Below are 70,893 nucleotides of genomic sequence, written 5' to 3'. Positions count from 1 at the left end.
CCCAGGAATCGGTGATGGGAGATGTACTGAGTGGTGTGTCCCAGGGATCGGTGCTGGGTGATGTACTGAGTGGAGTGTCCCAGGGATCGGTGCTGGGTGATGTACTGAGTGGAGTGCCCCAGGGATCGGTGCTCGGTGATGTACTGAGTGGAGTGTCCCAGGGATCGGTGCTGGGTGATGTACTGAGTGCAGTGTCCCAGGGATCGGTGCTGGGTGATGTACTGAGTGGGGTGTCCCAGGGATCGGTGCTGGGTGATGTACAGAGTGGAGTGTCCCAGGGATCGGTGCTGGGTGATGTACTGAGTGGAGTGTCCCGGGGATCGGTGCTGGGTGATGTACTGAGTGGAGTGTCCCAGGGATCGGTGCTGGGTGATGTACTGAGTGGGGTGTCCCAGGGATCGGTGCTGGGTGATGTACTGAGTGGGGTGTCCCAGGGATCGGTGCTGGGTGATGTACTGAGTGGAGTGTCCCAGGGATCAGTGCTGGGTGATGTACTGAGTGGAGTGTCCCAGGGATCGGTGCTGGGTGATGTACTGAGTGGGGTGTCCCAGGGATCGGTGCTGGGTGATGTACTGAGTGGGGTGTCCCCGGGATCGGTGCTGGGTGATGTACTGAGTGGGGTGTCCCCGGGATCGGTGCTGGGTGATGTACAGAGTGGAGTGTCCCAGGGATCGGTGCTGGGTGATGTACTGAGTGGGGTGTCCCAGGGATCGGTGCTGGGTGATGTACTGAGTGGGGTGTCCCAGGGATCGGTGCTGGGTGATGTGCTCAGTGGAGAGTCCCAGGGATCGGTGCTGGGCGATGTACTGAGTGGTGTGTCCCAGGGATCGGTGCTGGGTGATGTACTGAGTGGAGTGTCCCAGGGATCGGTGCTGGGCGATGTACTGAGTGGAGTGTCCCAGGGATCGGTGCTGGGTGATGTACTGAGTGGAGTGTCCCACGGATCGGTGCTGGGTGATGTACTGAGTGGAGTGTCCCAGGGTTCTGTGCTGGGTGATGGACTGAGTGGAGTGTCCCAGGGATCGGTGCTGGGTGATGTACTGAGTGGAGTGTCCCAGGGATCGGTGCTGGGTGATGTACTGAGTGGAGTGTCCCAGGGATCGATGCTGGGTGATGTACTGAGTGGAGTGTCCCAGGGATCGGTGCTGGGTGATGTACTGAGTGGAGTGTCCCAGGGATCGGTGCTGGGTGATGTACTGAGTGGAGTGTCCCAGGGATCGGTGCTGGGCGATGTACTGAGTGGAGTGTCCCAGGGATCGGTGCTGGGTGATGTACTGAGTGGAGTGTCCCAGGGATCGGTGCTGGGTGATGTACTGAGTGGAGTGTCCCAGGGATCGGTGCTGGGTGATGTACTGAGTGGAGTGTCCCAGGGATCGGTGCTGGGTGATGTACTGAGTGGAGTGTCCCAGGGATCGGTGCTGGGTGATGTACTGAGTGGAGTGTCCCAGGGATCGGTGCTGGGTGATGTACAGAGTGGAGTGTCCCAGGGATCGGCGCTGGGAGATGTACGGAGTGGAGTGTCCCAGGGATCGGTGCTGGGTGATGTACTGAGTGGAGTGTCCCAGGGATCGGTGCTGGGTGATGTACTGAGTGGAGTGTCCCAGGGATCGCCGCTGGGTGATATACTGAGTGGAGTGTCCCGGGGATCGGCGCTGGGTGATGTACTGAGTGGAGTGTCCCAGGGATCGGTGCTGGGTGATGTACTGAGTGGAGTGTCCCAGGGGTCGGTGCTGGGTGATGTACTGAGTGGAGTGTCCCAGGGATCGGTGCTGGGTGATGTACTGAGTGGAGTGTCCCAGGGATCGGCGCTGGGTGATGTACTGAGTGGAGTGTCCCGGGGATCGGTGCTGGGTGATGTACTGAGTGGAGTGTCCCAGGGATCGGTGCTAGGCGATGTACTGAGTGGAGTGTCCCGGGGATCGGTGCTGGGTGATGTACTGAGTGGAGTGTCCCAGGGATCGGTGCTGGGAGATGTACTGAGTGGAGTGTCCCAGGGATCGGTGCTGGGTGATGTACTGAGTGGAGTGTCCCAGGGTTCGGAGCTGGGGACTGAGTGGAGTGTCCCAGGGGTCGGAGCTGGGGACTGAGTGGAGTGTCCCGGGGATCGGTGCTGGGTGATGTACTGAGTGGAGTGTCCCAGGGATGGCTGCTGGGTGATGTACTGAGTGGAGTGTCCCAGGGATCGGTGCTGGGTGATGTACTGAGTGGAGTGTCCCAGGGATCGGTGCTGGGTGATGTACTGAGTGGAGTGTCCCAGGGATGGCTGCTGGGTGATGTACGGAGTGGAGTGTCCCAGGGATTGGTGCTGGGTGATGTACTGAGTGGAGTGTCCCAGGGATCGGGGTTGGGTGATGTACTGAGTGGAGTGTCCCAGGGATCGGTGCTGGGTGATGTACTGCGTCGAGTGTCCCAGGGATCGGTGATGGGAGATGTACTGAGTGGAGTGTCCCAGGGATCGGTGATGGGAGATGTACTGAGTGGAGTGTCCCGGGGATCGGTGCTGGCTGATGCACTGAGTGGAGTGTCCCAGGGATCGGTGCTGGGTGATGTACTGAGTGGAGTGTCCCAGGGATCGGTGCTGGGTGATGTACTGAGTGGAGTGTCCCAGGGATCGGTGCTGGGTGATGTACTGAGTGGAGGGTCCCAGGGATCGGTGCTGGGTGATGTACTGAGTGGAGTGTCCCAGGGATCGGTGCTGGGGGATGTACTGAGTGGAGTGTCCCAGGGATCGGTGCTGGGTGATGTACTGAGTGGAGTGTCCCAGGGATCGGTGCTGTGTGATGCACTGAGTGGAGTGTTCCGGGGATCGGTGCTGGGTGATGTACTGAGTGGAGTGTCCCAGGGATCGGTGCTGGGTGATGTGCTGAGTGGAGTGTCCCAGGGATCGGGGCTGGGAGATGTACTGAGTGGAGTGTCCCAGGGATCGGTGATGGGAGATGTACTGAGTGGAGTGTCCCAGGGATCGGTGCTGGGAGATGTACTGAGTGGAGTGTCCCAGGGATCGGTGCTGGATGATGCACTGAGTGGAGTGTCCCAGGGATCGGGGCTGGGAGATGTACTGAGTGGAGTGTCCCAGGAATCGGTGATGGGAGATGTACTGAGTGGTGTGTCCCAGGGATCGGTGCTGGGTGATGTACTGAGTGGAGTGTCCCAGGGATCGGTGCTGGGTGATGTACTGAGTGGAGTGCCCCAGGGATCGGTGCTCGGTGATGTACTGAGTGGAGTGTCCCAGGGATCGGTGCTGGGTGATGTACTGAGTGGAGTGTCCCAGGGATCGGTGCTGGGTGATGTACTGAGTGGGGTGTCCCAGGGATCGGTGCTGGGTGATGTACAGAGTGGAGTGTCCCAGGGATCGGTGCTGGGTGATGTACTGAGTGGAGTGTCCCGGGGATCGGTGCTGGGTGATGTACTGAGTGGAGTGTCCCAGGGATCGGTGCTGGGTGATGTACTGAGTGGGGTGTCCCAGGGATCGGTGCTGGGTGATGTACTGAGTGGGGTGTCCCAGGGATCGGTGCTGGGTGATGTACTGAGTGGAGTGTCCCAGGGATCAGTGCTGGGTGATGTACTGAGTGGAGTGTCCCAGGGATCGGTGCTGGGTGATGTACTGAGTGGGGTGTCCCAGGGATCGGTGCTGGGTGATGTACTGAGTGGGGTGTCCCCGGGATCGGTGCTGGGTGATGTACTGAGTGGGGTGTCCCCGGGATCGGTGCTGGGTGATGTACAGAGTGGAGTGTCCCAGGGATCGGTGCTGGGTGATGTACTGAGTGGGGTGTCCCAGGGATCGGTGCTGGGTGATGTACTGAGTGGGGTGTCCCAGGGATCGGTGCTGGGTGATGTGCTCAGTGGAGAGTCCCAGGGATCGGTGCTGGGCGATGTACTGAGTGGTGTGTCCCAGGGATCGGTGCTGGGTGATGTACTGAGTGGAGTGTCCCAGGGATCGGTGCTGGGCGATGTACTGAGTGGAGTGTCCCAGGGATCGGTGCTGGGTGATGTACTGAGTGGAGTGTCCCACGGATCGGTGCTGGGTGATGTACTGAGTGGAGTATCCCAAGGATCGGTGCTGGGTGATGTACTGAGTGGAGTGTCCCAGGGATCGGTGCTGGGTGATGTACTGAGTGGAGTGTCCCAGGGATCGGTGCTGGGTGATGTATTGAGTGGAGTGTCCCAGGGATCGGTGCTGGGTGATGTATTGAGTGGAGTGTCCCAGGGATCGGTGCTGGGTGATGTACTGAGTGGAGTGTCCCAGGGATCGGTGCTGGGTGATGTACTGAGTGGAGTGTCCCAGGGATCGGTGCTGGGAGATGTACTGAGTGGAGTGTCCCAGGGATCGGTGCTGGGTGATGTACTGAGTGGAGTGTCCCAAGGATCGGTGCTGGGTGATGTACTGAGTGGAGTGTCCCAGGGATCGGTGCTGGGTGATGTACTGAGTGGAGTGTCCCGGGGATCGGTGCTGGGTGATGTACTGAGTGGAGTGTCCCAGGGATCGGTGCTGGGTGATGTACTGAGTGGAGTGTCCCAGGGATCGGTGCTGGGTGATGTACTGAGTGGAGTGTCCCAGGGATCGGTGCTGGGTGATGTACTGAGTGGAGTGTCCCAGGGATTGGTGCTGGGTGATGTACTGAGTGGTGTATCCCAGGGATCGATGCTGGGGACTGAGTGGAGTGTCCCAGGGATCGGTGCTGGGTGATGTACTGAGTGGAGTGTCGCAGGGATCGGTGCTGGGTGATGTACTGAGTGGAGTGTCCCAGGGATCGGTGCTGGGTGATGTACTGAGTGGAGTGTCGCAGGGATCGGTGCTGGGTGATGTACTGAGTGGAGTGTCCCAGGGATCGGTGCTGGGTGATGTACTGAGTGGAGAGTCCCAGGGATCGGTGCTGGGTGATGTACTGAGTGGAGTGTCCCAGGGATCGGTGCTGGGTGATGTACTGAGTGGAGTGTCCCAGGGATCGGTGCTGGGTGATGTACTGAGTGGAGTGTCCCAGGGATCGGTGCTGGGTGATGTTCTGAGTGGAGTGTCCCAGGGATCGGTGCTGGGTGATGTACTGAGTGGAGTATCCCAAGGATCGGTGCTGGGTGATGTACTGAGTGGAGTGTCCCAGGGATCGGTGCTGGGTGATGTACTGAGTGGAGTGTCCCAGGGATCGTTGCTGGGAGATGTACTGAGTGGGGTGTCCTAGGGATCGGTGCTGGGTGATGTACTGAGTGGACTGTCCCAGGGATCGGTGCTGGGTGATGTACTGAGTGGATTGTCCCAAGGATCGGTGCTGGGTGATGTACTGAGTGGAGTGTCCCAGGGATTGGTGCTGGGTGATGTACTGAGTGGTGTGTCCCAGGGATCGGTGCTGGGAGATGTACTGAGTGGGGTGTCCCAGGGATCGGTGCTGGGTGATGTTCTGAGTGGAGTGTCCCAGGGATCGGTGCTGGGAGATGTACTGAGTGGGGTGTCCCAGGGATCGGTGCTGGCTGATGTTCTGAGTGGAGTGTCCCAGGGATCGGTGCTGGGGGATGTACTGAGTGGAGTGTCCCAGGGATCGGTGCTGGGTGATGTACTGAGTGGAGTGTCCCAGGGATCGGTGCTGTGTGATGCACTGAGTGGAGTGTCCCGGGGATCGGTGCTGGGTGATGTACTGAGTGGAGTGTCCCAGGGATCGGTGCTGGGTGATGTACTGAGTGGAGTGTCCCAGGGATCGGGGCTGGGAGATGTACTGAGTGGAGTGTCCCAGGGATCGGTGATGGGAGATGTACTGAGTGGAGTCTCCCAGGGATCGGTGCTGGGAGATGTACTGAGTGGAGTGTCCCAGGGATCGGTGCTGGGTGATGCACTGAGTGGAGTGTCCCAGGGATCGGGGCTGGGAGATGTACTGAGTGGAGTGTCCCAGGAATCGGTGATGGGAGATGTACTGAGTGGTGTGTCCCAGGGATCGGTGCTGGGTGATGTACTGAGTGGAGTGTCCCAGGGATCGGTGCTGGGTGATGTACTGAGTGGAGTGCCCCAGGGATCGGTGCTCGGTGATGTACTGAGTGGAGTGTCCCAGGGATCGGTGCTGGGTGATGTACTGAGTGCAGTGTCCCAGGGATCGGTGCTGGGTGATGTACTGAGTGGGGTGTCCCAGGGATCGGTGCTGGGTGATGTACAGAGTGGAGTGTCCCAGGGATCGGTGCTGGGTGATGTACTGAGTGGAGTGTCCCGGGGATCGGTGCTGGGTGATGTACTGAGTGGAGTGTCCCAGGGATCGGTGCTGGGTGATGTACTGAGTGGGGTGTCCCAGGGATCGGTGCTGGGTGATGTACTGAGTGGGGTGTCCCAGGGATCGGTGCTGGGTGATGTACTGAGTGGAGTGTCCCAGGGATCAGTGCTGGGTGATGTACTGAGTGGAGTGTCCCAGGGATCGGTGCAGGGTGATGTACTGAGTGGGGTGTCCCAGGGATCGGTGCTGGGTGATGTACTGAGTGGGGTGTCCCCGGGATCAGTGCTGGGTGATGTACTGAGTGGGGTGTCCCCGGGATCGGTGCTGGGTGATGTACAGAGTGGAGTGTCCCAGGGATCGGTGCTGGGTGATGTACTGAGTGGGGTGTCCCAGGGATCGGTGCTGGGTGATGTACTGAGTGGGGTGTCCCAGGGATCGGTGCTGGGTGATGTGCTCAGTGGAGAGTCCCAGGGATCGGTGCTGGGCGATGTACTGAGTGGTGTGTCCCAGGGATCGGTGCTGGGTGATGTACTGAGTGGAGTGTCCCAGGGATCGGTGCTGGGCGATGTACTGAGTGGAGTGTCCCAGGGATCGGTGCTGGGTGATGTACTGAGTGGAGTGTCCCACGGATCGGTGCTTGGTGATGTACTGAGTGGAGTGTCCCAGGGTTCTGTGCTGGGTGATGGACTGAGTGGAGTGTCCCAGGGATCGGTGCTGGGTGATGTACTGAGTGGAGTGTCCCAGGGATCGGTGCTGGGTGATGTACTGAGTGGAGTGTCCCAGGGATCGATGCTGGGTGATGTACTGAGTGGAGTGTCCCAGGGATCGGTGCTGGGTGATGTACTGAGTGGAGTGTCCCAGGGATCGGTGCTGGGTGATGTACTGAGTGGAGTGTCCCAGGGATCGGTGCTGGGCGATGTACTGAGTGGAGTGTCCCAGGGATCGGTGCTGGGTGATGTACTGAGTGGAGTGTCCCAGGGATCGGTGCTGGGTGATGTACTGAGTGGAGTGTCCCAGGGATCGGTGCTGGGTGATGTACTGAGTGGAGTGTCCCAGGGATCGGTGCTGGGTGATGTACTGAGTGGAGTGTCCCAGGGATCGGTGCTGGGTGATGTACTGAGTGGAGTGTCCCAGGGATCGGTGCTGGGTGATGTACTGAGTGGAGTGCCCCAGGGATCGGTGCTGGGTGATGTACTGAGTGGAGTGTCCCAGGGATCGGTGCTGGGTGATGTACTGAGTGGAGTGTCCCAGGGATCGGTGCTGGGTGATGTACAGAGTGGAGTGTCCCAGGGATCGGCGCTGGGAGATGTACGGAGTGGAGTGTCCCAGGGATCGGTGCTGGGTGATGTACTGAGTGGAGTGTCCCAGGGATCGGTGCTGGGTGATGTACTGAGTGGAGTGTCCCAGGGATCGCCGCTGGGTGATATACTGAGTGGAGTGTCCCGGGGATCGGCGCTGGGTGATGTACTGAGTGGAGTGTGCCAGGGATCGGTGCTAGGCGATGTACTGAGTGGAGTGTCCCGGGGATCGGTGCTGGGTGATGTACTGAGTGGAGTGTCCCAGGGATCGGTGCTGGGTGATGTACTGAGTGGAGTGTCCCAGGGATCGGTGCTGGGTGATGTACTGAGTGGAGTGTCCCAGGGGTCGGTGCTGGGTGATGTACTGAGTGGAGTGTCCCAGGGATCGGTGCTGGGTGATGTACTGAGTGGAGTGTCCCAGGGATCGGCGCTGGGTGATGTACTGAGTGGAGTGTCCCGGGGATCGGTGCTGGGTGATGTACTGAGTGGAGTGTCCCAGGGATCGGTGCTAGGCGATGTACTGAGTGGAGTGTCCCGGGGATCGGTGCTGGGTGATGTACTGAGTGGAGTGTCCCAGGGATCGGTGCTGGGAGATGTACTGAGTGGAGTGTCCCAGGGATCGGTGCTGGGTGATGTACTGAGTGGAGTGTCCCAGGGTTCGGAGCTGGGGACTGAGTGGAGTGTCCCAGGGGTCGGAGCTGGGGACTGAGTGGAGTGTCCCGGGGATCGGTGCTGGGTGATGTACTGAGTGGAGTGTCCCAGGGATGGCTGCTGGGTGATGTACTGAGTGGAGTGTCCCAGGGATCGTTGCTGGGTGATGTACTGAGTGGAGTGTCCCAGGGATCGGTGCTGGGTGATGTACTGAGTGGAGTGTCCCAGGGATGGCTGCTGGGTGATGTACGGAGTGGAGTGTCCCACGGATTGGTGCTGCGTGATGTACTGAGTGGAGTGTCCCAGGGATCGGGGCTGGGTGATGTACTGAGTGGAGTGTCCCAGGGATCGGTGCTGGGTGATGTACTGCGTCGAGTGTCCCAGGGATCGGTGATGGGAGATGTACTGAGTGGAGTGTCCCAGGGATCGGTGATGGGAGATGTACTGAGTGGAGTGTCCCGGGGATCGGTGCTGGCTGATGCACTGAGTGGAGTGTCCCAGGGATCGGTGCTGGGTGATGTACTGAGTGGAGTGTCCCAGGGATCGGTGCTGGGTGATGTACTGAGTGGAGTGTCCCAGGGATCGGTGCTGGGTGATGTACTGAGTGGAGTGTCCCAGGGATCGGTGCTGGGTGATGTACTGAGTGGAGTGTCCCAGGGATCGGTGCTGGGGGATGTACTGAGTGGAGTGTCCCAGGGATCGGTGCTGGGTGATGTACTGAGTGGAGTGTCCCAGGGATCGGTGCTGGATGATGCACTGAGTGGAGTGTCCCAGGGATCGGGGCTGGGAGATGTACTGAGTGGAGTGTCCCAGGAATCGGTGATGGGAGATGTACTGAGTGGTGTGTCCCAGGGATCGGTGCTGGGTGATGTACTGAGTGGAGTGTCCCAGGGATCGGTGCTGGGTGATGTACTGAGTGGAGTGCCCCAGGGATCGGTGCTCGGTGATGTACTGAGTGGAGTGTCCCAGGGATCGGTGCTGGGTGATGTACTGAGTGGAGTGTCCCAGGGATCGGTGCTGGGTGATGTACTGAGTGGGGTGTCCCAGGGATCGGTGCTGGGTGATGTACAGAGTGGAGTGTCCCAGGGATCGGTGCTGGGTGATGTACTGAGTGGAGTGTCCCGGGGATCGGTGCTGGGTGATGTACTGAGTGGAGTGTCCCAGGGATCGGTGCTGGGTGATGTACTGAGTGGGGTGTCCCAGGGATCGGTGCTGGGTGATGTACTGAGTGGGGTGTCCCAGGGATCGGTGCTGGGTGATGTACTGAGTGGAGTGTCCCAGGGATCAGTGCTGGGTGATGTACTGAGTGGAGTGTCCCAGGGATCGGTGCTGGGTGATGTACTGAGTGGGGTGTCCCAGGGATCGGTGCTGGGTGATGTACTGAGTGGGGTGTCCCCGGGATCGGTGCTGGGTGATGTACTGAGTGGGGTGTCCCCGGGATCGGTGCTGGGTGATGTACAGAGTGGAGTGTCCCAGGGATCGGTGCTGGGTGATGTACTGAGTGGGGTGTCCCAGGGATCGGTGCTGGGTGATGTACTGAGTGGGGTGTCCCAGGGATCGGTGCTGGGTGATGTGCTCAGTGGAGAGTCCCAGGGTTCGGTGCTGGGCGATGTACTGAGTGGTGTGTCCCAGGGATCGGTGCTGGGTGATGTACTGAGTGGAGTGTCCCAGGGATCGGTGCTGGGCGATGTACTGAGTGGAGTGTCCCAGGGATCGGTGCTGGGTGATGTACTGAGTGGAGTGTGCCACGGATCGGTGCTGGGTGATGTACTGAGTGGAGTATCCCAAGGATCGGTGCTGGGTGATGTACTGAGTGGAGTGTCCCAGGGATCGGTGCTGGGTGATGTACTGAGTGGAGTGTCCCAGGGATCGGTGCTGGGTGATGTATTGAGTGGAGTGTCCCAGGGATCGGTGCTGGGTGATGTATTGAGTGGAGTGTCCCAGGGATCGGTGCTGGGTGATGTACTGAGTGGAGTGTCCCAGGGATCGGTGCTGGGTGATGTACTGAGTGGAGTGTCCCAGGGATCGGTGCTGGGTGATGTACTGAGTGGAGTGTCCCGGGGATCGGTGCTGGGTGATGTACTGAGTGGAGTGTCCCAGGGATCGGTGCTGGGTGATGTACTGAGTGGAGTGTCCCAGGGATCGGTGCTGGGTGATGTACTGAGTGGAGTGTCCCAGGGATCGGTGCTGGGTGATGTACTGAGTGGAGTGTCCCAGGGATTGGTGCTGGGTGATGTACTGAGTGGTGTATCCCAGGGATCGATGCTGGGGACTGAGTGGAGTGTCCCAGGGATCGGTGCTGGGTGATGTACTGAGTGGAGTGTCGCAGGGATCGGTGCTGGGTGATGTACTGAGTGGAGTGTCCCAGGGATCGGTGCTGGGTGATGTACTGAGTGGAGTGTCGCAGGGATCGGTGCTGGGTGATGTACTGAGTGGAGTGTCCCAGGGATCGGTGCTGGGTGATGTACTGAGTGGAGTGTCCCAGGGATCGGTGCTGGGTGATGTACTGAGTGGAGTGTCCCAGGGATCGGTGCTGGGTGATGTACTGAGTGGAGTGTCCCAGGGATCGGTGCTGGGTGATGTACTGAGTGGAGTGTCCCAGGGATCGGTGCTGGGTGATGTTCTGAGTGGAGTGTCCCAGGGATCGGTGCTGGGTGATGTACTGAGTGGAGTATCCCAAGGATCGGTGCTGGGTGATGTACTGAGTGGAGTGTCCCAGGGATCGGTGCTGGGTGATGTACTGAGTGGAGTGTCCCAGGGATCGTTGCTGGGAGATGTACTGAGTGGGGTGTCCTAGGGATCGGTGCTGGGTGATGTACTGAGTGGACTGTCCCAGGGATCGGTGCTGGGTGATGTACTGAGTGGATTGTCCCAAGGATCGGTGCTGGGTGATGTACTGAGTGGAGTGTCCCAGGGATTGGTGCTGGGTGATGTACTGAGTGGTGTGTCCCAGGGATCGGTGCTGGGAGATGTACTGAGTGGGGTGTCCCAGGGATCGGTGCTGGGTGATGTTCTGAGTGGAGTGTCCCAGGGATCGGTGCTGGGAGATGTACTGAGTGGGGTGTCCCAGGGATCGGTGCTGGCTGATGTTCTGAGTGGAGTGTCCCAGGGATCGGTGCTGGGTGATGTACTGAGTGGAATGACCCAGGGATCGGTGCTGGGTGATGTACTCAGTGGAGTGTCCCAGGGATCAGTGCTGGGTGATGTACTGAGTGGAGTGTCCCAGGGATCGGAGCTGGGTGATGTACTGAGTGGAGGGTCCCAGGGATCAGTGCTGGGTGATGTACTGAGTGGAGTGTCCCAGGGATCGGTGCTGGGTGATGTACTGAGTGGAGTGTCCCAGGGATCGGTGCTGGGTAATGTACTGAGTGGGGTGTCCCAGGGATCAGTGCTGGAAGATGTACTGAGTGGAGTGTCCCAGGGATCGTTGCTGGGTGATGTACTGAGTGGAGTGTCCCAGGGATCGGTGCTGGGAGATGTACTGAGTGGAGTGTCCCAGGGATCGGTGCTGGGTGATGTACTGAGTGGAGTGTCCCAGGGTTCGGAGCTGGGGACTGAGTGGAGTGTCCCAGGGATCGGTGCTGGGTGATGTACTGAGTGGAGTGTCCCAGGGTTCGGAGCTGGGGACTGAGTGGAGTGTCCCAGGGATCGGTGCTGGGTGATGTACTGAGTGGAGTGTCCCAGGGGTCGGAGCTGGGGACTGAGTGGAGTGTCCCGGGGATCGGTGCTGGGGGGTGTACTGAGTGGAGTGTCCCAGGGATGGCTGCTGGGTGATGTACGGAGTGGAGTGTCCCAGGGATTGGTGCTGGGTGATGTACTGAGTGGAGTGTCCCAGGGATCGGGGCTGGGTGATGTACTGAGTGGAGTGTCCCAGGGATCGGTGCTGGGTGATGTACTGAGTGGAGTGTCCCGGGGATCGGTGCTGGGTGATGTACTGAGTGGAGTGTCCCAGGGATCGGTGATGGGAGATGTACTGAGTGGAGTGTCCCGGGGATCGGTGCTGGGTGATGCACTGAGTGGAGTGTCCCAGGGATCGGTGCTGGGTGATGTACTGAGTGGAGTGTCCCAGGGATCGGTGCTGGGTGATGTACTGAGTGGAGTGTCCCAGGGATCGGTGCTGGGTGATGTACTGAGTGGAGTGTCCCAGGGATCGGTGCTGGGTGATGTACTGAGTGGAGTGTCCCAGGGATCGGTGCTGGGGGATGTACTGAGTGGAGTGTCCCAGGGATCGGAGCTGGGTGATGTACTGAGTGGAGTGTCCCAGGGATCGGTGCTGTGTGATGCACTGAGTGGAGTGTCCCGGGGATCGGTGCTGGGTGATGTACTGAGTGGAGTGTCCCAGGGATCGGTGCTGGGTGATGTACTGAGTGGAGTGTCCCAGGGATCGGGGCTGGGAGATGTACTGAGTGGAGTGTCCCAGGGATCGGTGATGGGAGATGTACTGAGTGGAGTGTCCCAGGGATCGGTGCTGGGAGATGTACTGAGTGGAGTGTCCCAGGGATCGGTGCTGGGTGATGCACTGAGTGGAGTGTCCCAGGGATCGGGGCTGGGAGATGTACTGAGTGGAGTGTCCCAGGAATCGGTGATGGGAGATGTACTGAGTGGTGTGTCCCAGGGATCGGTGCTGGGTGATGTACTGAGTGGAGTGTCCCAGGGATCGGTGCTGGGTGATGTACTGAGTGGAGTGCCCCAGGGATCGGTGCTCGGTGATGTACTGAGTGGAGTGTCCCAGGGATCGGTGCTGGGTGATGTACTGAGTGGGGTGTCCCAGGGATCGGTGCTGGGTGATGTACAGAGTGGAGTGTCCCAGGGATCGGTGCTGGGTGATGTACTGAGTGGAGTGTCCCGGGGATCGGTGCTGGGTGATGTACTGAGTGGAGTGTCCCAGGGATCGGTGCTGGGTGATGTACTGAGTGGAGTGTCCCAGGGATCGGTGCTGGGTGATGTACTGAGTGGGGTGTCCCAGGGATCGGTGCTGGGTGATGTACTGAGTGGGGTGTCCCAGGGATCGGTGCTGGGTGATGTACTGAGTGGAGTGTCCCAGGGATCAGTGCTGGGTGATGTACTGAGTGGAGTGTCCCAGGGATCGGTGCTGGGTGATGTACTGAGTGGAGTGTCCCAGGGATCGGTGCTGGGTGATGTACTGAGTGGAGTGTCCCAGGGATCGGTGCTGGGTGATGTACTGAGTGGGGTGTCCCAGGGATCGGTGCTGGGTGATGTACTGAGTGGGGTGTCCCAGGGATCGGTGCTGGGTGATGTACTGAGTGGAGTGTCCCAGGGATCAGTGCTGGGTGATGTACTGAGTGGAGTGTCCCAGGGATCGGTGCTGGGTGATGTACTGAGTGGGGTGTCCCAGGGATCGGTGCTGGGTGATGTACTGAGTGGGGTGTCCCCGGGATCGGTGCTGGGTGATGTACTGAGTGGGGTGTCCCCGGGATCGGTGCTGGGTGATGTACAGAGTGGAGTGTCCCAGGGATCGGTGCTGGGTGATGTACTGAGTGGGGTGTCCCAGGGATCGGTGCTGGGTGATGTACTGAGTGGGGTGTCCCAGGGATCGGTGCTGGGTGATGTGCTCAGTGGAGAGTCCCAGGGATCGGTGCTGGGCGATGTACTGAGTGGTGTGTCCCAGGGATCGGTGCTGGGTGATGTACTGAGTGGAGTGTCCCAGGGATCGGTGCTGGGCGATGTACTGAGTGGAGTATCCCAGGGATCGGTGCTGGGTGATGTACTGAGTGGAGTGTCCCACGGATCGGTGCTGGGTGATGTACTGAGTGGAGTGTCCCAGGGTTCTGTGCTGGGTGATGTACTGAGTGGAGTGTCCCAGGGATCGGTGCTGGGTGATGTACTGAGTGGAGTGTCCCAGGGATCGGTGGTGGGTGATGTACTGAGTGGAGTGTCCCAGGGATCGGTGCTGGGTGATATACTGAGTGGAGTGTCCCAGGGATCGGTGCTGGGTGATGTACTGAGTGGAGTGTCCCAGGGATCGGGGCTGAGTGATGTACTGAGTGGAGTGTCCCAGGGATCGGTGCTGGGTGATGTACTGAGTGGTGTGTCCCAGTGATCGGTGCTGGGTGATGTACTGAGTGGAGTGTCCCAGGGATCGGTGCTGGGTGATGTACTGAGTGGAGTGTCCCAGGGATCGGTGCTGGGTGATGTACTGAGTGGAGTGTCCCAGGGATCGGTGCTGGGTGATGTACTGAGTGGAGTGTCCCAGGGATCGGTGCTGGGTGATGTACTGAGTGGGCTGTCCCAGGGATCGGTGCTGGGTGATGTACTGAGTGGAGTGTCCGAGGGATCGGTGCTGGGAGATGGACTGAGTGGAGTGTCCCTGGGATCGGTGCTGGGTGATGTACTGAGTGGAGTGTCCGAGGGATCGGTGCTGGGAGATGGACTGAGTGCAGTGTCCCTGGGATCGGTGCTGGGTGATGTACTGAGTGGAGTGTCCCAGGGATCGGTGCTGGGTGATGTACTGAGTGGAGTGTCCCAGGGATCGGTGCTGGGTGATGTACTGAGTGGAGTGTCCCAGGGATCGGGGCTGGGTGATGTACTGAGTGGAGTGTCCCAGGGATCGGTGCTGGGTGATGTACTGAGTGGAGTGTCCCAGGGATCGGTGCTGGGTGATGTACTGAGTGGAGTGTCCCAGGGATCGGTGCTGGGTGATGTACTGAGTGGAGTGTCCCAAGGATCGGTGCTGGGTGATGTACTGAGTGGAGTGTCCGAGGGATCGGTGCTGGGAGATGGACTGAGTTGAGTGTCCCAGGGATCGGTGCTGAGTGATGTACTGAGTGGGGTGTCCCAGGGATCGGTGCTGGGTGATGTACTGAGTGGGGTGTCCCGGGGATCGGCGCTGGGTGATGTACTGAGTGGAGTGTCCCAGGGATCGGTGCTGGGTGATGTACTGAGTGGAGTGTCCCAGGGATCGGTGCTGGGTGATGTACTGAGTGGAGTGTCCCAGGGATCGGTGCTGGGTGATGTACTGAGTGGAGTGTCCCAGGGATCGGTGCTGGGTGATGTACTGAGTGGAGTGTCCCAGGGATCGGTGCTGGGAGATATACTGAGTGGGGTGTCCCAGGGATCGGGGCTGGGAGATATACTGAGTGGGGTGTCCCAGGGATCGGGGCTGGGAGATATACTGAGTGGGGTGTCCCAGGGATCGGGGCTGGGAGATGTACTGAGTGGAGTGTCCCAGGGATCGGTGCTGGGTGATGTACTGAGTGGGGTGTCCCAGGGATCGGAGCTGGGAGATGTACTGAGTGGAGTGTCCCGGGGATCGGTGCTGGGTGATGTACTGAGTGGAGTGTCCCAGGGATCGGGGCTGGGAGATGTACTGAGTGGAGTGTCCCAGGGATCGGTGCTGGGTGATGTACTGAGTGGAGTGTCCCAGGGATCGGTGCTGGGTGATGTACTGAGTGGAGTGTCCCGGGGATCGGTGCTGGGTGATGTACTGAGTGGAGTGTCCCAGGGATCGGTGCTGAGTGATGTACTGAGTGGGGTGTCCCAGGGATCGGTGCTGGGTGATGTACTGAGTGGGGTGTCCCGGGGATCGGCGCTGGGTGATGTACTGAGTGGAGTGTCCCAGGGATCGGTGCTGGGTGATGTACTGAGTGGAGTGTCCCAGGGATCGGTGCTGGGTGATGTACTGAGTGGAGTGTCCCAGGGATCGGTGCTGGGTGATGTACTGAGTGGAGTGTCCCAGGGATCGGTGCTGGGTGATGTACTGAGTGGAGTGTCCCAGGGATCGGTGCTGGGTGATGTACTGAGTGGAGTGTCCCAGGGATCGGTGCTGGGAGATATACTGAGTGGGGTGTCCCAGGGATCGGGGCTGGGAGATATACTGAGTGGGGTGTCCCAGGGATCGGGGCTGGGAGATATACTGAGTGGGGTGTCCCAGGGATCGGGGCTGGGAGATGTACTGAGTGGAGTGTCCCAGGGATCGGTGCTGGGTGATGTACTGAGTGGGGTGTCCCAGGGATCGGAGCTGGGAGATGTACTGAGTGGAGTGTCCCGGGGATCGGTGCTGGGTGATGTACTGAGTGGAGTGTCCCAGGGATCGGGGCTGGGAGATGTACTGAGTGGAGTGTCCCAGGGATCGGGGCTGGGAGATGTACTGAGTGGAGTGTCCCAGGGATCAGTGCTGGGTGATGTACTGAGTGGAGTGTCCCAGGGATCGGTGCTGGGTGATGTACTGAGAGGAGTGTCCCAGGGATCGGTGCTGGGTGATGTACTGAGTGGAGTGTCCCAGGGATCGGTGCTGGGTGATGTACTGAGTGGAGTGTCCCAGGGATCGGTGCTGGGTGATGTACTGAGTGGAGTGTCCCAGGGATCGGTGCTGGGTGATATACTGAGTGGAGTGTCCCAGGGATCGGTGCTGGGTGATGTACTGAGTGGTGTGTCCCAGTGATCGGTGCTGGGTGATGTACTGAGTGGAGTGTCCCAGGGATCGGTGCTGGGTGATGTACAGAGTGGTGTGTCCCAGGGATCGGTGCTGGGTGATGTACTGAGTGGGGTGTCCCAGGGATCGGTGCTGGGTGATGTACTGAGTGGAGTGTCCCAGGGATCGGTGCTGGGTGATGTACTGAGTGGAGTGTCCCAGGGATCGGTGCTGGGTGATGTACTGAGTGGAGTGTCCCAGGGATCGGTGCTGGGTGAGGTACTGAGTGGAGTGTCCCAGGGATCGGTGCTGGGTGATGTACTGAGTGTAGTGTCCCAGGGATCGGTGCTGGGTGATGTACTGAGTGGAGTGTCCCAGGGATCGGTGCTGGGTGATGTACTGAGTGGAGTGTCCCAGGGATCGGTGCTGGGTGATGTACTGAGTGGAGTGTCCCAGGGATCGGTGCTGGGTGAGGTACTGAGTGGAGTGTCCCAGGGATCGGTGCTGGGTGATGTACTGAGTGTAGTGTCCCAGGGATCGGTGCTGGGTGATGTACTGAGTGGAGTGTCCCAGGGATCGGTGCTGGGTGATGTACTGAGTGGAGTGTCCCAGTGATCGGTGCTGGGAGATGTACTGAGTGGAGTGTCCCAGGGATCGATGCTGGGTGATGTACTGAGTGGAGTGTCCCAGGGATCGGTGCTGGGTGATGTACTGAGGGAGGTGTCCCAGGGATCGGGGCTGGGAGATATACTGAGTGGGGTGTCCCAGGGATCGGGGCTGGGAGATATACTGAGTGGGGTGTCCCAGGGATCGGGGCTGGGAGATGTACTGAGTGGAGTGTCCCAGGGATCGGTGCTGGGTGATGTACTGAGTGGGGTGTCCCAGGGATCGGAGCTGGGAGATGTACTGAGTGGGGTGTCCCAGGGATCGTTGCTGGGTGATGTACTGAGTGGAGTGTCCCGGGGATCGGTGCTCGGTGATGTACTGAGTGGAGTGTCCCAGGGATCGGGGCTGGGAGATGTACTGAGTGGAGTGTCCCAGGGATCGGGGCTGGGAGATGTACTGAGTGGAGTGTCCCAGGGATCAGTGCTGGGTGATGTACTGAGTGGAGTGTCCCAGGGATCGGTGCTGGGTGATGTACTGAGAGGAGTGTCCCAGGGATCGGTGCTGGGTGATGTACTGAGTGGAGTGTCCCAGGGATCGGTGCTGGGTGATGTACAGAGTGGAGTGTCCCAGGGATCGGTGCTGGGTGATGTACTGAGTGGAGTGTCCCAGCGATCGGTGCTGGGTGATGTACTGAGTGGAGTGTCCCGGGGATCGGTGCTGGGAGATGTACGGAGTGGAGTGTCCCAGGGATCGGTGCTGGGGAATGTACTGAGTGGAGTGTCCCGGGGATCGGTGCTGGGTGATGTACTGAGTGGAGTGTCCCAGGGATAGGTGCTGGGTGATGTACTGAGTGGAGTGTCCCAGGGATCGGTGCTGGGTGATGTACTGAGTGGAGTGTCCCAGGGATCGGTGCTGGGGGATGTACTGAGTGGAGTGTCCCAGGGATCGGTGCTGGGTGATATACTGAGTGGAGTGTCCCAGGGATCGGTGCTGGGTGATGTACTGAGTGGTGTGTCCCAGTGATCGGTGCTGGGTGATGTACTGAGTGGAGTGTCCCAGGGATCGGTGCTGGGTGATGTACTGAGTGGAGTGTCCCAGGGATCGGTGCTGGGTGATGTACTGAGTGGAGTGTCCCAGGGATCGCCGCTGGGTGATATACTGAGTGGAGTGTCCCAGGGATCGGTGCTGGGTGATGTACTGAGTGGAGTGTCCCAGGGATCGGTGCTGGGTGATGTACTGAGTGGAGTGCCCCAGGGATCGGTGCTGGGTGATGTACTGAGTGGAGTGTCCCAAGGATCGGTGCTGGGTGATGTACTGAGTGGAGTGTCCCAAGGATCGGTGCTGGGTGATGGACTGAGTGGAGTGTCCCGGGGATCGGTGCTGGGTGATGTACTGAGTGGAGTGTCCCAGGGATCGGTGCTGGGTGATGTACTGAGTGGAGTGTCCCAGGGATCGGTGCTGGGTGATGTACTGAGTGGAGTGTCCCGGGGATCGGTGCTGGGTGATGTACTGAGTGGAGTGTCCCAGGGATCGGTGCTGGGTGATGTACTGAGTGGAGTGTCCCGGGGATCAGTGCTGGGTGATGTACTGAGTGGAGTGTCCCAGGGATCGGTGCTGGGAGATGTACTGAGTGGAGTGTCCCAGGGATCGGTGCTGGGTGATGTACTGAGTGGAGTGTCCCAGGGATCGGTGCTGGGTGATGTACTGAGTGGAGTGTCCCAGGGATCGGTGCTGGGTGATGTACTGACTGGAGTGTCCCAGGGATCGGTGCTGGGAGATGTACTGAGTGCAGTGTCCCGGGGATCGGTGCTGGGTGATGTACTGAGTGGAGTGTCCCAGGGATCGGTGCTGGGTGATGTACTGAGTGCAGTGTCCCAGGGATCGGTGCTGGGTGATGTACTGAGTGGAGTGTCCCAGGGATCGGTGCTGGGTGATGTACTGAGTGGAGTGTCCCAGGGATCGGTGCTGGGTGATGTACTGAGTGAAGTCTCCCAGGGATCGGTGCTGGGTGATGTACTGAGTGGAGTGTCCCAGGGATCGGTGCTGGGTGATGTCCTGGGTGGAGTGTCCCAGGGAACGGTGCTGGGTGATGTACTGAGTGGGCTGTCCCAGGGATCGGTGTTGGGTGATGTACTGAGTGGAGTGTCCCAGGGATCGGTGCTGGGTGATGTACTGAGTGGAGTGTCCCGGGGATCGGCGCTGGGTGATATACTGAGTGGAGTGCCCCAGTGATCGGTGCTGGGTGATGTACTGAGTGGAGTGTCCCAGGGATCGGTGCTGGGTGATGTACTGAGTGGGGTGTCCCAGGGATCGGGGCTGGGAGATATACTGAGTGGGGTGTCCCAGGGATCGGGGCTGGGAGATGTACTGAGTGGAGTGTCCCAGGGATCGGTGCTGGGTGATGTACTGAGTGGGGTGTCCCAGGGATCGGTGCTGGGTGATGTACTGAGTGGAGTGTCCCAGGGATCGGTGCTGGGTGATGTACTGAGTGGAGTGTCCCAGGGATCGGTGCTGGGTGATGTACTGAGTGGGGTCTCCCAGGGATCGGGGCTGGGAGATGTACTGAGTGGGGTGTCCCAGGGATCGGTGCTGGGTGATGTACTGAGTGGATTGTCCCGGGGATCGGTGCTGGGTGATGTACTGAGTGGAGTGTCCCAGGGATCGGTGCTGGGTGATGTACTGAGTGGGGTGTCCCAGGGATCGGGGCTGGGAGATGTACTGAGTGGGGTGTCCCAGGGATCGGTGCTGGGTGATGTACTGAGTGGAGTGTCCCGGGGATCGGTGCTGGGTGATGTACTGAGTGGAGTGTCCCAGGGATCGGGGCTGGGAGATGTACTGAGTGGAGTGTCCCAGGGATCGGGGCTGGGAGATGTACTGAGTGGAGTGTCCCAGGGATCAGTGCTGGGTGATGTACTGAGTGGAGTGTCCCAGGGATCGGTGCTGGGTGATGTACTGAGAGGAGTGTCCCAGGGATCGGTGCTGGGTGATGTACTGAGTGGAGTGTCCCAGGGATCGGTGCTGGGTGATGTACTGAGTGGAGTGTCCCAGGGATCGGTGCTGGGTGATGTACTGAGTGGAGTGTCCCAGGGATCGGTGCTGGGTGATGTACTGAGTGGAGTGTCCCAGGGATCGGTGCTGGGTGATGTACTGAGTGGAGTGACCCAGGGATCGGTGCTGGGTGATGTACTGAGTGGAGTGTCCCGGGGATCGGTGCTGGGTGATGTACTGAGTGGGGTGTCCCAGGGATCGGTGCTGGGTGATGTACAGAGTGGAGTGTCCCAGGGATCGGTGCTGGGTGATGTACTGAGTGGAGTGTCCCAGGGATCGGTGCTGGGTGATGTACTGAGTGGAGTATCCCAGGGATCGGTGCTGGGTGATGTACTGAGTGGAGTGTCCCAGGGATCGGTGCTGGGTGATGTACTGAGTGGAGTGTCCCGGGGATCGGTGCTGGGTGATGTACTGAGTGGAGTGTCCCGGGGATCGGTGCTGGGTGATGTACTGAGTGGAGTGTCCCGGGGATCGGTGCTGGGTGATGTACTGAGTGGAGTGTCCCAGGGATCGGTGCTGGGTGATGTACTGAGTGGATGTCCCAGGGATCGGTGCTGGGAGATGTACTGAGTGGAGTGTCCCAGGGATCGGTGCTGGGTGATGGACTGAGTGGAGTGTCCCAGGGATCGGTGCTGGGTGATGTACTGAGTGGAGTGTCCCAGGGATCGGTGCTGGGAGATGTTCTGAGTGGGCTGTCCCAGGGATCGGTGCTGGGTGGTGTACTGAGTGGAGTGTCCCAGGGATCGGTGCTGGGAGATGTACTGAGTGGAGTGTCCCAGGGATCGGTGCTGGGTGATGTACTGAGTGACGTGTCCCGGGGATCGGTGCTGGGTGATGTACTGAGTGGAGTGTCCCAGGGATCGGGGCTGGGAGGTTTACTGAGTGGAGTGTCCCAGGGATCGGTGCTGGGTGATGTACTGAGTGGAGTGTCCCAGGGATCGGTGCTGGGTGATGTACTGAGTGGAGTGTCCCAGGGATCGGTGCTGGGTGATGTACTGAGTGGAGTGTCCCAGGGATCGGTGCTGGGTGATTTACTGAGTGGAGTGTCCCAGGGATCGGGGCTGGGAGGTTTACTGAGTGGAGTGTCCCAGGGATCGGTGCTGGGTGATGTACTGAGTGGAGTGTCCCGGGGATCAGTGCTGGGAGATGTGCTGAGTGGATGTCCCAGAGATCGGTGCTGGGAGATGTACTGAGTGGAGTGTCCCAGGGATCGGTGCTGGGAGATGTACTGAGTGGAGTGTCCCGGGGATCAGTGCTGGGAGATGTGCTGAGTGGATGTCCCAGAGATCGGTGCTGGGTGATGTACTGAGTGGGCTGTCCCAGGGATCGGTGCTGGGTGATGTACTGAGTGGAGTGTCCCAGGGATCGGTGCTGGGAGATGTACTGAGTGACGTGTCCCGGGGATCGGTGCTGGGTGATATACTGAGTGGAGTTGTGATATTCGCAAAATTCAGCTGATCCCCCCCCCCAAAACCACGAAGGGATTTTTGGACTGTTAATAAACCATGTCAGAATGGTATAAGAATATTCGGCCTAAGGGAGATTTAAAATCAAAGACCCCAGAATTTTGGTTTTATTTTTAAAAGCATGTTCGAGCCTGTGGAAGGAAAAAGGCTGCAAGAAAAGAATTGGGATTGGCCTCTGTAAACGGACGGTTTGCGGTATTCGGATTAACCGAGCTGTCTGGGGACTATTTAGACTGTCTCAGTCACTATCAGTCAAGTTTACATGCTGACAATCGACCTACGGAAGAGCAGCTCCCGCCCAAATTACAGAACCACCCAAAAACATGCATAATACAAAACATGCCATCAACGAACAAAGAATCTCAAGGCCCCACAGGAAACTCAAAGACTAAGGACAAAACTGACAATTAAACAAAAGTTTAAACAATCGATGGGACCATTTCACACGTTCTTAAACAACTTAAGCAAGCGATGGAACCATCCCGAAACCAATTAAACAATTGAACAGATCAATATTAATGAGCCCGCCCAAAATCTAACAATAAGCCAGGACTGATTTGGCGCGTAGATTTGCAGGCCTCGTTTAGTATAATTGGAGGCCTGTTTTTACAAGGAGGCAGTTAGTTCATCGAGGGGAGTTCATCAAGGAAATGATCAAGATTCAGTTCAAGCAGTTCTCTCTCTCAGCAAGGTTCAGTTCATGAAAGCAATCCAAGAGGAAGTTGGTTCGAGTTCAAGTTCGAGTAAGAAGATTCGTCGACCCAGAAGAGATCCACCAACATCGGGATCAAGAAGTCCATCTCGAAGCAGTTCTCCCTCTCGAAGAAGTAACACACCATCGCGGCAGACCAGGGTACCCACGAAACAAACAACCAAAATTATTACCAGCAACCGGGTAATATTGGGCCACCGCGACCAATGAGAAACCAACTCGGAAGAAACCGAAGAGCCGCAAGTTTTCCCACTCTACAAACTATCCTGACTTACCCCTGGGTAAGATTTTACTGCAAAGACTCTAAACCCTACTTCTAACCAAAAGAAATTGGGTACTCACCTGATAGATCCAATTCACACCCGACCGCATCAGCGGGCACGCGAAGACTGACCAGCAACGCAGGTGAACTCCTCTACCGCGTCCGGGTACGGCAGGCCCCAACCGCCACATCTAGGGAACCCTGAAATCACGAACCTCTACAACTGTCAAAAGAATTAGTTTTGGTGAGCATTATCCCTGGTCCTCTGGAGCGCAACTTAGCTAGTGAAGTGGGATTGGAAGGGGCGAAGTATTCTGTCTATAGTTATTTTCCCTCGTATATTCCAAAGTGTTCCTCCAATTTAGAGTGTTAAGATTATTGTGTTGTGTATTTTCTTTCTCAAATAAAGATTAAAGTTCTTTCACCAAAATTCAATTATCTGCTGCAATTTCATTACAGCCCCCAAACAAGTCCAAGGTCTAGAACCAAGGGAGTGGGAGCGATTTGAACCGCTCAGGAGTCAGAGGTGAAGCTGACCACACACACCACCCCCTACAGAGTGTCCCAACTCACACACATACATAATCTGTTCACTCAGAATTCGCACTCACCTCCCTCTTTCATACACACACACTCACCACACACACAATCACTGAGCACACACACACGTACATTGCTCACTACCCCCACATCATCTGCCATAGAATGATTGAAAGCATGTGGGCAGCTCATGATTTAATTTTAGTCATTAACTTGTGACGGCGAGTTGCCAGGATCCCCAAACACGTTGCCCCTGTACATCTATTTCCCGCGTTTGTTTCCTGCATTCTTTCCCAAGGTGAGCGAGGGCTGGAAGAGGAGAGTGAGTGAGCGAGGGCTGGAGGAGGAGAGCGAGTGAGTGAGAGCTCTGGGACACTGTTTAATGCAGCATTCCTGGAGATGCTGCCGTACAGAACCGGTTACATTATTTCTGCATCTCCAGCTCCACCTCCTGTCCTGTGATGAACAGCCCCAAAAGGCTCCCAGGCAAGGTCAAGGCAACCGCAGTGAGCTGACAGCTCGCAGAGGAATGGAGCTATAAATAACATCAGTGCAACATGATGCAAGAGACAGCCCGGGCTCACATGCTCAACTCCACCAGTCCTCACTCACACGCTCTCCACCTCCAGCCCTCGCTCACTCACTCACACACTCTCCACCTCCAGCCCCCGCTCACTCACTCACACACTCTCCACCTCCAGCCCTCGCTCACTCACTCTCCTTCTCCAGACCTCGCTCACTCGCTCACTCACTCTCCACCTCCAGCCCTCACTCACTCGCTCCCCTTCTCCAGCCCTCACTCAATCGCTCACTCACTCTCCTCCTCCAGCCCTCGCTTACTCACTCTCCTCCTCCAGCCCTCGCTCACTCACTCTCCTCCTCCAGCCCTCGCTCACTCACTCACTCGCTCTCCTCCACCAGCCCTCACTCACTTGCACACTCGCTCTCCTCCTCCAGCCCTCGCTCACTCGCTCTCCTCCTCCAGCCCTCACTCACTCACTCTCCTCCTCCAGCCCTCGCTCACTCGCTCTCCTCCTCCAGCCCTTGCTCACTTGCTCTCCTCCTCCAGCCCTCACTCACTCGCTCACTCGCTCTCCTCCTCCAGCCCTTGCTTACTCGCTCTGCTCCTCCAGCCCTCACTCACTCGCTCTCCTCCTCCAGCCCTCACTCACTCGCTCCCCTTCTCCAGCCCTCAGTCACTCGCTCTGCTCCTCCAGCCCTCACTCACTCACTCTCCTCCTCTAGCCCTCACTCACTCGCTCTCCGCCTCCAGCCCTCACTCACTCACTCCTCCTCCACCAGCCCTCACTCACTCGCTCTCCTCCTCCAACCCTCGCTCTCTCACTCTCCTCCTCCAGCACTCACTCACTCGCTCTCGGCCTCCAGCCCTCACTCACTCACTCCTCCTCCTCCAGCCCTCACTCACTCGCTCTCCTCCACCAGCCCTCACTCACTCACACTCCTCCTCCAACCATTGCTCACACACTCTCCTCCTAGAGCTCTCACACACTCACTCTCCTCCTCCAACCCTCACTCACTCACTCCCCTTTTCCAGCCCTCACTCACTCGCTCTCCTCCTCCAGACCTCACTCACTCGCTCTCCTCCTCCAACCATTGCTCACTCACTCTCCTCCTACAGCTCTCACTCACTCGCTCTGCTCCTCCAGCCTTCACTCACTCGCTAACTCACTCCTCCTCCTCCAGCCCGCACTCACACGCTCTCCTCCACCAGCCCTCACTCACTCGCTCTCCTCCTCCAACCCTCGCTCACTCACTCTCCTCCTCTAGCCCTCACTCACTCTCCTCTTACAGCTCTCACTCACTCACGCTCCTCTTACAGCTCTCACTCACTCGCTCTTCTCCACCAGTCCTCACTCACTCGCTCTGCTCCTCCAGCCCTCACTCACTCGCTCTCCTCCTCCAGCCCTCGCTCACTCAATCTCCACCTCCAGCCCTCGCTCACTCACCCTCCTCCTCTAGCCCTCACTCACTCGCTCTTCTCCTCCAACCCTCGCTCACTCAATCTCCACCTCCAGCCCTCACTCACTCGCTCTACTCCAGCCCTCGCTCACTCACTCACACACTCTCCACCTCCAGCCCTCGCTCACTTCGCTCACCACCTCCAGCCCTCGCTCGCTCACTCTCCTTCTCCAGCCCTCGCTCACTCACTCACACATTCTCCTCCTCCAGCCCTCGCTCTCTTCCTCCAGCCCTCGCTCACTCGCTAACTCACTCTCCTCCTCCAGCCCTTGCTAACTAACTCCTCCTCCAGCCCTTGCTCACTCGCTCTGCTCCTCCAGCCCTCACTCACTCGCACACTCGCTCTCCTCCTCCAGCCCTCGCTCACTCGCTCTCCTCCTCCAGCCCTCGCTCACTCGCTCTCCTCCTCCAGCCCTCGCTCACTCGCGCTCCTTCTCCAGCACTCGCTCACTCGCTCACTCGCTCACTCGCTCACTCGCTCTCCTCCTCCAGCCCTTGCTCATTCGCTCACTCGCTCTCCTCCTCCAGCCCTTGCTCACTCGCTCACTCGCTCTCCTCCTCCAGCCTTTGCTTACTCGCTCTGCTCCTCCAGCCCTCACTCACTCGCTCTCCTCCTCTGGCCCTCGCTCACTCACTCTCCTCATCCAGCCCTGACTCACTCGCTCACTCACTCTCCTCCTCCAGCCCTCACTCATTCGCTCTCCTCCTCCAGCCCTCACTCACTCGCTCTGCTCCTCCAGCCCTCACTCACTCGCTCTCCTCCTCTGGCCCTCGCTCACTCACACTCCTCATCCAGCCCTGACTCACTCGCTCACTCACTCTCCTCCTCCAGCCCTCACTCACTCGCTCTCCTCCTCCAGCCCTCACTCACTTGCTCTCCTCCTCCAGCCCTCACTCACTCACTCTCCTCCTCCACACTCGCTCACTCGCTCTCCTCCTCCAGCCCTCACTCACTCGCTCTCCTCCACCAGCCCTCACTCACTCGCTCTCCTTCACCAGCACTCGCTCACTCGCTCTCCTCCTCCAGCCCTCGCTCTCTTCCTCCAGCCCTCGCTCTCCTCCACCAGCCCTCACTCACTCGCTCTCCTCCTCCAGCCCTCGCTCTCTTCCTCCAGCCCTCGCTCACTCACTCACTCGCTCTCCTCAACCAGCCCTCGCTCACTCGCTCTCCTCCTCCAGCCCTCGCTCTCTTCCTCCAGCCCTCGCTCACTCACTCACTCACTCTCCTCCTCCAGCCCTTGCTAACTCACTCCTCCTCCAGCCCTAGCTCACTCGCTCTGCTCCTCCAGCATTCACTCACGCGCACACTCGCTCTCCTCCTCCAGCCCTCGCTCACTCGCTCTCCTCCTCCAGCCCTCGCTCACTCGCTCTCCTCCTCCAGCCCTCGCTCACTCGCTCTCCTTCTCCAGCCCTCGCTCACTCGCTCACTCGCTCTCCTCCTCCAGCCCTTGCTCACTCGCTCTCCTCCTCCAGCCCTCACTCACTCACTCACTCGCTCTCCTCCTCCAGCCCTTGCTTACTCGCTCTGCTCCTCCAGCCCTCACTCATCTGGTCTCCTCCTCCAGACCTCACTCACTCGCTCCCCTTCTCCAGCCCTCATTCACTCGCTCTCGTTCTCTGGCCCTCGCTCACTCACTCTCCTCCTCCAGCCCTCCCTCACTCACTCGCTCTCCGCCACCAGCCCTCACTCACTCACTCTCCTCCTCCAACCATTGCTCACTCGCTCTCCTCCACCAGCCCTCACTCACTCGCTCTGCTCCTCCAGCCCACACTCACTCGTTCTCCTCCTCCAGCCCACACGCACTCGCTCTCCTCCTCCAGCCCTCACTCAGTCACTCTCCTCCTCCAGCCCTCACTCACTCACTCTCCTCCTCCAACCCTCGCTCACTCGCTCTCCTCCTCCAGCCCTCACTCACTCACTCTCCTCCTCCAGCCCTCACTCCCTTGCTCTCCTTCTCCAGCCCTCGCTCACTCGCTCTCCTCCTCCAGCCCTTGTTCACTCGCTCTCCTCCTCCAGCCCTCACTCACTCACTCATTCGCTCTCCTCCTCCAGCCCTTGCTTACTCGCTCTGCTCCTCCAGCCCTCACTCATCCGCTCTCCTCCTCCAGACCTCACTCACTCGCTCCCCTTCTCCAGCCCTCACTCACTCGCTCTCATTCTCTGGCCCTCGCTCACTCACTCTCCTCCTCCAGCCCTCACTCACTCGCTCTGCTCCTCCAGCCCTCACTCACTCGCTCTCCTCCTCCAGCCCTCACGCACTCGCTCTCCTCCTCCAGCCCTCACTCACTCGCTCTCCTCCTCCAGGCATCACTCACTCACTCTCCTCCTCCAGCCCTCACTCCCTTGCTCTCCTTCTCCAGCTCTCACTCACTCGCTCACTCGCTCTCCTTCTCCAGCCATCACTCACTCACTCTCCTCCTCCAGCCCTCGCTCACTCACTCTCTTCCTCCAGCCCTCGCTCACTCACTCACTCGCTCTCCTCCTCCAGCCCTTGCTCACTCGCTCTGCTCTTCCAGCCCTCACTCACTCGCACACTCACTCTCCTCCTCCAGCCCTCGCTCACTCACTCTCCTCCTCCAGCCTTCGCTCACTCGCTCTCCTCCTCCAGCCCTCACTCAATCGCTCTCCTCCTCCAGGCATCACTCACTCACTCTCCTCCTCCAGCCCTCACTCCCTTGCTCTCCTTCTCCAGCCATCACTCACTCACTCTCCTCCTCCAGCCCTCGCTCACTCACTCTCTTCCTCCAGCCCTCGCTCACTCACTCACTCGCTCTCCTCCACCAGCCCTCACTCACTCGCTTTCCTCCTCCAGCCCTTGCTCACTCGCTCTGCTCTTCCAGCCCTCACTCACTCGCACACTCACTCTCCTCCTCCAGCCCTCGCTCACTCACTCTCCTCCTCCAGCCCTCGCTCACTCGCTCTCCTTCTCCAGCCCTCGCTCACTCGCTCTCCTCATCCAGCCCTCAAACACTCGCTCACTCGCTCTCCTCCTCCTGCCCTTGCTTACTCGCTCTGCTCCTCCAGCCCTCACTCACTCGTTCCCCTTCTCCAGCCCTCACTCACTCGCTCTCATCCTCTGGCCCTCGCTCACTCACTCTCCTCCTCCAGCCCTCACTCACTCGCTCTCCTCCACCAGCCCTCACTCACTCGCTCTCCTCCTCCAACCCTCGCTCACTCGCTCTCCTCCTCCAACCCTCGCTCTCTCACTCTCCTCCACCAGCCCTCACTCACTCGCTCTGCTCCTCCAGCCCTCACTCACTCACTCTCCTCCTCCAGCCCTCACTCACTCGCTCTCCGCCTCCAGAAATCACTCACTCACTCCTCCTCCTCCAGCCTTCACTCACTCGCTCTCCTCCACCAGCCCTCACTCACTCACTCTCCTCCTCCAACCATTGCTCACTGACTCTCCTCCTACAGCTCTCACTCACTCGCTCTCCTCCTCCAGCCCTCATTCACTCACTCCCCTTCTCCAGCCCTCACTCACTCGCTCTCCTCCTCCAGCCCTCATTCACTCACTCCCCTTCTCCAGTCCTCACTCACTCGCTCTCCTCCACCAGCCCTCACTCACTCGCTCTCCTCCACCAGTCCTCACTCACTCGCTCTTCTCCTCCAGCCTTCACTCACTCGCTAACTCACTCCTCCTCCTCCAGCTCTCACTCACTCGCTCTCCTTCACCAGCCCTCACTCACTCGCTCTCCTCCTCCAGCCCTCACTCACTCACTCTCCTCCTCCAGCCCTCACTCACTCGCTCTCCTCCTCCAGCCCTCACTCACTCGCTCTCCTTGACCAGCCCTCACTCACTCACACACCTCCTCCAGCCCACACTCACTCGCTCTCCTCCTCCAACCCTCGCTCACTCGCTCTCCTCCTCCAACCCTCGCTCTCTCACTCTCCTCCACCAGCCCTCACTCACTCGCTCTGCTCCTCCAGCCCTCACTCACTCACTCTCCTCCTCCAGCCCTCACTCACTCGCTCTCCGCCTCCAGAAATCACTCACTCACTCCTCCTCCTCCAGCCTTCACTCACTCGCTCTCCTCCACCAGCCCTCACTCACTCACTCTCCTCCTCCAGCCCTCACTCACTCGCTCTCCTCCTCCAGCCCTCACTCACTCGCTCTCCTTCACCAGCCCTCACTCACTCACACACCTCCTCCAGCCCACACTCACTCGCTCTCGTCCTCCAGCCCTCACTCACTCGCTCTCCTCCTCCAGCCCTCACTCACTCACTCTCCTCCTCCAGCCCTCGCTCACTCGCTCTCCTCCTCCAGCCCTCACTCACTCACTCTCCTCCTCCAACCATTGCTCACTGACTCTCCTCCTACAGCTCTCACTCACTCGCTCTCCTCCTCCAGCCCTCATTCACTCACTCCCCTTCTCCAGCCCTCACTCACTCGCTCTCCTCCTCCAGCCCTCATTCACTCACTCCCCTTCTCCAGTCCTCACTCACTCGCTCTCCTCCACCAGCCCTCACTCACTCGCTCTCGTCCACCAGTCCTCACTCACTCGCTCTTCTCCTCCAGCCTTCACTCACTCGCTAACTCACTCCTCCTCCTCCAGCTCTCAATCACTCGCTCTCCTTCACCAGCCCTCACTCACTCGCTCTCCTCCTCCAGCCCTCACTCACTCACTCTCCTCCTCCAGCCCTCACTCACTCGCTCTCCTCCTCCAACCCTCACTCACTCGCTCTCCTTCACCAGCCCTCACTCACTCACACTCCTCCTCCAGCCCACACTCACTCGCTCTCCTCCTCCAGCCCTCACTCACTCGCTCTCCTCCTCCAGCCCTCACTCACTCACTCTCCTCCTCCAGCCCTCGCTCACTCGCTCTCCTCCTCCAGCCCTCACTCACTCGCTCTCCTTCACCAGCCCTCACTCACTCACTGTCCTCCTCCAGCCCTCACTCACTCGCTCTCCTTCACCAGCCCTCACTCACTCGCTCTCCTCCTCCAGCCCTCACTCACTCACTCCCCTTCTCCAGCCCTCACTCATTCGCTCTCCTTCACCAGCCCTCACTCACTCGCTCTCCTCCTCCAGCCCTCACTCACTCACTCCCCTTCTCCAGCCCTCACTCACTCGCTCCCCTTCACCAGCCCTCACTCACTCGTTCTCCTCCTCCAGCCATCACTCACTGGCTCTCCTCCTCCAGCCCTCGCTCACTCACTCACTCGCTCTCCTCCACCAGCCCTCACTCACTCGCTCTCCTCCTCCAGCCCTCGCTCTCTTCCTCCAGCCCTCGCTCACTCGCTAAATCACTCTCCTCCACCAGCCCTTGCTAACTCACTCCTCCTCCAGCCCTTGCTCACTCGCTCTGCTCCTCCAGCCCTCACTCACTCGCTCTCCTCCTCCAGCCCTCGCTCACTCGCTCTCCTTCTCGCGCCCTCGCTCACTCGCTCACTCGCTCTCCTCCTCCAGCCCTTGCTTACTCGCTCTGCTCCTCCAGCCCTCACTCACTCGCTCTCCTCCTCCAGCCCTCACTCACTTGCTGCCCTTCTCCAGCCCTCACTCACTCGCTCTCGTCCTCTGGCCCTCGCTCACTCACTCTCTTCCTCCAGCCCTCACTCACTCGCTCTCCTCCACCAGCCCTCACTCACTCGCTCTCCTGCTCCAACACTCGCACTCTCACTCTCCTCCACCAGCCCTCACTCACTAGCTCTCCTCCACCAGCCCTCACTCACTCGCTCTCCTCCTCCAACCCTCACTCACTCGCTCTCCTCCTCCAACCCTCACTCACTCGCTCTCCTCCTCCAACCCTCACTCACTCACTCTCCTCCTCCAGCCCTCACTCACTCGCTCTCCGCCACCAGACCTCACTCACTCACTCCTCCTCCTCCAGCCCTCACTCACTCGCTCTCCTCCACCAGCCCCCACTCACTCACTCTCCTCCTCCAACCATTGCTCACTCACTCTCCTCCTAGAGCTCTCACTCACTCGCTCTCCTCCTCCAGCCCTCACTCACTCACTCCCCTTCTCCAGCCCTCACTCACTCGCTCTCCTCCTACAGCTCTCACTCACTTGCTCACTCGCTCTCCTCCTCCAGCCCTCACTCACTCGCTCTCCTTCACCAGCCCTCACTCACTCACACTCCTCCTCCAGCCCACACTCACTCGCTCTCCTCCTCCAGCCCTCACTCACTCGCTCTCCTCCTCCAGCCCTCACTCACTCACTCCCCTTCTCCAGCCCTCACTCACTCGCTCTCCTTCACCAGCCCTCACTCACTCACTCTCCTCCTCCAGCCCTCACTCACTCGCTCTCCTTCACCAGCCCTCACTCACTCACACTCGTCCTCCAGCCCACACTCACTCGCTCTCCTCCTCCAGCCATCACTCACTCACTCTCCTCCTCCAGCCCTCACTCACTCACTCACTCGCTCTCCTCCACCAGCCCTCACTCACTCGCTCTCCTCCTCCAGCCCTCGCTCTCTTCCTCCAGCCCTCGCTCACTCGCTAAATCACTCTCCTCCACCAGCCCTTGCTAACTCACTCCTCCTCCAGCCCTTGCTCACTCGCTCTGCTCCTCCAGCCCTCGCTCATTCACACACTCGCTCTCCTCCTCCAGCCCTCGCTCACTCGCCCTCCTCCCCCAGCCCTCGCTCACTCGCTCGCCTCCTCCAGCCCTCGCTCGCTCGCTCTCCTTCTCGAGGCCTCGCTCACTCGCTCACTCGCTCTACTCCTCCAGCCCTTGCTTACTCGCTCTGCTCCTCCAGCCCTCACTCACTCGCTCTCCTCCTCCAGCCCTCACTCACTTGCTGCCCTTCTCCAGCCCTCACTCACTCGCTCTCGTCCTCTGGCCCTCGCTCACTCAATCTCCTCCTCCAGCCCTCACTCACTCGCTCTCCTCCACCAGCCCTCACTCACTCGCTTTCCTCCTCCAACACTCGCTCTCTCACTCTCCTCCACCAACCCTCACTCACTCGCTCTCCTCCACCAGCCCTCACTCACTCGCTCTCCTCCTCCAACACTTGCTCTCTCACTCTCCTCCACCAGCCCTCACTCACTAGCTCTCCTCCACCAGCCCCCACTCACTCGCTCTCCTCCTCCAACCCTCACTCACTCGCTCTCCTCCTCCAACCCTCACTCACTCGCTCTCCTCCTCCAGCCCTCACTCACTCACTCTCCTCCTCCAGCCCTCACTCACTCGCTCTCCTCCTCCAACCCTCACTCAGTCGCTCTCCTCCTCCAACCCTCACTCACTCGCTCTCCTCCTCCAACACTCACTCACTCACTCCTCCTCCTCCAGCCCTCACTCACTCACTCTCCTCCACCAGCCCCCACTCACTCACTCTCCTCCTCCAACCACTGCTCACTCACTCTCCTCCAAGAGCTCTCACTCAGTCGCTCTCCTCCTCCAGCCCTCACTCACTCACTCCCCTTCTCCAGCCCTCACTCACTCGCTCTCCTCCTCCAGCCCTCACTCACTCACTCCCATTCTCCAGCCCTCACTCACTCGCTCTCCTCCTACAGCTCTCACTCACTTGCTCACTCGCTCTCCTCCTCCAGCCATCACTCACTCACTCTCCTCCACCAGTCCTCACTCACTCGCTCTCCTCCACCAGCCCTCACTCACTCGCTCTCCTCCACCAGCCCTCACTCACTCGCTCTCCTCCTCCAGCGCTCACTCACTCGCTCTCCTTCTCCAGCCCTCACTCACTCGCTCTCCTTCACCAGCCCTCACTCACTCCCCCTCCTCCTCCAGCCCTCACTCACTCGCTCTCCTCCTCCAGCCCACACTCACTCGCTCTCCTTCATCAGCCCTCACTCACTCGCTCTCCTTCACCAGCCCTCACTCACTCGCTCTCCTCCTCCAGCCCTCGCTCACTCACTCTCCTCCTCCCGCCCTCGCTCACTCACTCACTCGCTCTCCTCCACCAGCCCTCACTCACTCGCTCTCCCCCTCCAGCCCTCGCTCTCTTCCTCCAGCCCTCGCTCACTCGCTAACTCACTCTCCTCCTCCAGCCCTTCTTAACTCACTCCTCCTCCAGCCCTTGCTCACTCGCTCTGCTCCTCCAGCCCTCACTCACTCGCACACTCGCTCTCCTCCTCCAGCCCTCGCTCACTCGCCCTCCTCCTCCAGCCCTCGCTCACTCGCTGTCCTTCTCCAGCCCTCGCTCACTCGCTGTCCTTCTCCAACCCTCGCTCACTCGCTCTGCTGCTCCAGCCCTCACTCACTCGCACACTCGCTCTCCTCCTCCAGCCCTCGCTCACTCGCTCTCCTCCTCCAGCCCTCGCTCACTCGCTCTCCTCCTCCAGCCCTCGCTCACTCGCTCTCCTTCTCCAGCCCTCGCTCACTCGCTCACTCGCTCTCCTCCTCCAGCCCTTGCTCACTCGCTCGCCTCCTCCAGCCCTCACTCACACGCTCACTCACTCTCCTCCTCCGGCCTTCGCTCACTCGCTCTCCTCCTCCAGCGCTCACTCACTCGCGCCCCTTCTCCAGCCCTCACTCTCTCGCTCTCGTCCTCTGGCCCTCGCTCACTCGCTCTCCTCCACCAGCCCTCACTCACTCGCTCTCCTCCTCCAACCCTCGCTCTCTCACTCTCCTCCACCAGCCCTCACTCACTCGCTCTCCTCCTCCAACCCTCGCACTCTCACTCTCCTCCACCAGCCCTCACTCACTCGCTCTGCTCCTCCAGCCCTCACTCACTCACTCTCCTCCTCCAGCCCTCACTCACTCGCTCTCCACCTCCAGCCCTCACTCACTCACTCCTCCTCCTCCAGCCCTCACTCACTCGCTCTCCTCCACCAGCCCTCACTCACTCACTCTCCTCCTCCAACCATTGCTCACTCACTCTCCTCCTACAGCTCTCACTCACTCGCTCTCCTCCTCCAGCCCTCACTCACTCACTCCCCTTCTCCAGCCCTCACTCACTCGCTCTCCTCCTACAACTCTCACTCACTCACTCACTCGCTCTGCTCCTCCAGCCCTCACTCATCCGCTCTCCTCCTCCAGACCTCACTCACTCGCTCCCCTTCTCCAGCCCTCACTCACTCGCTCTTGTTCTCTGGCCCTCGCTCACTCACTCTCCTCCTCCAGCCCTCACTCACTCACTCTGCTCCTCCAGCCCTCACTCACTCGCTCTCCTCCTCCAGCCCTCACTCACTCGCTCTCCGCCTCCAGCCATCACTCACTCACTCCTCCTCCTCCAGCCCTCACTCACTCGCTCTCCTCCACCAGCCCTCACTCACTCGCTCTCCTTCACCAGCCCTCACTCACTCGCTCTCCGCCTCCAGCCATCACTCACTCACTCCTCCTCCTCCAGCGCTCACTCACTCACTCTCCTCCTCCAGCCCTCACTCACTCTCCTCCTCCAGCCCTCACTCACTCGCTCTCCTCCTCCAGCCCTCACTCACTCACTCACTCGCTCTCCACCACCAGCCATCACTCACTCACTCTCCTCCACCAGTCCTCACTCACTCGCTCTCCTCCACCAGCCCTCACTCACTCGCTCTCCTTCACCAGCCCTCGCTCACTCACTCACTCGCTCTCCTCCACCAGCTCTCACTCACTCGCTCTCCTCCTCCAGCCCTCATTCACTCACTCCCCTTCTCCAGCCATCACTCACTCACTCTCCTCCACCAGTCCTCACTCACTCGCTCTCCTCCACCAGCCCTCACTCACTCGCTCTCCTTCACCAGCCCTCACTCACTCGCTCTCCTTCACCAGCCCTCACTCACTCGCTCTCCTCCTCCAGCCCTCGCTCACTCACTCTCCTCCTCCAGCCCTCGCTCACTCACTCACTCGCTCTCCTCCACCAGCCCTCACTCACTCGCTCTCCTCCTCCAGCCCTCGCTCTCTTCCTCCAGCCCTCGCTCACTCGCTAACTCACTCTCCTCCTCCAGCCCTTGCTAACTCACTCCTCCTCCAGCCCTTGCTCACTCGCTCTGCTCCTCCAGCCCTCACTCACTCGCACACTCGCTCTCCTCCTCCAGCCCTCGCTCACTCGCCCTCCTCCTCCAGCCCTCGCTCACTCGCTGTCCTTCTCCAGCCCTCGCTCACTCGCTGTCCTTCTCCAGCCCTCGCTCATTCGCTCTGCTGCTCCAGCCCTCACTCACTCGCACACTCGCTCTCCTCCTCCAGCCCTCGCTCACTCGCTCTCCTCCTCCAGCCCTCGCTCACTCGCTCTCCTCCTCCAGCCCTCGCTCACTCGCTCTCCTTCTCCAGCCCTCGCTCACTCGCTGACTCGCTCTCCTCCTCCAGCCCTTGCTCACTCGCTCGCCTCCTCCAGCCCTCACTCACACGCTCACACACTCTCCTCCTCCGGCCCTCGCTCACTCGCTCTCCTCCTCCAGCGCTCACTCACTCGCTCCCCTTCTCCAGCCCTCACTCTCTCGCTCTCGTCCTCTGGCCCTCGCTCACTCGCTCTCCTCCACCAGCCCTCACTCACTCGCTCTCCTCCTCCAACCCTCGCTCTCTCACTCTCCTCCACCAGCCCTCACTCACTCGCTCTGCTCCTCCAGCCCTCACTCACTCGCTCTCCTCCTCCAACCCTCACTCACTCGCTCTCCTCCTCCAACACTCACTCACTCACTCCTCCTCCTCCAGCCCTCACTCACTCGCTCTCATCCACCAGCCCTCACTCACTCACTCTCCTCCTCCAACCATTGCTCACTCACTCTCCTCCTACAGCTCTCACTCACTCGCTCTCCTCCTCCAGCCCTCACTCACTCACTCCCCTTCTCCAGCCCTCACTCACTCGCTCTCCTCCTACAGCTCTCACTCACTCACTCACTCGCTCTGCTCCTCCAGCCCTCACTCATCCGCTCTCCTCCTCCAGACCTCACTCACTCGCTCCCCTTCTCCAGCCCTCACTCACTCGCTCTTGTTCTCTGGCCCTCGCTCACTCACTCTCCTCCTCCAGCCCTCACTCACTCGCTCTGCTCCTCCAGCCCTCACTCACTCGCTCTCCTCCTCCAGCCCTCACTCACTCGCTCTCCGCCTCCAGCCATCACTCACTCACTCCTCCTCCTCCAGCCCTCACTCACTCGCTCTCCGCCACCAGCCCTCACTCACTCGCTCTCCTTCACCAGCCCTCACTCACTCGCTCTGCTCCTCCAGCCCTCACTCACTCGCTCTCCTCCTCCAGCGCTCACTCACTCACTCTCCTCCTCCAGCCCTCACTCACTCGCTCTCCTCCTCCAGCCCTCACTCACTCGCTCTCCTCCTCCAGCCCTCACTCACTCACTCTCCTCCTCCAGCCCTCGCTCACTCACTCACTCGCTCTCCTCCACCAGCCATCACTCACTCACTCTCCTCCACCAGTCCTCACTCACTCGCTCTCCTCCACCAGCCCTCACTCACTCGCTCTCCTTCACCAGCCCTCGCTCACTCACTCACTCGCTCTCCTCCACCAGCTCTCACTCACTCGCTCTCCTCCTCCAGCCCTCATTCACTCACTCCCCTTCTCCAGCCATCACTCACTCACTCTCCTCCACCAGTCCTCACTCACTCGCTCTCCTCCACCAGCCCTCACTCACTCGCTCTCCTTCACCAGCCCTCACTCACTCGCTCTGCTCCTCCAGCCCTCACTCACTCGCTCTCCTCCTCCAGCGCTCACTCACTCACTCTCCTCCTCCAGCCCTCGCTCACTCGCTCTCCTCCTCCAGCCCTCACTCACTCGCTCTCCTCCTCCAGCCCTCACTCACTCACTCCCCTTCTCCAGCCCTCACTCACTTGCTCTCCTCTTACAGCTCTCACTCACTCGCTCACTCGCTCTCCTCCTCCAGCCCTCTCTCACTCACTCACTCGCTCTCCTCCACCAGCCCTCACTCACTCGCTCTCCTCCTCCAGCCCTCGCTCTCTTCCTCCAGCCCTCGCTCACTCGCTAACTCACTCTCCTCCTCCAGCCCTTGCTCACTCGCTCTGCTCCTCCAGCCCTCACTCACTCGCACACTCGCTCTCCTCCTCCAGCCCTCGCTCACTCGCTCTCCTCCTCCAGCCCTCGCTCACTCGCTCTCCTCCTCCAGCCCTCGCTCACTCGCTGTCCTTCTCCAGCCCTCGCTCACTCGCTCACTCGCTCTCCTCCTCCAGCCCTTGCTCACTCGCTCTGCTCCTCCAGCCCTCACTCACTCGCACACTCGCTCTCCTCCTCCAGCCCTCGCTCACTCGCTCTCCTCCTCCAGCCCTCGCTCACTCGCTCTCCTTCTCCAGCCCTCGCTCACTCGCTCTCCTTCTCCAGCCCTCGCTCACTCGCTCTCCTCCTCCAGCCCTTGCTCACTCGCTCGCCTCCTCCAGCCCTCACTCACTCGCTCACTCACTCTCCTCCTCCAGCCCTTGCTTACTCGCTCTGCTCCTCCAGCCCTCACTCACTCGCTCTCCTCCTCCAGCCCTCACTCACTCGCTCCCCTTCTCCAGCCCTCACTCACTCGCTCTCCTCCTCCAACCCTCGCTCTCTCACTCTCCTCCACCAGCCCTCACTCACTCGCTCTGCTCCTCCAGCCCTCACTCACTCACTCTTCCCCTCCAGCCCTCACTCACTCGCTCTCCACCTCCAGCCCTCACTCACTCACTCCTCCTCCTCCAGCCCTCACTCACTCGCTCTCCTCCTCCAACCATTGCTCACTCACTCTCCGCCTACAGCTTTCACTCACTCGCTCTCCTCCTCCAGCCCTCACTCAATCACTCCCCTTCTCCAGCCCTCACTCACTCGCTCTCCTCCTACAGCTCTCACTCACTTGCTCACTCGCTCTCCTCCTCCAGCCCTCACTCACTCACTCCCCTTCTCCAGCCCTCACTCACTCGCTCTCGTCCTACAGCCCTCACTCACTTGCTCACTCGCTCTCCTCCTCCAGCCCTCACTCACTCACTCCCCTTCTCCAGCCCTCACTCACTCGCTCTCCTCCTACAGCTCTCACTCACTTGCTCACTCGCTCTCCTCCTCCAGCCCTCACTCACTCGCTCTCCTTCACCAGCCCTCACTCACTCACACTCCTCCTCCAGCCCACACTCACTCGCTCTCCTCCTCCAGCCCTCACTCACTCGCTCTCCTCCTCCAGCCCTCACTCACTCACTCTCCTCCTCCAGCCCTCGCTCACTCGCTCTCCTCCTCCAGCCCTCACTCACTCGCTCTCCTTCACCAGCCCTCACTCACTCACTCTCCTGCTCCAGCCCTCACTCACTCGCTCTCCTTCACCAGCCCTCACTCACTCGCTCTCCTCCTCCAGCCCTCACTCACTCACTCCCCTTCTCCAGCCCTCACTCACTCGCTCTCCTTCACCAGCCCTCACTCACTCACTCTCCTCCTCCAGCCCTCACTCACTCGCTCTCCTTCACCAGCCCTCACTCACTCACACTCGTCCTCCAGCCCACACTCACTCGCTCTCCTCCTCCAGCCATCACTCACTCGCTCTCCTCCTCCAGCCCTCGCTCACTCACTCACTCGCTCTCCTCCACCAGCCCTCACTCACTCGCTCTCCTCCTCCAGCCCTCGCTCTCTTCCTCCAGCCCTCGCTCACTCGCTAAATCACTCTCCTCCACCAGCCCTTGCTAACTCACTCCTCCTCCAGCCCTTGCTCACTCGCTCTGCTCCTCCAGCCCTCGCTCACTCGCACACTCGCTCTCATCCTCCAGCCCTCGCTCACTCGCCCTTCTCCTCCAGCCCTCGCTCACTCGCTCTCCTCCTCCAGCCCTCGCTCACTCGCTCTCCTTCTCGAGCCCTCGCTCACTCGCTCACTCGCTCTCCTCCTCCAGCCCTTGCTTACTCGCTCTGCTCCTCCAGCCCTCACTCACTCGCTCTCGTCCTCTGGCCCTCGCTCACTCACTCTCCTCCTCCAGCCCTCACTCACTCGCTCTCCTCCACCAGCCCTCACTCACTCGCTCTCCTCCTCCAACACTCGCTCTCTCACTCTCTTCCACCAGCCCTCACTCACTAGCTCTCCTCCACCAGCCCCCACTCACTTGCTCTCCTCCTCCAACCCTCACTCACTCACTCTCCTCCTCCAGCCCTCACTCACTCGCTCTCCTCCTCCAACCCTCACTCACTCGCTCTCCTCCTCCAACCCTCACTCACTCGCTCTCCTCCTCCAACACTCACTCACTCACTCCTCCTCCTCCAGCCCTCACTCACTCGCTCTCCTCCACCAGCCCCCACTCACTCACTCTCCTCCTCCAACCATTGCTCACTCACTCTCCTCCTAGAGCTCTCACTCAGTCGCTCTCCTCCTCCAGCCCTCACTCACTCACTCCCCTTCTCCAGCCCTCACTCACTCGCTCTCCTCCTCCAGCCCTCACTCACTCACTCCCCTTCTCCAGCCCTCACTCACTCGCTCTCCTCCTACAGCTCTCACTCACTTGCTCACTCGCTCTCCTCCTCCAGCCATCACTCACTCACTCTCCTCCACCAGTCCTCACTCACTCGCTCTCCTCCACCAGCCCTCACTCACTCGCTCTCCTCCACCAGCCCTCACTCACTCGCTCTCCTCCACCAGCCCTCACTCACTCGCTCTCCTCCTCCAGCGCTCACTCACTCGCTCTCCTTCTCCAGCCCTCACTCACTCGCTCTCCTTCACCAGCCCTCACTCACTCCCTCTCCTCCTCCAGCCCTCACTCACTCGTTCTCCTCCTCCAGCCCACACTCACTCGCTCTCCTTCACCAGCCCTCACTCACTCGCTCTCCTTCACCAGCCCTCACTCACTCGCTCTCCTCCTCCAACCATTGCTCACTCACTCTCCTCCTAGAGCTCTCACTCAGTCGCTCTCCTCCTCCAGCCCTCACTCACTCCCCTTCTCCAGCCCTCACTCACTCGCTCTCCTCCTCCAGCCCTCACTCACTCACTCCCCTTCTCCAGCCCTCACTCACTCGCTCTCCTCCTACAGCTCTCACTCACTTGCTCACTCGCTCTCCTCCTCCAGCCATCACTCACTCACTCTCCTCCACCAGTCCTCACTCACTCGCTCTCCTCCACCAGCCCTCACTCACTCGCTCTCCTCCACCAGCCCTCACTCACTCGCTCTCCTCCACCAGCCCTCACTCACTCGCTCTCCTCCTCCAGCGCTCACTCACTCGCTCTCCTTCTCCAGCCCTCACTCACTCGCTCTCCTTCACCAGCCCTCACTCACTCCCTCTCCTCCTCCAGCCCTCACTCACTCGTTCTCCTCCTCCAGCCCACACTCACTCGCTCTCCTTCACCAGCCCTCACTCACTCGCTCTCCTTCACCAGCCCTCACTCACTCGCTCTCCTCCTCCAGCCCTCGCTCACTCACTCTCCTCCTCCAGCCCTCGCTCACTCACTCACTCACTCTCCTCCACCAGCCCTCACTCACTCGCTCTCCTCCTCCAGCCCTCGCTCTCTTCCTCCAGCCCTCGCTCACTCGCTAACTCACTCTCCTCCTCCAGCCCTTGCTAACTCACTCCTCCTCCAGCCCTTGCTCACTCGCTCTTCTCCTCCAGCCCTCACTCACTCGCACACTCGCTCTCCTCCTCCAGCCCTCGCTCACTCGCCCTCCTCCTCCAGCCCTCGCTCACTCGCTGTCCTTCTCCAGCCCTCGCTCACTCGCTCTCCTTCTCCAGCCCTCGCTCACTCGCTCTGCTGCTCCAGCCCTCACTCACTCGCACACTCGCTCTCCTCCTCCAGCCCTCACTCACTCGCTCTCCTCCTCCAGCCCTCGCTCACTCGCTCTCCTCCTCCAGCCCTCGCTCACTCGCTCTCCTTCTCCAGCCCTCGCTCACTCGCTCACTCGCTCTCCTCCTCCAGCCCTTGCTCACTCGCTCGCCTCCTCCAGCCCTCACTCACACGCTCACTCACTCTCCTCCTCCAGCCCTCGCTCACTCGCTCTCCTCCTCCAGCGCTCACTCACTCGCTCCCCTTCTCCAGCCCTCACTCTCTCGCTCTCGTCCTCTGGCCCTCGCTCACTCGCTCTCCTCCACCAGCCCTCACTCACTCGCTCTCCTCCTCCAACCCTCGCTCTCTCACTCTCCTCCACCAGCCCTCACTCACTCGCTCTCCTCCTCCAACCCTCGCACTCTCACTCTCCTCCACCAGCCCTCACTCACTCGCTCTGCTCCTCCAGCCCTCACTCACTCACTCTCCTCCTCCAGCCCTCACTCACTCGCTCTCCACCTCCAGCCCTCACTCACTTACTCCTCCTCCTCCAGCCCTCACGCACTCGCTCTCCTCCACCAGCCCTCACTCACTCACTCTCCTCCTCCAACCATTGCTCACTCACTCTCCTCCTACAGCTCTCACTCACTCGCTCTCCTCCTCCAGCCCTCACTCACTCACTCCCCTTCTCCAGCCTTCACTCACTCGCTCTCCTCCTACAGCTCTCACTCACTTGCTCCCTCGCTCTGCTCCTCCAGCCCTCACTAACTCACTCTCCTCCAGCCCTCACTTACTCGCTCTCCACCTCCAGCCCTCACTCACTCACTACTCCTCTTCCAGCCCTCACTCACTCGCTCTCCTCCACCAGCCCTCACTCACTCACTCTCCTCCTCCAACCATTGCTCACTCACTCTCCTCCTACAGCTCTCACTCACTCGCTCTCCTCCTCCAGCCCTCACTCACTCGCTCTCCTCCTACAGCTCTCACTCACTCACTCACTCGCTCTGCTCCTCCAGCCCTCACTCATCCGCTCTCCTCCTCCAGACCTCACTCACTCGCTCCCCTTCTCCAGCCCTCACTCACTCGCTCTTGTTCTCTGGCCCTCGCTCACTCACTCTCCTCCTCCAGCCCTCACTCACTCGCTCTGCTCCTCCAGCCCTCACTCACTCGCTCTCCTCCTCCAGCCCTCACTCACTCGCTCTCCCCCTCCAGCCATCACTCACTCACTCCTCCTCCTCCAGCCCTCACTCACTCGCTCTCCTCCACCAGCCCTCACTCACTTACTCTCCTCCTCCAACCAATGCTCACTCACTCTCCTCCTACAGCTCTCACTCACTCGCTCTCCTCCTCCAGCCCTCACTCACTCGCTCTCCTCCTCCAACACTCGCTCACTCACTCTCCTCCTCCCGCCCTCACTCACACGCTCTCCTCCACCAGCCCTCACTCACTCGCTCTCCTCCTCTAGCCCTCACTCACTCGCTCTCCACCTCCAGCCCTCACTCACTCGCTCTCCTCCTCCAGCCCTCACTCATTCGCTCTCCTCCTCCAGCCCTCACTCATTCGCTCTCCTCCTCCAGCCCTCACTCACTCACTCTCCTCCTCCAGCCCTCACTCACTCGCTCTCCACCTCCAGCTCTCACTCACTCGCTCTCCTCCTCCAGCCCTCACTCACTCACTCCCCTTTCCAGCCCTCACTCACTCGCTCTCCTCCTACAGCTCTCACTCACTCACTCCTCCTCCTCCAGCCCTCGCTCACTCGCTCTCCTCCTCCAGCCCTCACTCACTCGCTCTCCTCCACCAGCCCTCACTCACTCACTCTCCTCCTCCAACCATTGCTCACTCACTCTCCTCCTACAGCTCTCACTCACTTGCTCTCCTCCTCCAGCCCTCACTCACTCACTCCCCTTCTCCAGCTCTCACTCACTCGCTCTCCTCCTCCAGTCCTCACTCATTCACTCTCCTCCTCCAGCCCTCACTCACTCGCTCTCCTCCTCCAGCCCTCACTCACTCGCTCTCCTCCTCCAGCCCTCACTCACTCGCTCTCCTCCTCCAGCCCTCACTCACTCCCTCTCCTCCACCAGCCCTCACTCACTCACTCTCCTCCACCAGCTCTCACTCACTCGCTCCCCTCCACCAGCCCTCACTCACTCACTCTCCTCCACCAGCTCTCACTCACTCGCTCCCCTCCACCAGCCCTCACTCACTCGCTCTCCTCCTCCAGCCCTCACTCACACGCTCTCCTCCTCCAGCCCTCACTCACTCACTCTCCTCCACCAGCCCTCACTCACTCGCTCTCCTCCTACAGCGCTCGCTCACTCGCTCTCCTCCTACAGCTCTCGCTCATTCGCTCTCCTCCTCCAGCTCTCGCTCACTCGCTCTCCTCCTCCAGCCCTCACTCACTCGCTCTCCTCCTCCAGCCCTCACTCACTCGCTCTCCTCCTCCAGCCCTCACTCACACGCTCTCCTCCTCCAGCCCTCACTCACTCACTCTCCTCCACCAGCCCTCACTCACTCGCTCTCCTCCTACAGCGCTCGCTCACTCGCTCTCCTCCTACAGTTCTCGCTCATTCGCTCTCCTCCTCCAGCTCTCGCTCACTCGCTCTCCTCCTCCAGCCCTCACTCACTCGCTCTCCTCCACCAGCCCTCGCTCACTCACTCTCCTCTACCAGCCCTCGCTCACTCGCTCTCCTCCTCCAGCCCTCACTCACTCGCTCTCCTCCACTAGCCTGTCACAGTCAGCCTGCCATCAAAGCTTAAGCTAATCTCACTCACACAATTCCTATTCCTTTCTCAGATTGTTTAATGTCTGTCTCATGCCCCTCTCTCAATTCTGGGCTCTTTCCTGTTCCTCTCTCTGTGTATTCAGATATATTGTTTATTCCACTCTCTTTGTCCTGTGCCATTTCTCCTTCCTTCACTCTACGATCTCTATCCAGTCTCTGTCTGTCCTGAGCTCTGTCCAGTGTTCTCTCTCTCCTCGCTCTGTTCCAAGCGCTCTGTCTGTGTCCTGTGCTCTGTCACTATCCCTTCTCTACTCTAAGCTCTTGCTCCAGTCTATCTCCATCCTTCTTGCTCTCTCCTTTCCCACTCACTCTATTCTGAGCTGTGTGTGTGTGTCTCTCTCTCATCCCCCCTCTCTATTCTCTGTTGTACATGAATGCACGTTGCGTAAAAAATAAAACAAATGAGGGTAAAGCAAACATTCAGCTTAAACAACAACAGCAACAACTTGTATTTATACAGCACCTTTATTGTAGTAAAACGTCCCAAGCTGCTTCACAGGAGCGATTATCAAACACAAGGCCACATAAGGAGAAATTAGGGCAGGTGACTAAAAGCTTGGTCAAAATGGTAGGTTTTAAGGAGCATCTTAAAGGAGGAAATAGAGGTAGTGAGGTGGAGAGGTTTAGGGAGGGAAGAGATACCCTGTGAATTGTTGGACAATTCGCATCGTTAGCTTTGTGTAAATGGCATCATGCCCTCAACCTCCCCGTGAGTTTCATGTAGTTGCTGCGTTTGCCCATTAATTACCCATGAAACATGAAGTTAAGTCTAGTAATTAACAGCATAAGTACCCGTTTATTGGCGCAGTAATTGTTAATGACTGCCAATCAACTTCGCTTGCCCAAAAAGTGAACAATTAATAGTGTTGAGTCACATTCCTTCAGGTAGAGAATTGTTGTTGGAGATTTTTAAAATGTCAAATTTTAAATCAAAACATTCTTTTTGTCTCTTTTCTCTCTCTCTGAATCGTTCTTTCCCTCTTTATTTCTCATTCTGTACTTGATCTAACTCTAATTCACACTATTTCCTTCTCGGTCATTCCTCTGTTTATTTTTCAATCCATAAATCTCACCAGTTAAGGAGCTACACCGTTGGTCCTGCCTTTCACCAAGGTCCCAAATACCCTGTTGAGTTATTATTGAATCTGCTTCCACCTCCCTTTCAGGCAGTGAATTCCAGATCACAACAAATCACTGTGTACGGAAAATTGTCCTCATCGCACCTCTCATTCCTTTGCCATTTATCTTAAATCTGTGTCCTCTGGTTACCGACCCCTCCTTGCCAGAGGAAACAGTTTCTCCCGATATATTCTATCAAAATCCCTCATTATTATGATTAACACTAAAGTAATCAAAAAGGCTAATGGAATGTTGGCCTTTATCTGAAGGGGGCTGGAATACAGTGGGGTGGAAGTTATGTTCCAGCTGTACCGAGCTCTGGTCAGACCCCGTCTGGACACTGTGTTCAGTCTGGGCCCCGCACCTCAGGAAGGCTATATTGGCCTTGGAGGGGGTGCAGCACAGATTCACCAGAATTATACCGGGGCTAAAAGGGTTAATTATAATGGCAGGCTGCATAAACTTGGTGTTTCTTCTGTTGAGATTAGAAGGTGGAGGGGTGATCTAATCACGGTGCTTAACATAATAAGGGGAGTTGACAGGGTAGATAGAGAGAAAGTACAGAGCGGGAGAGAGAGAGAGATGGAGAGAGAGGTAGACTAGGTCAGAGAGAGAAAGATAGACCAGGTCAGAGAAAGAGAGAGAGAGAAAGAGACCAGGAAAGAGCAGGAGAGAGAGAGAGATAGAGATAGACTAGGACAGAGGGAGAGAGAGAGAGAGAGAGAGAGATAGACTAGGACAGAGTGGGGGGGGGGAGATAGAGAGACAGAGAGATAGACTAGGACAGAGAAGGAGAGAGAGAGAGAGAGATAGACTAGGACAGTGTTAATGCCTGACATTGGTGATAGGTACTCGATTGCCTTGGCCTGAGCACATGGAGTTTGATAGTGCTGTTATCGTTGTATTGTGTCTGACATTGGATATAGGTATTCGATTGCTTTTGCCTGTGAGAGTGTGTTTGGATCAGCCATTAAAAGCAACATGAATTGAGCTCTGGATACGGCCTCTGGATTATCTTTGCAAACGCAACATTTGGCGACGAGGATAGCTGAAATCTCTCTTCCACCACCTCCTCCCTTCCTTGCACTATCCAGTGAGCCCCCGATCCCATGGGTTCACTGGTTACAGTCCTTTGAAACCTACCTCATTGCTCTTGGACTAGAAACTGTGAGTACAGTACGGAAAAAGGCACTGTTATCCCATTGCTTTGGAGCGGAGGGCCAGCGTGTTCTTGGGACATTATGCACAGCAGACTCAATTCAAACATATGATGAGGCTGTGGCTCTGTTAAGCACACACTTCTCTGCCCCACAAAGTGCCCTCCTGTGGCGATTCATTTTTAGACAGCGTCACCAACTCCTCGGCGAGTCAGTGCATCAATACATGGCTAATTTGAGGGGGTTAGCTAGCTCGTGCAAGTTCGGTGCATTACAAGATGAGATGGTGCGTGATCAACTAATAGAGCACACAAACAACGTAAGAGTGCGTGAAAGACTGTTACTCGAGTCCGACGATCTGTCGTTGTCACAGGCAGTCAACATTGTCTTTCAAGTGGAGTCTGCAGCCGAATGTGCAGCGAAACTAGCACACACACCCAGTGACGGCGCCCTCGGCCCCGACAGCCCTGACACTGTAATGTTCGTGCGACGGCAGCAACGTGCGCTACTGTGGCAACAGTGTGGAAACTGCGGATCTCGTTCACATGCTACCAGAGCGCAGAATTGCCCCACGCGCGGCCAAGCCTGTCGCAATTGTGGAAAACAAAATCACTTTGCCAATGTCTGCCACTCTGTCCCTGTTGCTACAGATGAACACTCTCAGTCCTCAAGCAGTTGGCCTATAATTCACAACGTGAGCTCTGGGCCAGTAGTGGCTTTCAAGTCATGCACAATTAACCTGAAAGATGTGTGCATCCCTCTGTTGTTGGATACCGGTGCCAGCGTCTCACTGCTGAATGTGGACACATTCAAATGCTTTTTCAGCTCCCTGCCACTCTCTGCGCCCTCCACTACCCTTTGCGGGTATGGTAATTCGAAAATTGGACTAGTGGGCTCAGTCAACCTCACAGTACGCTATGGAACAAAAGTTTTGCCAGATTTTTGTTTTCATGTGGCACGCCAAGGAGCTAACCTGATGGGACTGGATCTTTTCACTGACCTGGGTTTTTCTCTCTTGGACACCGGCGGGTCTGCGATTCTGCACGTCACCTCACCGTGGCGCCAAACATGGCCAGCACTCTTCGAGGATCTGGGCTGCCTGACTGCCTTCACCCACCAGCCCATGGTTGACTCCACCGTTACCCCTGTCATTCAGCCACTGCGCCGCATCCCGCTTGCTCGCCGTGACGGGGTCACACCTGAACTAAAGCAGCTACTGGAAGCTGGCATCATCGAACCAGTTGAGGCCTCCCCATGGGTCTCCAACCTGGTGGTCGCAATGAAAAAGTCAGGTGGTCTACGCGTCTGTGTCGATCTTCGAGCAGTGAATAAGGCCGTAATCCCTGACAAATATCCACTGCCCACGTCAGAGGAACTCACAGCGCAGTTCTATGGTTCCATCCTGTTCTTGAAACTGGACCTTCGACAGGGCTATCTACAGGTTCTCCTCCACCCCAGCAGCAAGGACCTCACTGCTTTTGTGACACATGCTGGCATCTTTCGGTACACCAGGATGCCATTTGGACTTAGCTCTGCACCTAGCTGCTTCCAAAAGGTGATGTCCTCTGTGCTCGCGAGCATCCCTGGGGTGGCCATCTACCTGGATGACATCGTCGTGCATGGGCCCTCGACCTCCACTCATGGCGAATGCCTTCACAGAGTTTTCACGGCTCTAGCAAAACACAAGCTCACACTGAATGGCGAAAAGTGTGTCTTTGCTGTTTCAGAGATCGAATTTGCGGGGTTTCGGTTGTCGGCTGACGGTATATCCCCACTCCAGTCAAACGTGGATGCCATTCACAGCATCCCAGAACCCAGCTCTGCAGCACAGGTTGCCTCCTTCCTTGGGATGACTGGGTACTACCTGAAGTTTTTGCCCCAGTACTCAGCCACCACAGCCCCACTGCGCCAGCTCCTGCAAAAGGATGAGCCCTGGGTGTGGTCACAAGCCTGTACAGAAGCTGTTCGCCTCCTCAAATCACAGCTTACGTCGCCTCCAGTGTTGGCTCACTTTGACGTCGCCAGCCCCACCCTCGTCATCTGCGACGCGTCCGCTGCAGCTGTGGGGGCGGTGTTATCGCAGATACAGAATGGAGTGGAGAAACCAATCGCCTTTGCCTCCCGAGCCCTTAGCCCCACTGAACAGAAGTACTCAGTAGGCGAGCGTGAGGCACTGGTGTGCGCCTGGGCATGTGAGCGGTGGCACCTGTACACGTATGGCCGTGCCTTCAACCTGCGAACTGATTACCAGGCTCTCACTGCCCTGCTGTCGACATCCGACACGGGCCACAGACCACTGCGTCTACACCGCTGGTCTGACCGCCTCCGCCAATACAATTTCAGTCTCCAGTTCACACCAGGACGTGACAATGTTGTTGCAGATCTGCTCTCCCACACTGTCTCTGCCCCAGCCCCACTCGTCGGGTCTGAACATGTGGAACAGGATATCGTCCAGATGCTGCACACGCCTCTCCAAACCACAGTCTCACTCCATGTGCTCAGGCCAAGGCAATCGAGTGCCTATCACCAATGTCAGACGTAACATTTCCTCCCCCCTCACAGAATTTCAAACATGGAATGTAGTGACAAAGTCCTGTAGGTGTCCAGGGCGAGAACGTGTACGGACAGGCCGAGGTGCGGACTGGTGAAGAGCAGGCTGAAGTGGGGACTGGTGAGGAGCAGGCTGAGGCACAATATCTGCTTGAGGGTTGAAAATCGAGGCCCTGGTCAAGGACTGTGCAGCCTGCCTTGTAAGTGGCAAGACTGGCCACCAAGCTCCTCCACCCCTGCAACCCCTTGCCTGGCCCTCTCAGCCCTGGGAGCACCTGCAGCTGGACGTCTGCGGGGAGATCCGTGGTGTCCCCCACCATCAACGGTTCCTAGTGGTGACCTATGACCTGCACTCAAAATGGCCAGAGGTCACTGCCGCGGGCTCCGTCACTTCTCGTGTCATCATCGCTATCCTTGAGTCCCTCTTCTCCCACTGGGGGCATCCAAAGGCCATCACCACAGACAATGGCCCCCAAATGGTCTCTTCGGAACTCTCCTCTTACCTTGAGAGCAAGGGCATCCGTCACTACTACCACCCCGAGTCAAATGGGGGGGTGGAGCGTTTTAACCAGACACTGAAAAATGGCCTCAGAGCACACCTATCCCAGGGGTGTGCGTTTGACAAGGCCCTCCTCCACACACTGCTGCACTACAGCGCCTCCCAGCATTCCACTACAGGGGTCTCACCCGCATCCCTCATGCTAGGCCGTGAGCTCATGCTGCCCCTTGGCAGGCTCCGCCCCTCACTAGCTCAGAGCCCTGCTCCACGGGCTCAAGCCACAGTCGCTAGACAGCAGGAGAAGATGAAACTCTGCTTCGACCAGCCGAAGAGGGCCAAGGCGCCCAACATCTCAGTCTCCGATTGGGTCAGAGTCCGCAGGCCTCACCGCAACAATAAGATGGCCTCATTCTGGTCCTCCCCTCTCCAAATCAGCCGCCAACTTGGACCAGCCACTTTCTGCCTCACTGACGGCTCTTAGTGGCATGCCAGCCGCCTTCGGAAGGTGCCAGCACCCCCTGATGCAGGATTATACGGACCTAATCCCCAAGCCTTACCCCCAGAGTGGCGGGATGCACATGTGGCTCAGCCAGCCAACCCTCAAGCAGATATTGTGCCTCAGCCTGCTCTTCACCAGTCCCCACTTCAGCCTGCTCTTCACCAGTCCGCACCTCGGCCTGTCCGTACACGTTCTCGCCCTGGATGTTAAGTATGTGTATTGTATTGAACAATTAACACAAAGACTTAAACGTATAACTCAAACAGGTCTTTACTGGTTGGAGGTAGGGACTATACGTAGGTCTTTACTTCATGCCCACAGGCGGGAACTGAGGGGAGATCAGTACCCACAGTACTATTTATACCCCTATGGCCAGGAGTGGTACTGCGTATCACTACGCCCTACAAGTAGTGCAGTCCTGTCCATAGGTTCAAAGTAGCACACATATTACATACACAACATTCCTCCCTTCCTAGCTTTACAGTCATCTCCCCATTTAACATAACGTAATAACATATATACATATATAACTTCAGGTTTACATAACAGAATAACATAGATAACTTCATGTCAAAACAGATCACAGATTCAGTCTCTGCGGAAAACAGTTCACAGATTCAATCTCTGTGGTGTAGTCGGTTCACGTTGCTGGAGTGACTCATTCAATAGTCCTTCCATGGATTTAACAGTTTGAACTTCCGAACTGAATTGGCTCCGTTCGGAGGGACCACGTGTGTGATCTGGTAGAGGTAATAATGGTTCAGATGGGTCATCTTCTGTTTCGACTTTTCCTTTTCTGCTTCTTGGAGACTCTCTGGGCTCCACTGTCAGCTGCCAGCTGCATGCGCAGTTCCTCCTTCTCTTCCTCCTTTTTCCGTAGTAGAGCCACCTTCTCCCGATGTTCCGTAGACTTTCGGTGCTCCTCCATGATTTCTGTATAGTGGGAGTCGAAGTTACAAGTTGGGCAGGACAGGACATAGTAATATTCGGTGTCATCCTGATCTAGGCCAGCGAGAGGGTCTTCTATTTCCTCCATACCCAGCTGGGCGTTAGCCAGCTTTTGTTCCAAGTCCAGACATCTTTCCTGAAGAGACTTCTTCATGCGTACCTCTTCATCCAGCTTTTTCTGGGCTTTCAGCAAGTCGTTTACTAATGACCTCATTTGAGATTTTACTACTTCAACTTCTTTTGGAGATTGATTGATCGGACTATTCAATCCCTCTACCGGAGCAGCTGTTTCAGCGGTCTGTTGTTCTACGTTGATGTGAGTCAGCGTACTTTTGGCATCCAAGGGCTGCTCTGTTGCAGTCATCTCAGTCTGTGTTGCCACCTCAGCTCTTCCAATAACCTTTGAGAGCTCCGAACCCCTTTCGTTTGAATATTGAAGTTCGTGTTCAAGTTTTTCCCATTTCAGAGTCCTGTCCTTCAGCATATGCAGGAGTTGGCTGACTGTTAACTCCTCTGACATCAGACGTTTTGTGTGCTCCTGCTCCATTTTCTCCATCAGCTGCTTCTGTTGTCTTTCCAGATTCTCCAACTCTATATCAAAGAACTCTTTCGTTGCATTCAACTCTTGCTCAAAACGGCGAAGCATTTGTTCTAATTGCTGTTGTAGTTTGAAATGGAGTTGAGTTCAAGCCTGGTGTCCCTCAGAAATGGGCACATCAGTAGACTTGCCAGACTCAGAATCCACAGTTAAACTATGTTGTTGTTGCTCAGTGGAATTCTGTGCTGAAACTTTGTCTTTTGCACCTGAGTTGGGCTTACCATCATCCGTTCCAGAGTCTGGGCCGACTATCTTCACCGAGTTCTCACTCGTTATTGTTTGTAGGAAATGCCAGTCCATATTCATTTTCCTAATCCACTCCCGTCCTAGTAGTGGAGAACCTCCTTCAGATATCACATATAAGTCCATTATTTGACTGTCTTCGCCCTTGTGGACCACTGCAACCTCTATTTTCCCGATGGGGTACACTCTTTGCCCCGTGTATGTTTTCAATATAATCCCCGTATCCTGTAGGGGAATATGTTGGAATAACTTTCCGTAATCTTTCTTATTTATGACCGTCAATGCCGATCCAGTGTCCAATTCCAGTTTTACTTGGACTCCTTCTATCTGAAGAGTGACCCAAATTGTCTGGAGGTCTGCACCCTTACCAGCGTTGAGTACTCTTAAGCTAGCCAGTTCATTACAGCTTAAGCTAGCAAGTTCATTACTGCTAGCGTCTGAATCGGACTCCTGTTCGGTCACCTTGTGTACCTTTGCGTATTTTCCTTGCGGTGACTTCTTGTTGCTGGTCTTCTTCCCTGACCTGCATACTCTAGCTATATGTCCAAGCCTACCACAAGTTCTACATTCTTGGTTTTTAAACCAACACTGGTTCTGATCATGCGTTGTCTTTCCACAACGATAACATTTGCCAGAACTCACACCCAATTTGTGTGCACTGAGCTCCGGTGACCGTAGCTGCATTACTGCCGTGCCTCTCGCTGCGGCTTCGTGTGCTGCTGCCATAGTGACCGCCTTCTCAAGCGTCAGCTCATTCTCCTCGAGCAGTCGCTTTTGTGTATCCTGTTTAAATAAACCACACACAAATTTGTCTCGTAGTGCATCTGTCAGTCCCGTTCCAAACTGGCAATATTTCGCTAATTTACGCAATTCCAGCAAATATTCAGCATTGCTTTCATGCTGTAGCTGCCTTCTGTCGTAAAATTTAAATCGTTCCGCTAGCATCAGCGGCGTGGGGTTTAGATGATCTTTCAGGACAGTAACAATCTCATCGAACGTCTTATCCGCCGGTTCATCTGGTGATAACAGGTGTTTCAATTGCCCGTATGTCTTCGCACCCATTAAATTTAATAATGTTAGAGCTTTATCTTGGTCACGAATTTTATTGGCCTTACAATAATTTTTACTCTTTCAACATATATGGCCCAATCTTCGAGGTCACTATCAAAGGTACTAATATTCCAGTGTTTAGGCATTGTAGATTTGCAATTTCTCAGATTTTATTTTGTTTACTTGTTATCAAAGATGGCGGCTTCCCGCTCTTGCCGTCGTCCTCCGCCCACAAAATGGCGGTTTTCCCGCGCTTGGCGGTCTTCACCTCCAAGAGCGCTCACTCAATCTCCTCCTCCAGCCCTCACTCACTCGCTCTCCTCCACCAGCCCTCACTCACTCGCTTTCCTCCTCCAACACTCGCTCTCTCACTCTCCTCCACCAACCCTCACTCACTCGCTCTCCTCCACCAGCCCTCACTCACTCGCTCTCCTCCTCCAACACTTGCTCTCTCACTCTCCTCCACCAGCCCTCACTCACTAGCTCTCCTCCACCAGCCCCCACTCACTCGCTCTCCTCCTCCAACCCTCACTCACTCGCTCTCCTCCTCCAACCCTCACTCACTCGCTCTCCTCCTCCAGCCCTCACTCACTCACTCTCCTCCTCCAGCCCTCACTCACTCGCTCTCCTCCTCCAACCCTCACTCAGTCGCTCTCCTCCTCCAACCCTCACTCACTCGCTCTCCTCCTCCAACACTCACTCACTCACTCCTCCTCCTCCAGCCCTCACTCACTCGCTCCCCTCCACCATCCCCCACTCACTCACTCTCCTCCTCCAACCATTGCTCACTCACTCTCCTCCAAGAGCTCTCACTCAGTCGCTCTCCTCCTCCAGCCCTCACTCACTCACTCCCCTTCTCCAGCCCTCACTCACTCGCTCTCCTCCTCCAGCCCTCACTCACTCACTCCCCTTCTCCAGCCCTCACTCACTCGCTCTCCTCCTACAGCTCTCACTCACTTGCTCACTCGCTCTCCTCCTCCAGCCATCACTCACTCACTCTCCTCCACCAGTCCTCACTCACTCGCTCTCCTCCACCAGCCCTCACTCACTCGCTCTCCTCCACCAGCCCTCACTCACTCGCTCTCCTCCTCCAGCGCTCACTCACTCGCTCTCCTTCTCCAGCCCTCACTCACTCGCTCTCCTTCACCAGCCCTCACTCACTCCCTCTCCTCCTCCAGCCCTCACTCACTCGCTCTCCTCCTCCAGCCCACACTCACTCGCTCTCCTTCATCAGCCCTCACTCATTCGCTCTCCTTCACCAGCCCTCACTCACTCACTCTCCTCCTCCAGCCCTCGCTCACTCACTCTCCTCCTCCCGCCCTCGCTCACTCACTCACTCGCTCTCCTCCACCAGCCCTCACTCTCTCGCTCTCCCCCTCCAGCCCTCGCTCTCTTCCTCCAGCCCTCGCTCACTCGCTAACTCACTCTCCTCCTCCAGCCCTTCTTAACTCACTCCTCTTCCAGCCCTTGCTCACTCGCTCAGCTCCTACAGCCCTCACTCACTCGCACACTCGCTCTCCTCCTCCAGCCCTCGCTCACTCGCCCTCCTCCTCCAGCCCTCGCTCACTCGCTGTCCTTCTCCAGCCCTCGCTCACTCGCTGTCCTTCTCCAACCCTCGCTCACTCGCTCTGCTGCTCCAGCCCTCACTCACTCGCACACTCGCTCTCCTCCTCCAGCCCTCGCTCACTCGCTCTCCTCCTCCAGCCCTCGCTCACTCGCTCTCCTCCTCCAGCCCTCGCTCACTCGCTCTCCTTCTCCAGCCCTCGCTCACTCGCTCACTCGCTCTCCTCCTCCAGCCCTTGCTCACTCGCTCGCCTCCTCCAGCCCTCACTCACACGCTCACTCACTCTCCTCCTCCGGCCCTCGCTCACTCGCTCTCCTCCTCCAGCGCTCACTCACTCGCGCCCCTTCTCCAGCCCTCACTCTCTCGCTCTCGTCCTCTGGCCCTCGCTCACTCGCTCTCCTCCACCAGCCCTCACTCACTCGCTCTCCTCCTCCAACCCTCGCTCTCTCACTCTCCTCCACCAGCCCTCACTCACTCGCTCTCCTCCTCCAACCCTCGCACTCTCACTCTCCTCCACCAGCCCTCACTCACTCGCTCTGCTCCTCCAGCCCTCACTCACTCACTCTCCTCCTCCAGCCCTCACTCACTCGCTCTCCACCTCCAGCCCTCACTCACTCACTCCTCCTCCTCCAGCCCTCACTCACTCGCTCTCCTCCACCAGCCCTCACTCACTCACTCTCCTCCTCCAACCATTGCTCACTCACTCTCCTCCTACAGCTCTCACTCACTCGCTCTCCTCCTCCAGCCCTCACTCACTCACTCCCCTTCTCCAGCCCTCACTCACTCGCTCTCCTCCTACAACTCTCACTCACTCACTCACTCGCTCTGCTCCTCCAGCCCTCACTCATCCGCTCTCCTCCTCCAGACCTCACTCACTCGCTCCCCTTCTCCAGCCCTCACTCACTCGCTCTTGTTCTCTGGCCCTCGCTCACTCACTCTCCTCCTCCAGCCCTCACTCACTCGCTCTGCTCCTCCAGCCCTCACTCACTCGCTCTCCTCCTCCAGCCCTCACTCACTCGCTCTCCGCCTCCAGCCATCACTCACTCACTCCTCCTCCTCCAGCCCTCACTCACTCGCTCTCCTCCACCAGCCCTCACTCACTCGCTCTCCTTCACCAGCCCTCACTCACTCGCTCTGCTCCTCCAGCCCTCACTCACTCGCTCTCCTCCTCCAGCGCTCACTCACTCACTCTCCTCCTCCAGCCCTCACTCACTCTCCTCCTCCAGCCCTCACTCACTCGCTCTCCTCCTCCAGCCCTCACTCACTCACTCACTCGCTCTCCTCCACCAGCCATCACTCACTCACTCTCCTCCACCAGTCCTCACTCACTCGCTCTCCTCCACCAGCCCTCACTCACTCGCTCTCCTTCACCAGCCCTCGCTCACTCACTCACTCGCTCTCCTCCACCAGCTCTCACTCACTCGCTCTCCTCCTCCAGCCCTCATTCACTCACTCCCCTTCTCCAGCCATCACTCACTCACTCTCCTCCACCAGTCCTCACTCACTCGCTCTCCTCCACCAGCCCTCACTCACTCGCTCTCCTTCACCAGCCCTCACTCACTCGCTCTCCTTCACCAGCCCTCACTCACTCGCTCTCCTCCTCCAGCCCTCGCTCACTCACTCTCCTCCTCCAGCCCTCGCTCACTCACTCACTCGCTCTCCTCCACCAGCCCTCACTCACTCGCTCTCCTCCTCCAGCCCTCGCTCTCTTCCTCCAGCCCTCGCTCACTCGCTAACTCACTCTCCTCCTCCAGCCCTTGCTAACTCACTCCTCCTCCAGCCCTTGCTCACTCGCTCTGCTCCTCCAGCCCTCACTCACTCGCACACTCGCTCTCCTCCTCCAGCCCTCGCTCACTCGCCCTCCTCCTCCAGCCCTCGCTCACTCGCTGTCCTTCTCCAGCCCTCGCTCACTCGCTGTCCTTCTCCAGCCCTCGCTCATTCGCTCTGCTGCTCCAGCCCTCACTCACTCGCACACTCGCTCTCCTCCTCCAGCCCTCGCTCACTCGCTCTCCTCCTCCAGCCCTCGCTCACTCGCTCTCCTCCTCCAGCCCTCGCTCACTCGCTCTCCTTCTCCAGCCCTCGCTGACTCGCTGACTCGCTCTCCTCCTCCAGCCCTTGCTCACTCGCTCGCCTCCTCCAGCCCTCACTCACACGCTCACTCACTCTCCTCCTCCGGCCCTCGCTCACTCGCTCTCCTCCTCCAGCGCTCACTCACTCGCTCCCCTTCTCCAGCCCTCACTCTCTCGCTCTCGTCCTCTGGCCCTCGCTCACTCGCTCTCCTCCACCAGCCCTCACTCACTCGCTCTCCTCCTCCAACCCTCGCTCTCTCACTCTCCTCCACCAGCCCTCACTCACTCGCTCTGCTCCTCCAGCCCTCACTCACTCACTCTCCTCCTCCAGCCCTCACTCACTCGCTCTCCACCTCCAGCCCTCACTCACTTACTCCTCCTCCTCCAGCCCTCACTCACTCGCTCTCCTCCACCAGCCCTCACTCACTCACTCTCCTCCTCCAACCATTGATCACTCACTCTCCTCCTACAGCTCTCACTCTCTCGCTTTCCTCCTCCAGCCCTCACTCACTCACTCCCCTTCTCCAGCCCTCACTCACTCGCTCTCCTCCTACAGCTCTCACTCACTTGCTCCCTCGCTCTGCTCCTCCAGCCCTCACTAACTCACTCTCCTCCAGCCCTCACTTACTCGCCCTCCACCTCCCTGCCCTCACTCACTCACTCCTCCTCCTCCAGCCCTCACTCACTCGCTCTCATCCACCAGCCCTCACTCACTCACTCTCCTCCTCCAACCATTGCTCACTCACTCTCCTCCTACAGCACTCACTCACTCGCTCTCCTCCTCCAGCCCTCACTCACTCACTCCCCTTCTCCAGCCCTCACTCACTCGCTCTCCTCCTACAGCTCTCACTCACTCACTCACTCGCTCTGCTCCTCCAGCCCTCACTCATCCGCTCTCCTCCTCCAGACCTCACTCACTCGCTCCCCTTCTCCAGCCCTCACTCACTCGCTCTTGTTCTCTGGCCCTCGCTCACTCACTCTCCTCCTCCAGCCCTCACTCACTCGCTCTGCTCCTCCAGCCCTCACTCACTCGCTCTCCTCCTCCAGCCCTCACTCACTCGCTCTCCTCCTCCAGCCCTCACTCACTCACTCTCCTCCTCCAGCCCTCGCTCACTCACTCACTCGCTCTCCTCCACCAGCCATCACTCACTCACTCTCCTCCACCAGTCCTCACTCACTCGCTCTCCTCCACCAGCCCTCACTCACTCGCTCTCCTTCACCAGCCCTCGCTCACTCACTCACTCGCTCTCCTCCACCAGCTCTCACTCACTCGCTCTCCTCCTCCAGCCCTCATTCACTCACTCCCCTTCTCCAGCCATCACTCACTCACTCTCCTCCACCAGTCCTCACTCACTCGCTCTCCTCCACCAGCCCTCACTCACTCGCTCTCCTTCACCAGCCCTCACTCACTCGCTCTGCTCCTCCAGCCCTCACTCACTCGCTCTCCTCCTCCAGCGCTCACTCACTCACTCTCCTCCTCCAGCCCTCACTCACTCGCTCTCCTCCTCCAGCCCTCACTCACTCGCTCACTCGCTCTCCTCCTCCAGCCCTTGCTTACGCGCTCTCCTCCTCCAGCCCTCACTCACTCGCTCTCCTTCACCAGCCCTCACTCACTCGCTCTCCTCCTCCAGCCCTCACTCACTCACTCCCCTTCTCCAGCCCTCACTCACTTGCTCTCCTCTTACAGCTCTCACTCACTCGCTCACTCGCTCTCCTCCTCCAGCCCTCTCTCACTCACTCACTCGCTCTCCTCCACCAGCCCTCACTCACTCGCTCTCCTCCTCCAGCCATCGCTCTCTTCCTCCAGCCCTCGCTCACTCGCTAACTCACTCTCCTCCTCCAGCCCTTGCTGACTCGCTCTGCTCCTCCAGCCCTCACTCACTCGCACACTCGCTCTCCTCCTCCAGCCCTCGCTCACTCGCTCTCCTCCTCCAGCCCTCGCTCACTCGCTCTCCTCCTCCAGCCCTCGCTCACTCGCTGTCCTTCTCCAGCCCTCGCTCACTCGCTCACTCGCTCTCCACCTCCAGCCCCTGCTCACTCGCTCTGCTCCTCCAGCCCTCACTCACTCGCACACTCGCTCTCCTCCTCCAGCCCTCGCTCACTCGCTCTCCTCCTCCAGCCCTCGCTCACTCGCTCTCCTTCTCCAGCCCTCGCTCACTCGCTCTCCTTCTCCAGCCCTCGCTCACTCGCTCTCCTCCTCCAGCCCTTGCTCACTCGCTCGCCTCCTCCAGCCCTCACTCATTCGCTCACTCACTCTCCTCCTCCACCCCTTGCTTACTCGCTCTGCTCCTCCAGCCCTCACTCACTCGCTCTCCTCCTCCAGCCCTCACTCACTCGCTCCCCTTCTCCAGCCCTCACTCTCTCGCTCTCGTCCTCTGGCCCTCGCTCACTCGCTCTCCTCCACCAGCCCTCACTCACTCGCTCTCCTCCTCCAACCCTCGCTCTCTCACTCTCCTCCACCAGCCCTCACTCACTCGCTCTGCTCCTCCAGCCCTCACTCACTCACTCTTCCCCTCCAGCCCTCACTCACTCGCTCTCCACCTCCAGCCCTCACTCACTCACTCCTCCTCCTCCAGCCCTCACTCACTCGCTCTCCTCCTCCAACCATTGCTCACTCACTCTCCGCCTACAGCTTTCACTCACTCGCTCTCCTCCTCCAGCCCTCACTCAATCACTCCCCTTCTCCAGCCCTCACTCACTCGCTCTCCGCCTCCAGCCATCACTCACTCACTCCTCCTCCTCCAGCCCTCACTCACTCGCTCTCCTCCACCAGCCCTCACTCACTCGCTCTCCTTCACCAGCCCTCACTCACTCGCTCTGCTCCTCCAGCCCTCACTCACTCGCTCTCCTCCTCCAGCGCTCACTCACTCACTCTCCTCCTCCAGCCCTCACTCACTCTCCTCCTCCAGCCCTCACTCACTCGCTCTCCTCCTCCAGCCCTCACTCACTCACTCACTCGCTCTCCTCCACCAGCCATCACTCACTCACTCTCCTCCACCAGTCCTCACTCACTCGCTCTCCTCCACCAGCCCTCACTCACTCGCTCTCCTTCACCAGCCCTCGCTCACTCACTCACTCGCTCTCCTCCACCAGCTCTCACTCACTCGCTCTCCTCCTCCAGCCCTCATTCACTCACTCCCCTTCTCCAGCCATCACTCACTCACTCTCCTCCACCAGTCCTCACTCACTCGCTCTCCTCCACCAGCCCTCACTCACTCGCACACTCGCTCTCCTCCTCCAGCCCTCGCTCACTCGCTCTCCTCCTCCAGCCCTCACTCACTCGCTCACTCGCTCTCCTCCTCCAGCCCTTGCTTACGCGCTCTCCTCCTCCAGCCCTCACTCACTCGCTCTCCTTCACCAGCCCTCACTCACTCGCTCTCCTCCTCCAGCCCTCACTCACTCACTCCCCTTCTCCAGCCCTCACTCACTTGCTCTCCTCTTACAGCTCTCACTCACTCGCTCACTCGCTCTCCTCCTCCAGCCCTCTCTCACTCACTCACTCGCTCTCCTCCACCAGCCCTCACTCACTCGCTCTCCTCCTCCAGCCATCGCTCTCTTCCTCCAGCCCTCGCTCACTCGCTAACTCACTCTCCTCCTCCAGCCCTTGCTCACTCGCTCTGCTCCTCCAGCCCTCACTCACTCGCACACTCGCTCTCCTCCTCCAGCCCTCGCTCACTCGCTCTCCTCCTCCAGCCCTCGCTCACTCGCTCTCCTCCTCCAGCCCTCGCTCACTCGCTGTCCTTCTCCAGCCCTCGCTCACTTCGCTCACTCGCTCTCCACCTCCAGCCCCTGCTCACTCGCTCTGCTCCTCCAGCCCTCACTCACTCGCACACTCGCTCTCCTCCTCCAGCCCTCGCTCACTCGCTCTCCTCCTCCAGCCCTCGCTCACTCGCTCTCCTTCTCCAGCCCTCGCTCACTCGCTCTCCTTCTCCAGCCCTCGCTCACTCGCTCTCCTCCTCCAGCCCTTGCTCACTCGCTCGCCTCCTCCAGCCCTCACTCATTCGCTCACTCACTCTCCTCCTCCACCCCTTGCTTACTCGCTCTGCTCCTCCAGCCCTCACTCACTCGCTCTCCTCCTCCAGCCCTCACTCACTCGCTCCCCTTCTCCAGCCCTCACTCTCTCGCTCTCGTCCTCTGGCCCTCGCTCACTCGCTCTCCTCCACCAGCCCTCACTCACTCGCTCTCCTCCTCCAACCCTCGCTCTCTCACTCTCCTCCACCAGCCCTCACTCACTCGCTCTGCTCCTCCAGCCCTCACTCACTCACTCTTCCCCTCCAGCCCTCACTCACTCGCTCTCCACCTCCAGCCCTCACTCACTCACTCCTCCTCCTCCAGCCCTCACTCACTCGCTCTCCTCCTCCAACCATTGCTCACTCACTCTCCGCCTACAGCTTTCACTCACTCGCTCTCCTCCTCCAGCCCTCACTCAATCACTCCCCTTCTCCAGCCCTCACTCACTCGCCCTCCGCCTCCAGCCATCACTCACTCACTCCTCCTCCTCCAGCCCTCACTCACTCGCTCTCCTCCACCAGCCCTCACTCACTCGCTCTCCTTCACCAGCCCTCACTCACTCGCTCTGCTCCTCCAGCCCTCACTCACTCGCTCTCCTCCTCCAGCGCTCACTCACTCACTCTCCTCCTCCAGCCCTCACTCACTCTCCTCCTCCAGCCCTCACTCACTCGCTCTCCTCCTCCAGCCCTCACTCACTCACTCACTCGCTCTCCTCCACCAGCCATCACTCACTCACTCTCCTCCACCAGTCCTCACTCACTCGCTCTCCTCCACCAGCCCTCACTCACTCGCTCTCCTTCACCAGCCCTCGCTCACTCACTCACTCGCTCTCCTCCACCAGCTCTCACTCACTCGCTCTCCTCCTCCAGCCCTCATTCACTCACTCCCCTTCTCCAGCCATCACTCACTCACTCTCCTCCACCAGTCCTCACTCACTCGCTCTCCTCCACCAGCCCTCACTCACTCGCTCTCCTTCACCAGCCCTCACTCACTCGCTCTCCTTCACCAGCCCTCACTCACTCGCTCTCCTCCTCCAGCCCTCGCTCACTCACTCTCCTCCTCCAGCCCTCGCTCACTCACTCACTCGCTCTCCTCCACCAGCCCTCACTCACTCGCTCTCCTCCTCCAGCCCTCGCTCTCTTCCTCCAGCCCTCGCTCACTCGCTAACTCACTCTCCTCCTCCAGCCCTTGCTAACTCACTCCTCCTCCAGCCCTTGCTCACTCGCTCTGCTCCTCCAGCCCTCACTCACTCGCACACTCGCTCTCCTCCTCCAGCCCTCGCTCACTCGCCCTCCTCCTCCAGCCCTCGCTCACTCGCTGTTCTTCTCCAGCCCTCGCTCACTCGCTGTCCTTCTCCAGCCCTCGCTCATTCGCTCTGCTGCTCCAGCCCTCACTCACTCGCACACTCGCTCTCCTCCTCCAGCCCTCGCTCACTCGCTCTCCTCCTCCAGCCCTCGCTCACTCGCTCTCCTCCTCCAGCCCTCGCTCACTCGCTCTCCTTCTCCAGCCCTCGCTGACTCGCTGACTCGCTCTCCTCCTCCAGCCCTTGCTCACTCGCTCGCCTCCTCCAGCCCTCACTCACACGCTCACTCACTCTCCTCCTCCGGCCCTCGCTCACTCGCTCTCCTCCTCCAGCGCTCACTCACTCGCTCCCCTTCTCCAGCCCTCACTCTCTCGCTCTCGTCCTCTGGCCCTCGCTCACTCGCTCTCCTCCACCAGCACTCACTCACTCGCTCTCCTCCTCCAACCCTCGCTCTCTCACTCTCCTCCACCAGCCCTCACTCACTCGCTCTGCTCCTCCAGCCCTCACTCACTCACTCTCCTCCTCCAGCCCTCACTCACTCGCTCTCCACCTCCAGCCCTCACTCACTTACTCCTCCTCCTCCAGCCCTCACTCACTCGCTCTCCTCCACCAGCCCTCACTCACTCACTCTCCTCCTCCAACCATTGATCACTCACTCTCCTCCTACAGCTCTCACTCTCTCGCTTTCCTCCTCCAGCCCTCACTCACTCACTCCCCTTCTCCAGCCCTCACTCTCTCGCTCTCCTCCTACAGCTCTCACTCACTTGCTCCCTCGCTCTGCTCCTCCAGCCCTCACTAACTCACTCTCCTCCAGCCCTCACTTACTCGCCCTCCACCTCCCTGCCCTCACTCACTCACTCCTCCTCCTCCAGCCCTCACTCACTCGCTCTCATCCACCAGCCCTCACTCACTCACTCTCCTCCTCCAACCATTGCTCACTCACTCTCCTCCTACAGCACTCACTCACTCGCTCTCCTCCTCCAGCCCTCACTCACTCACTCCCCTTCTCCAGCCCTCACTCACTCGCTCTCCTCCTACAGCTCTCACTCACTCACTCACTCGCTCTGCTCCTCCAGCCCTCACTCATCCGCTCTCCTCCTCCAGACCTCACTCACTCGCTCCCCTTCTCCAGCCCTCACTCACTCGCTCTTGTTCTCTGGCCCTCGCTCACTCACTCTCCTCCTCCAGCCCTCACTCACTCGCTCTGCTCCTCCAGCCCTCACTCACTCGCTCTCCTCCTCCAGCCCTCACTCACTCGCTCTCCTCCTCCAGCCCTCACTCACTCACTCTCCTCCTCCAGCCCTCGCTCACTCACTCACTCGCTCTCCTCCACCAGCCATCACTCACTCACTCTCCTCCACCAGTCCTCACTCACTCGCTCTCCTCCACCAGCCCTCACTCACTCGCTCTCCTTCACCAGCCCTCGCTCACTCACTCACTCGCTCTCCTCCACCAGCTCTCACTCACTCGCTCTCCTCCTCCAGCCCTCATTCACTCACTCCCCTTCTCCAGCCATCACTCACTCACTCTCCTCCACCAGTCCTCACTCACTCGCTCTCCTCCACCAGCCCTCACTCACTCGCTCTCCTTCACCAGCCCTCACTCACTCGCTCTGCTCCTCCAGCCCTCACTCACTCGCTCTCCTCCTCCAGCGCTCACTCACTCACTCTCCTCCTCCAGCCCTCACTCACTCGCTCTCCTCCTCCAGCCCTCACTCACTCGCTCACTCGCTCTCCTCCTCCAGCCCTTGCTTACGCGCTCTCCTCCTCCAGCCCTCACTCACTCGCTCTCCTTCACCAGCCCTCACTCACTCGCTCTCCTCCTCCAGCCCTCACTCACTCACTCCCCTTCTCCAGCCCTCACTCACTTGCTCTCCTCTTACAGCTCTCACTCACTCGCTCACTCGCTCTCCTCCTCCAGCCCTCTCTCACTCACTCACTCGCTCTCCTCCACCAGCCCTCACTCACTCGCTCTCCTCCTCCAGCCATCGCTCTCTTCCTCCAGCCCTCGCTCACTCGCTAACTCACTCTCCTCCTCCAGCCCTTGCTCACTCGCTCTGCTCCTCCAGCCCTCACTCACTCGCACACTCGCTCTCCTCCTCCAGCCCTCGCTCACTCGCTCTCCTCCTCCAGCCCTCGCTCACTCGCTCTCCTCCTCCAGCCCTCGCTCACTCGCTGTCCTTCTCCAGCCCTCGCTCACTCGCTCACTCGCTCTCCACCTCCAGCCCCTGCTCACTCGCTCTGCTCCTCCAGCCCTCACTCACTCGCACACTCGCTCTCCTCCTCCAGCCCTCGCTCACTCGCTCTCCTCCTCCAGCCCTCGCTCACTCGCTCTCCTTCTCCAGCCCTCGCTCACTCGCTCTCCTTCTCCAGCCCTCGCTCACTCGCTCTCCTCCTCCAGCCCTTGCTCACTCGCTCGCCTCCTCCAGCCCTCACTCATTCGCTCACTCACTCTCCTCCTCCACCCCTTGCTTACTCGCTCTGCTCCTCCAGCCCTCACTCACTCGCTCTCCTCCTCCAGCCCTCACTCACTCGCTCCCCTTCTCCAGCCCTCACTCTCTCGCTCTCGTCCTCTGGCCCTCGCTCACTCGCTCTCCTCCACCAGCCCTCACTCACTCGCTCTCCTCCTCCAACCCTCGCTCTCTCACTCTCCTCCACCAGCCCTCACTCACTCGCTCTGCTCCTCCAGCCCTCACTCACTCACTCTTCCCCTCCAGCCCTCACTCACTCGCTCTCCACCTCCAGCCCTCACTCACTCACTCCTCCTCCTCCAGCCCTCACTCACTCGCTCTCCTCCTCCAACCATTGCTCACTCACTCTCCGCCTACAGCTTTCACTCACTCGCTCTCCTCCTCCAGCCCTCACTCAATCACTCCCCTTCTCCAGCCCTCACTCACTCGCTCTCCTCCGACAGCTCTCACTCACTTGCTCACTCGCTCTCCTCCTCCAGCCCTCACTCACTCACTCCCCTTCTCCAGCCCTCACTCACTCGCTCTCGTCCTACAGCCCTCACTCACTTGCTCACTCGCTCTCCTCCTACAGCCCTCACTCACTCACTCCCCTTCTCCAGCCCTCACTCACTCGCTCTCCTCCTACAGCTCTCACTCACTTGCTCACTCGCTCTCCTCCTCCAGCCCTCACTCACTCGCTCTCCTTCACCAGCCCTCACTCACTCACACTCCTCCTCCAGCCCACACTCACTCGCTCTCCTCCTCCAGCCCTCACTCACTCGCTCTCCTCCTCCAGCCCTCACTCACTCACTCTCCTCCTCCAGCCCTCGCTCACTCGCTCTCCTCCTCCAGCCCTCACTCACTCGCTCTCCTTCACCAGCCCTCACTCACTCGCTCTCCTTCACCAGCCCTCACTCACTCGCTCTCCTCCTCCAGCCCTCACCCACTCACTCCCCTTCTCCAGCCCTCACTCACTCGCTCTCCTTCACCAGCCCTCACTCACTCACTCTCCTCCTCCAGCCCTCACTCACTCGCTCTCCTTCACCAGCCCTCACTCACTCACACTCGTCCTCCAGCCCACACTCACTCGCTCTCCTCCTCCAGCCATCACTCACTCGCTTTCCTCTTCCAGCCCTCGCTCACTCACTCACTCGCTCTCCTCCACCAGCCCTCACTCACTCGCTCTCCTCCTCCAGCCCTCGCTCTCTTCCTCCTGCCCTCGCTCACTCGCTAAATCACTCTCCTCCACCAGCCCTTGCTAACTCACTCCTCCTCCAGCCCTTGCTCACTCGCTCTGCTCCTCCAGCCCTCGCTCACTCGCACACTCGCTCTCCTCCTCCAGCCCTCGCTCACTCGCCCTTCTCCTCCAGCCCTCGCTCACTCGCTCTCCTCCTCCAGCCCTCGCTCACTCGCTCTCCTTCTCGAGCCCTCGCTCACTCGCTCACTCGCTCTCCTCCTCCAGCCCTTGCTTACTCGCTCTGCTCCTCCAGCCCTCACTCACTCGCTCTCCTCCTCCAGCCCTCACTCACTCGCTCTCCTCCTCCAGCCCTCGCTCACTCGCTCTCCTCCTCCAGCCCTCGCTCACTCGCTCTCCTTCTCCAGCCCTCGCTCACTCGCTCACTCGCTCTCCTCCTCCAGCCCTTGCTCACTCGCTCGCCTCCTCCAGCCCTCACTCACACGCTCACTCACTCTCCTCCTCCAGCCCTCGCTCACTCGCTCTCCTCCTCCAGCGCTCACTCACTCGCTCCCCTTCTCCAGCCCTCACTCTCTCGCTCTCGTCCTCTGGCCCTCGCTCACTCGCTCTCCTCCACCAGCCCTCACTCACTCGCTCTCCTCCTCCAACCCTCGCTCTCTCACTCTCCTCCACCAGCCCTCACTCACTCGCTCTCCTCCTCCAACCCTCGCACTCTCACTCTCCTCCACCAGCCCTCACTCACTCGCTCTGCTCCTCCAGCCCTCACTCACTCACTCTCCTCCTCCAGCCCTCACTCACTCGCTCTCCACCTCCAGCCCTCACTCACTTACTCCTCCTCCTCCAGCCCTCACTCACTCGCTCTCCTCCACCAGCCCTCACTCACTCACTCTCCTCCTCCAACCATTGCTCACTCACTCTCCTCCTACAGCTCTCACTCACTCGCTCTCCTCCTGCAGCCCTCACTCACTCACTCCCCTTCTCCAGCCCTCACTCACTCGCTCTCCTCCTACAGCTCTCACTCACTTGCTCCCTCGCTCTGCTCCTCCAGCCCTCACTAACTCACTCTCCTCCAGCCCTCACTTACTCGCTCTCCACCTCCAGCCCTCACTCACTCAATACTCCTCTTCCAGCCCTCACTCACTCGCTCTCCTCCACCAGCCCTCACTCACTCACTCTCCTCCTCCAACCATTGCTCACTCACTCTCCTCCTACAGCTCTCACTCACTCGCTCTCCTCCTCCAGCCCTCACTCACTCGCTCTCCTCCTACAGCTCTCACTCACTCACTCACTCGCTCTGCTCCTCCAGCCCTCACTCATCCGCTCTCCTCCTCCAGACCTCACTCACTCGCTCCCCTTCTCCAGCCCTCACTCACTCGCTCTTGTTCTCTGGCCCTCGCTCACTCACTCTCCTCCTCCAGCCCTCACTCACTCGCTCTGCTCCTCCAGCCCTCACTCACTCGCTCTCCTCCTCCAGCCCTCACTCACCCGCTCTCCCCCTCCAGCCATCACTCACTCACTCCTCCTCCTCCAGCCCTCACTCACTCGCTCTCCTCCACCAGCCCTCACTCACTCACTCTCCTCCTCCAACCAATGCTCACTCACTCTCCTCCTACAGCTCTCACTCACTCGCTCTCCTCCTCCAGCCCTCACTCACTCGCTCTCCTCCTCCAACACTCGCTCACTCACTCTCCTCCTCCCGCCCTCACTCACACGCTCTCCTCCACCAGCCCTCACTCACTCGCTCTCCTCCTCTAGCCCTCACTCACTCGCTCTCCACCTCCAGCCCTCACTCACTCGCTCTCCTCCTCCAGCCCTCACTCATTCGCTCTCCTCCTCCAGCCCTCACTCATTCGCTCTCCTCCTCCAGCCCTCACTCACTCACTCTCCTCCTCCAGCCCTCACTCACTCGCTCTCCACCTCCAGCTCTCACTCACTCGCTCTCCTCCTCCAGCCCTCACTCACTCACTCCCCTTTCCAGCCCTCACTCACTCGCTCTCCTCCTACAGCTCTCACTCACTCACTCCTCCTCCTCCAGCCCTCGCTCACTCGCTCTCCTCCTCCAGCCCTCACTCACTCGCTCTCCTCCACCAGCCCTCACTCACTCACTCTCCTCCTCCAACCATTGCTCACTCACTCTCCTCCTACAGCTCTCACTCACTTGCTCTCCTCCTCCAGCCCTCACTCACTCACTCCCCTTCTCCAGCTCTCACTCACTCGCTCTCCTCCTCCAGCCCTCACTCATTCACTCTCCTCCTCCAGACCTCACTCACTCGCTCTCCTCCTCCAGCCCTCACTCACTCGCTCTCCTCCTCCAGCCCTCACTCACTCCCTCTCCTCCACCAGCCCTCACTCACTCACTCTCCTCCACCAGCTCTCACTCACTCGCTCCCCTCCACCAGCCCTCACTCACTCACTCTCCTCCACCAGCTCTCACTCACTCGCTCCCCTCCACCAGCCCTCACTCACTCGCTCTCCTCCTCCAGCCCTCACTCACACGCTCTCCTCCTCCAGCCCTCACTCACTCACTCTCCTCCACCAGCCCTCACTCACTCGCTCTCCTCCTACAGCGCTCGCTCACTCGCTCTCCTCCTACAGCTCTCGCTCATTCGCTCTCCTCCTCCAGCTCTCGCTCACTCGCTCTCCTCCTCCAGCCCTCACTCACTCGCTCTCCTCCTCCAGCCCTCACTCACTCGCTCTCCTCCTCCAGCCCTCACTCACACGCTCTCCTCCTCCAGCCCTCACTCACTCACTCTCCTCCACCAGCCCTCACTCACTCGCTCTCCTCCTACAGCGCTCGCTCACTCGCTCTCCTCCTACAGCTCTCGCTCATTCGCTCTCCTCCTCCAGCTCTCGCTCACTCGCTCTCCTCCTCCAGCCCTCACTCACTCGCTCTCCTCCACCAGCCCTCGCTCACTCACTCTCCTCTACCAGCCCTCGCTCACTCGCTCTCCTCCTCCAGCCCTCACTCACTCGCTCTCCTCCACTAGCCTGTCACAGTCAGCCTGCCATCAAAGCTTAAGCTAATCTCACTCACACAATTCCTATTCCTTTCTCAGATTGTTTAATGTCTGTCTCATGCCCCTCTCTCAATTCTGGGCTCTTTCCTGTTCCTCTCTCTGTGTATTCAGATATATTGTTTATTCCACTCTCTTTGTCCTGTGCCATTTCTCCTTCCTTCACTCTACGATCTCTATCCAGTCTCTGTCTGTCCTGAGCTCTGTCCAGTGTTCTCTCTCTCCTCGCTCTGTTCCAAGCGCTCTGTCTGTGTCCTGTGCTCTGTCACTATCCCTTCTCTACTCTAAGCTCTTGCTCCAGTCTATCTCCATCCTTCTTGCTCTCTCCTGTCCCACTCACTCTATTCTGAGCTGTGTGTGTGTGTCTCTCTCTCATCCCCCCTCTCTATTCTCTGTTGTACATGAATGCACGTTGCGTAAAAAATAAAACAAATGAGGGTAAAGCAAACATTCAGCTTAAACAACAACAGCAACAACTTGTATTTATACAGCACCTTTATTGTAGTAAAACGTCCCAAGCTGCTTCACAGGAGCGATTATCAAACACAAGGCCACATAAGGAGAAATTAGGGCAGGTGACTAAAAGCTTGGTCAAAATGGTAGGTTTTAAGGAGCATCTTAAAGGAGGAAATAGAGGTAGTGAGGTGGAGAGGTTTAGGGAGGGAAGAGATACCCTGTGAATTGTTGGACAATTCGCATCGTTAGCTTTGTGTAAATGGCATCATGCCCTCAACCTCCCCGTGAGTTTCATGTAGTTGCTGCGTTTGCCCATTAATTACCCATGAAACATGAAGTTAAGTCTAGTAATTAACAGCATAAGTACCCGTTTATTGGCGCAGTAATTGTTAATGACTGCCAATCAACTTCGCTTGCCCAAAAAGTGAACAATTAATAGTGTTGAGTCACATTCCTTCAGGTAGAGAATTGTTGTTGGAGATTTTTAAAATGTCAAATTTTAAATCAAAACATTCTTTTTGTCTCTTTTCTCTCTCTCTGAATCGTTCTTTCCCTCTTTATTTCTCATTCTGTACTTGATCTAACTCTAATTCACACTATTTCCTTCTCGGTCATTCCTCTGTTTATTTTTCAATCCATAAATCTCACCAGTTAAGGAGCTACACCGTTGGTCCTGCCTTTCACCAAGGTCCCAAATACCCTGTTGAGTTATTATTGAATCTGCTTCCACCTCCCTTTCAGGCAGTGAATTCCAGATCACAACAAATCACTGTGTACGGAAAATTGTCCTCATCGCACCTCTCATTCCTTTGCCATTTATCTTAAATCTGTGTCCTCTGGTTACCGACCCCTCCTTGCCAGAGGAAACAGTTTCTCCCGATATATTCTATCAAAATCCCTCATTATTATGATTAACACTAAAGTAATCAAAAAGGCTAATGGAATGTTGGCCTTTATCTGAAGGGGGCTGGAATACAGTGGGGTGGAAGTTATGTTCCAGCTGTACCGAGCTCTGGTCAGACCCCGTCTGGACACTGTGTTCAGTCTGGGCCCCGCACCTCAGGAAGGCTATATTGGCCTTGGAGGGGGTGCAGCACAGATTCACCAGAATTATACCGGGGCTAAAAGGGTTAATTATAATGGCAGGCTGCATAAACTTGGTGTTTCTTCTGTTGAGATTAGAAGGTGGAGGGGTGATCTAATCACGGTGCTTAACATAATAAGGGGAGTTGACAGGGTAGATAGAGAGAAAGTACAGAGCGGGAGAGAGAGAGAGATGGAGAGAGAGGTAGACTAGGTCAGAGAGAGAAAGATAGACCAGGTCAGAGAAAGAGAGAGAGAGAAAGAGACCAGGAAAGAGCAGGAGAGAGAGAGAGATAGAGATAGACTAGGACAGAGGGAGAGAGAGAGAGAGAGAGAGAGATAGACTAGGACAGAGTGGGGGGGGGGGAGATAGAGAGACAGAGAGATAGACTAGGACAGAGAAGGAGAGAGAGAGAGAGAGAGATAGACTAGGACAGTGTTAATGCCTGACATTGGTGATAGGTACTCGATTGCCTTGGCCTGAGCACATGGAGTTTGATAGTGCTGTTATCGTTGTATTGTGTCTGACATTGGATATAGGTATTCGATTGCTTTTGCCTGTGAGAGTGTGTTTGGATCAGCCATTAAAAGCAACATGAATTGAGCTCTGGATACGGCCTCTGGATTATCTTTGCAAACGCAACATTTGGCGACGAGGATAGCTGAAATCTCTCTTCCACCACCTCCTCCCTTCCTTGCACTATCCAGTGAGCCCCCGATCCCATGGGTTCACTGGTTACAGTCCTTTGAAACCTACCTCATTGCTCTTGGACTAGAAACTGTGAGTACAGTACGGAAAAAGGCACTGTTATCCCATTGCTTTGGAGCGGAGGGCCAGCGTGTTCTTGGGACATTATGCACAGCAGACTCAATTCAAACGTATGATGTGGCTGTGGCTCTGTTAAGCACACACTTCTCTGCCCCACAAAGTGCCCTCCTGTGGCGATTCATTTTTAGACAGCGTCACCAACTCTTCGGCGAGTCAGTGCATCAATACATGGCTAATTTGAGGGGGTTAGCTAGCTCGTGCAAGTTCGGTGCACTACAAGACGAGATGGTGCGTGATCAACTAATAGAGCACACCAACAACGTGAGAGTGCGTGAAAGACTGTTACTCGAGTCCGACGATCTGTCGTTGTCACAGGCAGTCAACATTGCCTTTCAAGTGGAGTCTGCAGCCGAATGTGCAGCGAAACTAGCACACACACCCAGTGACGGCGCCCTCAGCCCCGACAGCCCTGACACGGTAATGTTCGTGCGACGGCAGCAACGTGCGCTACTGTGGCAACAGTGTGGAAACTGTGGATCTCTTTCACATGCTACCAGAGCGCAGAATTGCCCCACGCGCGGCCAAGCCTGTCGCAATTGTGGAAAACAAAATCACTTTGCCAATGTCTGCCACTCTGTCCCTGTTGCTACAGATGAACACTCTCAGTCCTCAAGCAGTTGGCCTATAATTCACAACGTGAGCTCTGGGCCAGTAGTGGCTTTCAAGTCATGCACAATTAACCTGAATGATGTGTGCATCCCTCTGTTGTTGGATACCGGTGCCAGCGTCTCACTGCTGAATGTGGACACATTCAAATGCTTTTTCAGCTCCCTGCCACTCTCTGCACCCTCCAGTGCCCTTTGTGGGTATGGTAATTCGAAAA

This window comes from Somniosus microcephalus, chromosome 20, assembly GCF_052327205.1.
Source record: "Somniosus microcephalus isolate GS21.2 chromosome 20, FLI_Smic_1.0, whole genome shotgun sequence".
Classification (NCBI taxonomy): Eukaryota; Metazoa; Chordata; class Chondrichthyes; order Squaliformes; family Somniosidae; genus Somniosus; species Somniosus microcephalus.
The sequence above is the reverse complement of the archived record's forward strand: the minus strand, read 5'-3'. Positions refer to the sequence as shown.